Source organism: Ranitomeya imitator, chromosome 2 (assembly GCF_032444005.1).
Source record: "Ranitomeya imitator isolate aRanImi1 chromosome 2, aRanImi1.pri, whole genome shotgun sequence".
Lineage (NCBI taxonomy): Eukaryota > Metazoa > Chordata > Amphibia > Anura > Dendrobatidae > Ranitomeya > Ranitomeya imitator.
Window position 1 is genome coordinate 233,557,914 of NC_091283.1, and position 72,089 is coordinate 233,630,002.

The 72,089-nt window shown below is 47.6% G+C and overlaps 1 protein-coding gene across 1 annotated transcript; it reads right to left on the minus strand.

Annotated features, from left to right (window-relative positions):
- Positions 1 to 5,630: 5,630 nt before the first annotated feature.
- On the minus strand, positions 5,631 to 38,264 carry SUZ12 (SUZ12 polycomb repressive complex 2 subunit). The gene is made up of 16 exons (XM_069748757.1): positions 37,998 to 38,264; positions 19,500 to 19,546; positions 15,951 to 16,015; positions 15,674 to 15,742; positions 15,539 to 15,588; positions 15,383 to 15,468; positions 13,584 to 13,815; positions 12,013 to 12,112; positions 11,537 to 11,642; positions 11,238 to 11,415; positions 9,891 to 9,982; positions 8,358 to 8,501; positions 8,109 to 8,266; positions 7,816 to 8,014; positions 7,655 to 7,734; positions 5,631 to 7,370 (listed from the first exon to the last, which is right to left on the minus strand). The coding sequence occupies exons 1-16, from the start codon at positions 38,161 to 38,163 to the stop codon at positions 7,022 to 7,024; spliced, it is 2,121 nt and encodes a 706-aa protein (XP_069604858.1). The 5' UTR covers positions 38,164 to 38,264; the 3' UTR covers positions 5,631 to 7,021.
- Positions 38,265 to 72,089: the final 33,825 nt, after the last annotated feature.

Here is a 72,089-nt window from a genome sequence, read left to right on the forward strand (position 1 = left end):
TCCGAAAAATGCCGCTACCAGTAAGTAGCTTAATGCTTTATTCGGATTTCCATGACAGCACTACGAGAGAATTACAGAGATGTAAACTACCTTAGGGAGGGACTATAGCCTGTAGCACCCTTAACCCGAAGGTGAGATCAGAAGAGAACCCCAAGTCCAACCTATAGTGCTTGAAAAAGGTGGAAGGGGATGACCACGTAGCTGCCTTACATATCTGGTTGATCGAAACTCCAGATCTTTCAGCCCAGGATGTAGCCATGGCCCGGGTGGAATGTGCCCTCAGATTCTGCGGAGCTGGACCTCCACCTGCAGTATAAGCCAGAGAGATAGCCTCCCTAATCCACTTCGCTAGCGTGTACTTTGAAACTCTAAGACCTTTCCTGGGACCTTGGAAGGATAGAAACAACGCATACTCTCTCTTCCAAGCATCAGTGACTGATATATATTCTAATAGACATCTCCTAACATCTAATGTATGGAGTAACTCCTCTTTGGAATTAGAAGGATTAGGGAGAAATGACGGTAACACTATCTCCTGAGATCTGTGAAAATCTGAGGCCACTTTTGGTAAATAAGCTGGATCTGGTCTGAGGACTACTCTGTCCTGTAGAAATTCTGTATAAGGGGACAGCCTAGAAAGAGCCTGTATGTCTCCTACCCTACGAGCAGATGTAATTGCCACCAAAAACGCTGTTTTGAGGGATAGTAATTTAAGTGAGGCTGAATGTCAGGGCTCAAATGGTTCCTTAGTCAAGGCTGAAAGGACTAGATTGAGATCCCAAGGCATTGACCTATTCCTGTGTATAGGTCTGGATCTACTAGCTGCTTTGATAAACCTTGATACCCAGTAGTTACCCGCAATGTTACAAGAAAATAGAGCCCCCAGGGCTGAGACTTGTACTTTTAGAGTACTTGTGGATAGATTTAGCTCTAGCCCCCTCTGCAGGAATTCTAGAATCTGGTTGATTGATATACCCTCTTCAATATTAAAATTTGAAGAGGCCAGAAACTTCCTCCAAGTTCTAGAGTAGATCTTAGTTGTTATGTTTTTCCTACTCTTCATAAGGGTATCAATTAGATTTGGAGAAAAACCTCCGTTTTTCAACAACGACCTCTCAAAAACCATGCCGTCAAATGGAGACCCTTCACTTGTGGATGGTTGATCGGACCTTGATGAAGTAAGTCCGGAATGTCCGGCAGTACCCAGGGGTCTTCCACGGACATGGTCCTGAGCCAGGAAAACCAAGCTCTTCTGGGCCAAAACGGAGCGATCAGTATGACTCTCGCTTGATCCTCCCTTATCTTCCTGACCAATAGATTGAGCGGGGGGGAACGCATATGCCAATCGGAAATCCCATCTGATCAGGAAGGCATCCACTGCCAGTGGATATTCCCTGGGATTTAAGGAACAGAAATTTATCGTCTTTCTGTTGTGCTTGGTGGCAAATAAGTCCACTTCTGGATGACCCCACATGCGGACAATCCGGTTGAAGATTTTTGAGTTCAGAGACCATTTTCCTTGTTTTAAGGTGCTTTGAAGAAAAGTCTGCTCTTATATTGTCTCTCCCTCTTATGTGAACTGCGGATAAAGATAGAAAATGGTTTTCTGCTGTCTAGAGCAGGCGATCCGCTACTTCCATCAGGGACTTGGAGCGTGTTCCACCCTGGTGCTTCACATATGCCACCTGGTTGTCGGAGAGGATTTTGACATGGTGACCCTGTAGATATACGAGGAGTTCTTTAATTGAGAATTCAATTGCCATTAACTCCCTCTGATTGGAAGAGGCTGATGTTTGGGGATCCCATAAACCCTGGACTACTACGTCACCCATGTGTGCCCCCCACCCCGTGGGGCTGGCGTCCGTCGTAATTACCCGAGTCACTTGAGTCACCCAGGGAACTCCTGCTGACAGATTGTCTTCCTTCAGCCACCATCTAAGAGATGTCAGAACCTCTGGACTCAATGTCAACTGACCCTGCAAGGAACCTTGTAAGACTATCATAATTCAGTACGTCAAACTGTAAAGGTCTGGAGTGGAACTGTGCCCAACGGACGGCCGGAATACAGGAAGTTAGGGAACCTAACAAAGACATAGCCTGTCTAAGAGTCATGGTTGGTTTATTAATTGCTTTTAATACCGGTTGTTGGATATGGAGCAGTTTATCAGGTGGAAGACAGCATTGTTGGGACTCGGAATCTAACAGCAGCCCTAGAAATCTCTGGGTTTTTAGGGGTTGTAATCGGGATTTTTCATAGTTTATAATCCAGCCCAGATGCTCTAGTTTAGACATAGCTGTTTTTACCTGAGCAAGGCAATGGTCTGCTGAGTTTCCAACTATCAGGAAATCATCCAGATAAGGGATTATGAGGATATCAAATTCACGTAAGTGCGCCATGACCTCCGCAACAACTTTAGTGAATACTCGGGGAGACGTTGAGAGGCCGAAGGGAAGGGCTCTAAATTGAAAATGTCGAACAATACTCCCCATAGACACTGCCACACGTAGAAACCTCTGAAAGTTCTCATGGATAGGACATGATAATACGCATCTTTTAAGTCCACAACTACCATGAAGCAGTGTTTGAACAACATTTTTATTGCAGAGCTGATTGACTCCATTTTAAATGTGGCCTTAACCAGGTATTCATTAAGGGATTTAAGGTTAATAATAGTCCTAAATGACCTGTCCGGGTTTTGAATCAGAAATAGGAGAGTAGAATCCACTCCCTCTTTCTGACTCTGGGACCTCAATCAGCACGTTTTTAAGGCATAAACTCACAACTTCTGCCTCTAAAGCCGTCTGTTCAATAATGGAGGAACGTAAGGGGGTTAGCATAAACTTATCCCGAGGCCAGTGAATAAATTCCAATTTCAGGCCTTCTGAAATAATACCTCGGACCCAGTCACTATTTGAGATGTTAGTCCATGCGGAAAAGAAGGCTGACAATCTCCCTCCCACAGGGATTGCTAGTCATTGGTCCGATTTCTTACGTTCTTTTGAGGAACGGCGGAACATGTAACCCATACCTCTCCTGCGTCTATCCTCCCATCTAAAATTCTCTCTAGAGGGCGAGGATGCGCGCTTCCTTCCGCGACCAATCTCCTCCTGTTGAATGGACGCCGATAAGAGGCTGATGACAAACTAGGGAGTTTTTTCTTGTCATCTCCAGCCTTTTCAAGCAGCTCATCCAAGGTTGGCCCAAAGAGATATTCCCCTTTGCATGGAATAGCGCATAATTTGGACCTTGATTGAATGTCACCCGACCAACACTTCAACCACAGGGCTCTACGAGCTGCGTTGGAGAGTCCTGCTGCTCTGGCCGCCATTCTGACCGAATCGACCGACGCGTCCGACAGGAAAGCCGCAGCATCTTGAATCACCGGAAGCGCACTTAGAATAGAACTTCTGGAAGCGCCTTCTTTAAGCTGGGATTCCAACTGTTCCAGCCAGACCATTAGGGATCTGGCTGTACAAGTCGCAGCCACTGCCGGTCTCAAGGATCCGGCTGCCATCTTCAAAGTACCTTTTAAGGAAGGTATCCGCCTTCCTGTCAAGAGGGTCTTTAAGGGATCCCATGTCCTCGAAAGGTAATGCGGCTCTTTTTGATGTCTTTGCCACCGCGGCATCTAATTTAGGGGCCTTGTCCCAGGTATCCACAGTCGTATCCTCAAAGGGATACCTGCGTTTTAAAGCTGGTGGTAATGAGCCTTTCTTCTCCGGTTTCTTCCATTCTCGGAGAATCAGGTCTTGAATTTTATCATTCACCGGGAAGGATCTACGCTTGTGTTCCAAGCCACTGAACCTTAGCTGCTGACGGGAAAGCTGAGTCTTAGGTTCTTCTAGGCCCATCGTACCTCTGACCGACTTAACTAATTTATCCACCCGGTCCAGAGGCAGACAGAATCGGCCAGATATCCTCTTCTGATGACGAGGAAGAGAGATTTGAGCCATAAGAACCTTCCTCTGACGAATCAGAGATCACCGAGGCTCTCTGTTTTGAACTTCCCGCCTGGGACATAGACCGCAGGGATTCCCTTACTTCTGTACGGATCATCTCACGTAGATTAGCCGTAGAAGCAGATTCTTCCGCTACCTAGGGGAGGACAATAAGGGTGATACCATCTATCTAGCCTGATGTCGCTCAACCCCTCCACTCCTGTAGACCTCACCGTCTGTTGTATACAGGAGGCGCATAATTTTTTAGTATAAGAATCTGGTAACGGGACTTCACACAGGGCACACTCCTTATGTTTCGACTTTGCACTTTTCTTCCCCTAGAATGACAAAGTATAAGGGGCCCGCGTCACTGAGTGAGCATTCACGTAGATCACTTACCAGTGTACGCCAAAAAAGGTACCGGAACACGAGGGGGTTCTTTGCCAGTCGATGCTCTAGATCCCTGCTTGGACGAGCTTTTACGGCTGGACTGGTCACTCCTGGCATGCTCCTTCTCCGTGGGCTTTTGTCACACCTCCTCCGACAGCTGAAGCTGCCGCTCACCATCACTCTCCATGATGTGGATGTGACCAAAGGCAGAGCTCTAAATCCAGCTCCTGCTTAAATCCCCCTCAGATCCGGTCAGCAGGCTGCCTGGCGCCACTCTCATTGGTTCCTGCTGATGAGGCTACAGCTGGGGGGTCAGCGCAGTGTGTGAGGAGTCCGGCGTTCAGGATCGATGGGCGCCGCCATCTTGGATGAACTGCGCATGCGCAGTTTCCCAGTGACCCGGAAGCGCCTGCTGACTCCGCCCCCTCGACGTCACGGCACCCGGAAACGCTCCAGCTAACGCTGAGAGCGATGCAGGACGCCGAAGAGCACTCAGCAGCGCTCCGGATAGCGTTCCCCTCCTGGCACCGCTACCTCACCACCGCGCTGCACCACCACATGGACCAAAGGAGCGCTATACTTACCGGCGCTGAAGGAGATCAGGAATCCTCCGGACTCTGCTCCCTGCTGTCTACGTCACTGACGTGCAGTCCAGCCAGGACCACCGTGACGTCTTCCAGGGGCTTCCGCACCGGCCGAGGTATGAGACCCCCCCGCTACCTGAATCGACCGGCCGGCCTGGGATCCTTTCCTACGAGATTCATCTGTAGGATCCTGTCCCTTCAGGAACAGGAAACCAACTGATGCATGGGGAGAGGTGCCGCCCTTTTGTATCTGTAGGTTTCCTGTTCCTGAAGGGCGGATCCCCTCTCTCGTAGTGCTGTCATTGGAATCCGAATAAATTCCCAATAAATACCTGAATAGTTAAAATCTCCCATGATCATTATGTTGTACTGTTTTGAGAGCAGAACCATCTGATGTAAAAAAAAAAAAAAGTTCGTCCATATCTTGAGTCTGTCCAGGTGGCCTATAGTAAACACCTACAGTAATGTCCTTGTTTTCTTAACCAGTTTATACAGAGCTACCAGTCTCTAAAGCTTGGATCTCTGCAAATATACAATTTCCCCCAACATACAATGCAACACCTCCTCCCAATAAATAAGTTGTAGCCTTCAAGGTTTGTATTCCAAACAAGTATCATCCTACCAAGTTTCAGTGTTGACTGCGGAGGACGAGCCCCACTAATCGGCATGGTATGATGTCATAGACGAGGCAGTGGCAGGGGTACAGATGACGCAGGATTTGGGGCGCAGTTCATAGTTTATTAGAAATGGACACAAGTTACCAGGACACGGGGTGAGGAAGGCGCAGGGACCCATCACCACATCGTGTGCAAACATCGCCAGTCTAGCTACGTGGAGCCTATGCGCTTTTACATATGTGCAAAGAAAGGGTTAAAGCAGAAAATCACTGGTCCAGTCACAACCAGCTCCAAAGCACAGAACCTTCCTATTTTTACAGATGCGGTCAGCAGAACCGGTGCCGCCCCTCCCCCACACCTCATTAAATAGCATCAATAACGAACACACATTCGCACAACAGCCCACCTTATGTACAAGAGGAGAATGAGGCCAAGAAATTGAGGGCACAGCCATGGAGGAGACCAAGGAGCAAGCTGCGCTTCCATCCATATAAATATTCAGATCATCACTATGAGAAAGGATGACGCGTCCAGGCTACTGCCAGAGAGCTGGAGATTGAGGAGCAAAACAGGCCCAGGAATGGATGCACGTGACATCCACTAATGAGTGAGGCCTGCTCCAGGGCCGGGTGAGAGCGTAGAGGCTACTTAGGCTACGTTCACATTTGCGTTGTGCGGTGCTGTGTCAGCGACGCAACGCACAACGCAAACCAAAACGCATTGTTTTGTGACGCATGCGTCCTTTTTTGGCATGATTTTGGACGCAAAAAAAATGCAACTTGCCAAAAAGACGCATGCGTCTCAAAACGCAATGCAACGCATGTCCATGCACCCCCATGTTAAATATATGGGCGCATGACGCATGCATCGCCGCGGCTGCACCCGACGCAGCCCGGCAGAACGCAAATGTGAACGTAGCCTTAGGGCCCTCTCTCGGGATGCAGAGGGTTGCGGGGACTAGACCTCAACCCTAAGCAGATGACACTATGCAGGGCCCTCAGGCCATTGCCAGGGGTAAGCAATAGTGCAGGGGCCAGACCCAGCACTGGGGTAAACAAGAAAGCATTTACTCCAGAGTAAAAGGCAAGACCCCTTCCATCGAGGGCAGACCCCAGGCATAGGCTTCTTCAGAAGAGGTATCAGTGCATCTTCACACCTTCTCCGGGGGTGGGCAGTACTGCAGCAGATGGCACAAGGCCAGCTCTGGTGACCATAGTCCACAGACATCGGACATGCTACATGATAAGGGCCAGCACAGACAGATTTCATGTTTATCCTCCTCCGTAAAATTAAACCGGTGGAGCTGAAATATAAACTTCATTTGTCATTATGAAAAGACTAAACATAAGAGTCCGTCCTGGAAGCCACGAGGAGTAGAAAGAAAAATGTGTATAAAAAAATAAAAAATACATGTAAGTATTGCCCCCTGGGGTGGGGGGGCAGCAGAGGGGGCTATTGCTGTGCAGGGCGCCCTGGAAGCGCAGCTCGTCCTCACAGACGCTGCTTTTTGCTCTGTTTCAGGGCCCCTGACATGTAATCGTTCTCTAGCCCAGGCTCGCTGCCGTTGCTCTCGCTGAAGCCATTGCTCTGCTGCATACAGATGTCCTCCACCGGCTCCTCGCTCATCATGCTGGGGGACTCTGTGCTCTCCAGCTTGTCCTGCAGCTCCCGCAGCTTGGACACGGCCCGGTCAATGGTGGAGATGCTGATCAGGTTGAAGTCATGCATGCTCACCAGGTGCAGCATGAAGTTTCGGCACAGGCTTTTCTTGATTACTTTGGGTCCATAGTTCTCCACAAATAACATACAAGCGTGATTCATCTGATTGTCGGCAATGAACCTGCGGGGAAACAGCAACCATTAGTGTCCTGGACTACAACGCCTACCCTCTGCGAGGCAGGCACCACTGATCGGCTGCACCACTGCTCCCGGTCCAGGGACTGGGATTAGCTGCAGCGAGAATGGCATTATATGTGCCATATCCTGCCAGGATGACAGCGTACTGCCCAACGCTCATGGTAGGTACGTGCAGATACAATATCTTCAGTGTCACACATTGTCCGTACCTCCCACCAGATGGGTGAAGTTCTATGCCCTCAGCAGCCCCCCATGACCATAACTCACCCGTGCTTCATCACATGCAGATTCCACATCTTCATCACTTCTTTCTCCCCTTCGTTAACATCTGAGAATTCTTCGATTTGCTGCATGAGAAGACACAAAGGCATGAGAAGACAAGGGGAAGCGACCACTTGAGGCGCACCACCATTCCCCCAGGCACTCACCGTGATGGTCTTCTCTCTCAGCCACTCAGGGTCCTTCTCGTCCTCACTGTCCACCTCCATCTCCTGGGGTCTTAGGGGCAGACAGGTGTCACTGTGGAAGTACAGGCGGTTGTGGCCGCTGCTGTAGGTCCGCTGCTGCTCCACCTCTCCGTCCTCAGACTCGTAGAACTCGGACATGCCACCTTTTGTGCGTTTTGGCCTTGTCAAAGTTAAAAATGTAGACTTAAAACCTGATTGACCAGGACACGGACCTCTGTTGTAGGGCACCCACCCAGAGGAAACACATTTATCACCTGCACACGAGGATGTGCGTTATTGGCGTCCTTTTCACGGGTCCGTTTCGACTGAATGCAAATCCTGGCTGACGGTGAATGTCCTGTGGGTTCCCGGCGTAGGAGCCGTCATAGCACTCATTGATTGACACATCGATTCGAGCCCCTTTTGGATGATACTAGGAGGAGCACAGGAGATGCTGAACGTCCACGAGAGCCCATCCCCACCCTCTTCACACACTGCCCCCAGGATATTGGATGTCTCCTTACCACGTAGTTGAAGATGAAGCGGCTGTGGCAGAGCTTCAGGTGCTTCAGGAGACTGTAGAGCTTGCGGCAGTTCAGCGTGCACCACGGGCAGTGCAGGTCATCCCGCGCCTCCGTCTGTTGCCGTGTGTTATTATTGTACAGGAACTGTGGAGAGAGCGGTGACTAAGGGGGACATACCAGCCTCCCCCACCAGAGATGGGGACATACCAGCCTGCCCCCACCAGAGACGGGGACTATGGGGACATATCGGCCTGCCTCCCAGAGACGGGGACGTACCGGCCTGCCCTCCAGAGACGGGGACTAAGGGGGACGTTCCGGCCTGCCCTCCAGAGACTGGGACTAAGGGGGACGTACCGGCCTGCCCTCGAGAGACGGGGACTAAGGGGGACGTACCGGCCTGCCCTCCAGAGACGGGGACTAAGGGGGACGTACCGGCCTGCCCTCCAGAGACGGGGACTAAGGGGGACGTACCGGCCTGCCCTCCAGAGACGGGGACTAAGGGGGACGTACCGGCCTGCGCCCTAGACACTGGGACGTACCAGCCTGCCCCCTAGAGATGGTGACGTACCAGCCTGCCGCCCAGAGACTGGGAACAAGGGGACGAACGGGTCTTCCCCAGAGACGGGAACTAAGGGGGATGTACCAGCCTGCCCCCCAGAGACGGGAACTAAGGGGGGGGGGGGGGGGGGGGGGGGGGAGTAGAATGTACCAGGCTGCCCCCAGAGACGGGACTAAGGGGGACGTACCAGCCTGCCTCCAGAAGAAGGGAACTAAGGGGGGGGGGGGGGGCCCGGGGTGGATGTACCAGCCTGCCCCCCAGAGACGGGACTAAGGGGGATGTACCAGCCACCCCCCCCAGAGAAGGGAACTAAGGGGGGGGGGGGGGGATGTACCAGCCTGCCCCCCCAGAGACGGGACTGAGGGGGATGTACCAGCTTCCCCCCCAGAGAAGGGAACTAAGGGGGATGTAGCAGCTTGCCCCCCAGAGACGGGACTAAGGGGGACGTACCGGCCTCCCCCACCAGACACGGGGACGTATCAGCTTGTCCCCCAGAAACGGGGACTAAGGGGGACGTACCAGCCTGCCCCCCAGAGACGGGGACTAAGGAGCACGTAAAGTCTCCCCCCTAGAGACGGTGACGTACCAGCTTGCCACCCAGAGACGGGACTAAGGGGGGCATACCGGCTTGCCCCCCAGAGATGGGGACGTACCGGCCTGCCCCCCAGAGATGGGGACGTACCGGCCTGTCTCATAGAGACAGGGACTATGGGGACTTATCGGCCTGCCTCATAGAGACTGGGACTATGGGGACGTACCTGCCTGCCCCCCAGAGACAGAGACGAACGGGCCTCCCCCAGCGACAGGGACTAAGGAGATGTACAGAACCTCTGTAACCAGACACATGAACTAAGAAACTGTGCAATGGCGCTCCCGCTCCCCCCCCCCCCCCCCCCCCCTTTGAGACTAGGACTGACTGAAGAGCTTGTACGGACCCCCCAGGTTGCAGCCTGCGGTACCAAGTGCCTGTGTACCTGATAGAAGATGCGCAGCTTCTGCTTTGCATCGGCCGGAGGCTCCTTCTCCCGCTTTGCCTGCACGTCTGGGGGCAGCGTCTCCTTCACAGCTATAACACAAGGAAGGATCAGGGGCACCTGAGATACTGCATATTGTGAGACCCCCTGCTCCCAGGACAATAAGTCTTACTAGAAATAGTCCCATTAAAAATGGTGAAATAAAGCTAAACATAGCACAGGCCATTGTCCGAGCCCTCGGAAGGAGGGGGAACAGCCATCCCGGCCTTTAATACCTCACTCATTAACCCTAAATCACAACCAGAGGAACACAATACAAGACCCCAGGATCGACATCTGAAGGGCCTACCAACACTACATACTGAATCAAGACAGGATTGTCCCAGTATCCCACCGAGGGTCCCAGTATCCACTCAGAGGAGAATCAGGGCCCCTACCGAGAGTGGGAGACTGCGGTAACACAGACGAAGAACACTGCCATGCCCACCCCTAACCAAGGGAGACCACAGCCACACACAAACACACATGGACGAAGACCGCGGCCATGCCCCCCAAACTGAAGACGACCGGGGCAACACACAAACATGAAGACCACGGCCATGCCAGACCCAAACCGAGGTAGACTGCATGCCACACACAGACAGATGGACGAACACCGCGGCCATGCCCCCCAAACTGAAGACCGGGACAACACACAAACATGAAAACCACAGCCATGCCCACCCCTAACCAAGGGAGACCGCGGCCACACACAAACACACATGGACGAAGACCGCGGCCATGCCCCCAAACTGAAGACCGGGGCAACACACAAACATAATGACCACGGCCATGCCAGACCCAAACCAAGGGAGACTGCAGGCCACACACATGGACAAACACCACGGCCATGGCCCCCAAATTGAGGAAGACCGTGGCAACACACAGAAGCGAGACCACAGCCATACCCCACCAAACCAAGGGAGACAGCAGCAACTCACAAACACACATGGGCAAAGACCGCAGCCATGCCCTTCTAATCTGAAGAAGACCGCAGCAACATACACACAAACGAAAACTGCAGCTATGCCCCCCAAACAGAGGAAGACCGTGGCAACACATGGACGAAGACCACAGACATGCGACCCCACCACCTCGAAACCGAGAGAGACCCACGGCAACGCAGAAACACACACATGGTCGAATACAAAGACCATACCCCTATACACAGAGAGACATTTGCAGGCCCGGGAGTCAAGGGAGGTTCCCAAGCGATTCACTCCCACCACAGCCTCTCAATGATGCAACGACCGACGCTCCCCCCAATCATGCAGGGATTGTAGCACTCGGCCCCATCCCTCCACTCACCTACAGTCTGCGAGAGCTTCACAGACACAGATTTGGGCTCCTGGAGGGTGCTGTCAGAGTTACGGGTGGCCAGCGGCTTAGCGATGGGTGCTGTGGATTTATCTGTGGAGTCACTCGACCATCGGAGGGTGAACTGTAGGGTGGGACCCTGGGAGAAGGTCTCGAAAGGAGGCAGCCTCTAAAGAGACGAGCAGTCAAGACCGCAGCAGCTTATCGCCCTACTATTACTACCACACCGTCAATGCAGAGCCCCAGCACCTGCCTACTCCCACAATCAGTACAGCACCATCCGTGCCTACCTTCCCATCTAGAATAGTTTCCCACGTGGCCCTCTTCTTGCTGACAGGGCAATCCTCCATCTCCTGCATGGCCACCTCGTACTCCCCATCCAACAACTGAAGACGCCTGCAAAGAGGAGAGTCAGACACCGAGCAGGCAGCAGCTGACAACGGGACGAAGAGCTGGGACACCTAGCAGGCGGCGGCCGGCAACGGGGCAAAGAGCTGAGGCACCGAGCAGGCGGCGGCCAGCAACAGGGCAAAGAGCTCTGACACCGAGCAGGCGGCGGCCGACAACGGGACAAGACTGGGACACCAAGCAGGCGGCGGCCGGCAATGGGGCAAAGAGCAGGGACACCGAGCAGGCGGCCAGCAACAGGGCAAAGAGCTCTGACACCGAGCAGGCGGCGGCAGACAATGGTTGCGAAGGGCGAGGACACCAAGCTCACCCCACACAGACCAACAATGGGGAGGACCCAGGACACCCCAGACATCACCTGTTCTTATCAAATACTGTCATCTGTGCCACAAATGTCTTCTCCTCATCTCTAGTGGACGAGTTTCTTTTACGTCTGGTCAGGAGATCATCTGTGACCTCTGCCGGGAGAAGTAGCATTATATCAGTCCAGTACAGAGAACAGCAGTACAGAAGTGAAGCTCAGAGTAGAATACAGGATGTAACTCAGGATCAGTAATGTAATGTATGTACACTGACTGCACCAGCAGAATAGTGAGTGCAGCTCTGGAGTATAATACAGGATGTAACTCAGGATCAGTAATGTATGTACACAGTGTACCAGCAGAATAGTGAGTGCAGCTCTGGAGTATAATACAGGATATAACTCAGGATCAGTAATGTATGTACACAGTGACTGCACCAGCAGAATAGTGAGTGCAGCTCTGGGGTATAATACAGGATATAACTCAGGATCAGTAATGTATGTACACAGTGACTGCACCAGCAGAAGAGTGCGTGCAGCTCTGGAGTATAATACAGGATATAACTCAGGATCAGTAATGTATGTAAACAGTGACTGCACCAGCAGAATAGTGAGTGCAGCTCTGGGGTATAATACACGATGTAAGTAAGGATCAGTAATGTAAGTAAGGATCAGTAATGTAATGTATGTACACAGTGACTGCACCAGCAGAATAGTGAGTGCAGCTCTGGGGTATAATACAGGATATAACTCAGGAACAGTAATGTATGTACACAGTGACTGCACCAGCAGAATAGGGAGTGCAGTTCTGGGGTATAATACAGGATGTAACTCAGGATCAGTAATGTAATGTATGTACACAGTGACTGCACCAGCAGAATAGTGAGTGCAGCTCTGGGGTATAATTCAGGAGGTAAGTCAGGATCAGTAATGTATGTACACAGTGACTACACCAGCAGAATAGTGAGTGCAGCTCTGGAGTATAATACAGGATGTAACTCAGGATCAGTAATGTAATGTATGTACACAGTGACTGCACCAGCAGAATAGCGAGTGCAGCTCTGGAGTATAATACAGGATGTAACTCAGGATCAGTAATGTAATGTATGTACACAGTGACTGCACCAGCAGAATAGTGAGTGCAGCTCTGGGGTATAATACAGGAGGTAACTCAGGATCAGTAATGTAATGTATGTACACAGTGACTGCACCAGCAGAATAGTGAGCGCAGCTCTGGGGTATAATACAGGAGGTAACTTAGGATCAGTAATGTAATGTATGTACACAGTGACTGCACCAGCAGAATAGTGAGTGCAGCTCTGGGGTATAATACAGGATGTAACTCAGGATCAGTAATGTATGTACACAGTGACTGCACCAGCAGAATAGTGAGTGCAGCTCTGGGGTATAATACAGGAGGTAACTCAGGATCAGTAATGTAATGTATGTAGACAGTGACTGCACCAGCAGAATAGTGAGTGCAGCTCTGGGGTATAATACAGGAGGTAACTCAGGATCAGTAATAAGCAGAATAGTGAGCACAGCTGTGAAGCACAATGCTGAATTCTCTATACAGATGTGCCTTGTTGGTAGTAATGAGGGTGCGTTTCTACAGATATTGAACACACCAATGTTTTCATTGGTCTCCCCATTGGTCAAGCCATTGAAGTCGCGGTGTCCAGGTCGGGTGACGCGGAAGAGCAGGGAGTAAGACTTGACCATGTGGCTATTGCTTGGCTCAAACTCGTTGCTGGACACGGCCAGGGATGGGAAGCTGCAGATTTTGGAGTGGCTGAGGTCAGGGTTCAGAGGCACCTGCTTCTTGCCGGTGGGGACCTGCCTTATGGGACAGCTGACATCCTGAAGTAGACAAGAAAACACAAAGTTCCTCACATGTCAGCAGCAGAGCATCGCTCCTACACTGCAGAAAGGCAGCAAAGAGTAAATGCTACGAAGAACCTCATCCTAACAAGTGTGTGAGGGGGAAGAACACCATTTGTGGCCATGAAGCATTCTGCGTCCTCACCAGATTTCCACAAGCCTCGCTTTCTATGCAACTTGCACTCCACTGCTAGTGCGAGAAATCTGTGTAGCCTGTCTCTTCTGCCAGCAGACCGCTCAGAACAGAGGAGTGACTGCTCATCATCTACTAGGAGCTGCAGCATGGAGGGCACTAGACGGCAGAGCTGAAAGCAGTGCGCTCTGTAAGGCCATGTTCACATGTTGCGTCGGGTCCCTGCGGGTTTTCCCGCAGCGGATTTGATAAATCTGCAGGGCAAACCCACTGCGGTTATCCCTGCAGATTTATCACGTTTTGTCCTGTGGGTTCCGCTGTGGGATTTTACTCCTACTATTGATGCTGAATATGCAGCATCAATAGTAATGTTAATAAAATAATGTTATACTCACCCTCTGACGTCCCGATCTCCTCGACGCTGCACCCGGCGGTCCTGTTCCAAAGATGCCGTGCGAGAAGGACCTTCGTGACGTCACTGTCATGTGACCACGACGTCACCGCAGGTCCTGGTCGCATAGCAAACCTGAGACCGGACGGCCGTGTGCAGCGCTGAGAGGTGAGTATAGCATTATTTTTTATTTTAATTCTTTTTTTTTTACACAAATATGGTTCCCGGGGCCTGGAGGAGAGTCTCCTCTCCTCCACCCCGGGTACCACCCGCACATTATCCGCTTACTTCCCGCATGGTGGGCACAGCCCCATGCGGGAATTAAGCGGATCAATGCATTTCTATGGGTGCAGAATCGCTGCGATTCTGCACAAAGAAGTGACATGCTGCGGGTTATAAACCGCTGCGTTTCTGCGCGGTTTTTCCCGCAGCATGTGCACAGCGGTTTGCGGTTTCCATAGGGTATACAGGTTACTGTAAACGCAATGGAAACTGCTGCGGACCCGCAGCATCAAAATCGCCGCGGTTCCGCGGTAAAAACCGCAACGTGTGCACATATCCTTACACAGCTCCGCAGGACGGTTTAGTCTTCATCGTCCCTGCTGCTCCCTCCACCACACCTCTCTGGAGGATGATTAGGACATCTGCAGTCAGTCCGATCCAAGCAAGAACGGAAGCGACGGGAGCCTCGGCGACCACCAGCGGCTGGGGAGCCTCGGCGACCACCAGCGGCGGGGGAGCCTCGGCGACCACCAGCGGCGGGGGAGCCTCGGCGACCACCAGCGGCGGGGGAGCCTCGGCGACCACCAGCGGCGGGGGAGCCTCGGCAACCACCAGCGGCGGGGGAGCCTCGGCAACCACCAGCGGCGGGGGAGCCTCGGCGACCACCAGCGGCGGGGGAGCCTCGGCGACCACCAACGGCGGGGACAGGAGGAGGGTCGGCAATCGGCCCGGTGGGCAGGGGACCAAGATTACCTGCGGTGACAGGCCGGGCGGGAGGGGACCAATGAAGGATCGCTTACCTTACGCTTCTTGTGGCACACCTTCACAAGCAGGACCTCCAGGGTTACAGAGTTTTGATCATTCTCAGAGTTTAGAGATGGCTTATCTGAGGGAGATACAGTAGCAGTCAGCTGCAGGCTATGGGGTGCCACAAGTCCCACCAACCCCACACTTACCAATTTTATGGAAGAAGCCGGTGAACGTGAGCTGCAGGTGAGCAGAGAGACTGGAGGGGAAAGAACAAGGTATCAGGACAGGACCATAGCACAAGCCAGAAAGCCCAGCGATTGTATCATCAGTCGGCAGCTCACCTGTCCGTCTCGTGCTCGCCCCGCATTTTCTCCACCTTTGACAGCAGATCATTTACTTTAAAGGTTTTCCTGAAAGAGAAAAAAGACAAATGATCAGACGGGTGACATTCAGAGGGCGAGCACAGGATCTACCCCGGTGGTTAGGGAGTGAAGGAGCGTAATGTGTATGACAGGGGAGCAGACGGGTCTGGAGCTCGGGGGGATTATGTGACATAGGAGAAATGCACCCGGGCCGCACTCATGTAACCGGAGAGCGACAACAAGCCGCGTGCCTTACCTTCTGGCGTTTGATCGGGAGTTACGGTGAGACATATAGGTGAGCGTCCGATGCAGAAAGATAGGCTGCGGGAAAAGGACAAGAAGAAGCATAAAATTACTGCGGGACAGAAGTCAAAATGCTGCCGCCAATAGAGGAGACTCAGCCATTGCTACATATATACGGCGCCCCCTATAGAGACACCGCCATCGCTACATATACGGCGCCCCCTATTGAGATACCGTCATTGCTACATATACGGCGTCCCCTATAGAGACCACCGTAATATGTACATAGAACCCCCATAGAGGAGCCACCGCCATCACTACATATACGGTGCCCCCTATAGAGGAGACACCGCCATCGCTACATATTCAGCACCCCTATAGAGGAGACACCGTTACATATTCAGCGCCCCCCTATAGAGGAGACACCGCCATCACTACATATACAGCGCCCCTATAGAGGAGAAACTGCCATCACTACATATACGGTGCCCCCTATAGAGGAGACACCGCCATCGCTACATATATGGTGCCCCCTATAGAGGAGACACCGCTACATATTCAGCGCCCCCCTATAGAGACACCGCCATCACTACATATTCAGCGCCCCCTATAGAGACACCGCCATCACTACATATACGGTGCCCCCTATAGAGACACCGCCATCGCTACATATTCAGCGCCCCTATAGACACCGCTACATATTCAGCGCCCCCCCCCCCTATAGAGGAGAAACCGCCATCACTACATATACGGTGCCCCCTATAGAGGAGACACCGCCATCGCTACATATACGGTGCCCCCTATAGAGGAGACACCGCCGTCGCTACATATATGGTGCCCCCTATAGAGACACCGCTACATATTCAGCGCCCCCTATAGAGGAGACACTGCCATCACTACATATTCAGCGCCCCCTATAGAGGAGACACCGCCATCACTACATATTCAGCGCCCCCTATAGAGGAGACACCGCCATCACTACATATTCAGCGCCCCCTATAGAGGAGACATAGTCATCACTACATATTCAGCGCCCCCTATAGAGGAGACACCGCCATCACTACATATTCAGCGCCCCTATAGAGGAGACACCGCCATCACTACATATTCAGCGCCCCCTATAGAGGAGACACCGCCATCACTACATATTCAGCGCCCCTATAGAGGAGACACCGCCATCACTACATATTCAGCGCCCCTATAGAGGAGACACCGCCATCACTACATATTCAGCGCCCCTATAGAGGAGACACCGCCATAACTACATATTCAGCGCCCCCTATAGAGGAGACACCGCCATCACTACATATACGGTGCCGCCTATAGAGACACCGCCATCGCTACATATTCAGCGCCCCTATAGAGGAGACACCGCTACATATTCAGCGCCCCCCTATAGAGGAGACACTGCCATCACTACATATACAGCTCCCCTATAGAAGAGACACCGCCATCACTACATATACAGCGCCCCTATAGAGGAGAAACCGCCATCACTACATATACGGTGCCCCCTATAGAGGAGACACCGCCATCGCTACATATATGGTGCCCCCTATAGAGGAGACACCGCCATCACTACATATTCAGCGCCCCTATAGAGGAGACACCGCCATAACTACATATTTAGCGCCCCCTATGGAGGAGACACCGCCATCACTACATATACGGTGCCCCTATAGAGGAGACACCGCCATCGCTACATATTCAGCGCCCCTATAGAGGAGACACCGCTACATATTCAGCGCCCCCCTATAGAGGAGACACCGCCATCACTACATATACAGCGCCCCTATAGAGGAGAAACCGCCATCACTACATATACGGTGCCCCCTATAGAGGAGACACCGCCATCGCTACATATATGGTGCCCCCTATAGAGGAGACACCGCTACATATTCAGCGCCCCCCTATAGAGGAGACACCGCCATCGCTACATATACGGCACCCTCTATAGAGACACCGTCCTCGCTACATATACGGCGCCCCCTATAGAGGAGACACCGCCATCGCTACATATACGGCGCCCCCTATAGAGGAGACACCGCCATCGCTACATATACGGCGCCCCCTATAGAGACACCGTCCTCGCTACATATACGGCGCCCCCTATAAAGGAGACACCGCCATCGCTAAATATGCGGCGCCCCCTATAGAGACACCGTCCTCGCTACATATACGGCGCCCCCTATAGAGGAGACACCGCCATCTCTACATATACGGCGCCCCCTATAGAGGAGACACAGTCATCGCTACATATACGGCGCCCCCTATAAAGGAGACACCGCCATCGCTACATATACGGCGCCCCCTATAGAGGAGACACAGTCATCGCTACATATACGGCGCCCCCTATAAAGGAGACACCGCCATCGCTACATATACGGCACCCCCTATAGAGGAGACACCACCATCACTACATATACGGCGTCCCCTATAGAGGAGACACCTCCATCACTACATATACGGCGTCCCCTATAGAGACATTGCCATGGGTACATATAATATGCCCCTATAGAGGAGACGCCACCATCACTACATATACGGCGCTCCCTATAGAGGAGACACCGCCATTGCTACATATACGGCGCCCCTATAGAGGAGAAACCGCCATCACTACATATACGGCGCCCCTATAGAGGAGACACCGCCCCCTATAGAGGAGATACCACCATCACTACATATACGGCGCTCCTATAGAGCCACCGTCATCGCTACATATATGGCACCCCCTATAGAGACACCGCTACATATACGGCACCCCCTATAGAGGAGATACCACCATCACTACATATACGGCGCCCCTATAGAGCCACCGTCATCGCTACATATACAGCACCCCCTATAGAGGAGACACCGCTACATATACAGCACCCCCAATAGAGAAAACGGTCGTCGCTACATATACGGTGCCCCCTATAGAGGAGCCACCGTCATTGCTACATATACGACGCTCCCTATAGAGACACCATCATCGCTACATATACGGTGCTATATAGAGGAAACACCGTAATCGCTACATATGCGGCACCCCCTATCGAGGAGACACCATGATCGCTACATATACAGCACCCTCTATAGAGACACAATCATCGCTATATATACGGCGCCCCCTATAGAGACACAGTCATTGCTACATATACTGCGTCCCCTATAGAGACCACCGTAATATGTACATAGAACCCCCATAGAGGAGCCACCGTCATCACTACATATACGGCGCCCCCTATAGAGACACCGTCATTGCTACATATACGGCGTCCCTATTGAGGAGCCACAGTCATCACTACATATACAGCGCCTCAGAGACAGTAATCTGTACATAGCACCCCCTATAGAGGAGCCATCGTCATCACTACATATACAGAGCTCCCAATAGAGGAGACAGTAATCTGTACATAGCGCCCCCTATAGAGGAGACAGTAGTCACAACATATGATACACAGCGCTCACAATGTAGAGGAATGGTGTCCCTATGGATTGACAATACAACAGTAGTCTATAGAACATCTACAAGTCCCCACCGTACAGACAACTGTCAGGGACAAGGACCAATACTCACTGCAATCAGGTTTCTGGTCCGCAAAAAACGATAGATCTGGGTGGGTTCTGGAATAAGAATAGAACAAGATGTATACAGTCAATATGTATATATACCTGTCCCGTGACCCCACAAACACATACACTACTCACAAAAAGTTAGGGATATTTGGCTTTCGGGATAAATTTAAGAAAAATGTAAAATGTTCACGCAATAGTGATATGTTATCGTGACAGTTGGGCATTTCTGTAAACGCGTGTAAACAATTTATTGAAACAAAAGCCCAAAACAGTGGTGGTAGAGCCCCAACAATAAAAGTCGGTGTCTCAATAACTTGTCCTGTGGCCTTCAGCATCAAATACAGCCGACAACGAAGCCTACTGCTGGTCTCAAGTGAAGGTCTTGTCTGCTGAGACATATCGTCCCACTGTTGAAGGACGGCTCTCAGGTCACTGAGGTTCTGGAGACAGAGTTTTGAGCTTCTTCACAGCGACTCTGCTGATCCCAGAGGTTCTCTATGAGATTCAGGTCTGGAGAAAGTGCAGGCCGCTCCATCTGAGGTCCCCCAGTCTCCAGCAGTTGTTCCCTACCGATGCTACCTCTGAGCTGGAGCATGGTTGTCCATGAAAATGAGATTCGGCTGCCATTGGTGGAGAGGCACAATGACTGGATTAATGAAGTTATTCTAGTAGTAGGGGCTTGTCACAAAGTGTAGGCCAGTTCTGTGTTACTTGACCCTTTCTCTCAGACTAACTATTGCCCCATATAACAACTTCTCACGATGCCTCAGAACTACTGGAACACCACATCCATTTTGAACTGCACTACAACCTCTCCTCCTGCCCCTATAATCCCCAGTCGCACAAGCTCGCTGCCTCTGGGTAATCCTAGACTCTAATCTCTCCTTCAAACCACACATCCAAGCCCTTTCCACTTCCTGCCAACCCCAAAATATCCAGTGGCCGCGACCAATCAGTGACGGGCACAGTCCGGCCACGAAATGGCCGCTCCCTACTCCCCTGCCGTCAGTGCCCGCAGCCCACATAGCGCTATAGCAGTCCGTTAAACCAACTGCATTACACCGCGGCATAACGTGGTGTAACGCAGTCCGTTAACGCTTCTATTAACCCTGTGTGCCTATGCAGCATCAATACTAAAAAGATATGTTAAAAATAATAAAAAAACAAAACAAAACATATTTATATGTTTTTTTTGCACGTATGTTTTTTGCAGGGTGCAGCTGGGCCCAAATTGTTCTGTACACTGTGGCCTCTGTTCGCACGGGATGCATTTTAGCACTGGGCAGCCCGCCATATGGCGTCATTAATAGGCTGTAGCCAGACGCTTTGTATTCCTTGTGTGAACACGCCACATACAGAGTATTTTATCTTAGTGCATTGGTGTACCACACGGCCAAACCCTTATTGAAGGCTGGCTGTTTATTAGGTATTGCACCTGTGCACTTGCTATTTTGTTTGGGTCCGCTGCACCCTGCTTGTGCATTTGTATTGAGGCCTATTTAGACAGGTAAGCATCTTTGCCTGTTTTTTGGTGTTTTTTCTTGAATGTGTCCTTTTTTGGTGTTTAAAAAAAAAAAAAAAAAAGTTATATTCTCCCCTTCAGGGGCCTTTCCCGCTCCTCGCGACGCTCCGGGCCATGCATTGCGGTCTCGCGAGATGACGACGTAGCAGTCTTGCGAGACCGCAATGCATTCTTGGGGCCGGAACGTCGCGAGGAGCATCACTAAACGCGTCGCCTGGATCCGGGGGCCGGAGGGTGAGTATATAACTATTTTTAATTTTAATTTTTTTTTTTAAACGGGGATATGGTGCCCACATTGCTATATACACTACGCAAGCTGTGTTATATACTACGTGGCCAGTGTTATATACTACGTGGGCTGTGCCATATACTACGTGGCTCCTATATACTACATGGCTGTGTTATATACTACGTAGCTGCTATAGATTATGTGCGCTGTTATATACTACGTGGCTGTGCTATATACTATGTGGCTGCTATATACATGCATATTCTAGAATACCTGATGCATTAGAATCGGGCCATCGTGTGTGTGTGTACCATATAATTGTCTAAGGGTCATTTCCGTCTTTCTGTCCTTCTGTCTGATTATATATATATATATATATATATATATATATATATATATATATATATATATATATATATATATATATATATATATATATATATTACATACACACACATACACACACCCCCACCCCTTTCCATTTTTCACTGTTTCATTGCAGCCATTTGGTAAATTCCAAAAAGTTAAATTTTTTTTCTCATTCATGTATACTCTGCACCCCTTGACTGAAAAAGATCAAAAAGGTAGACATTTTTGCAAATGTATAAAAAAAGAAAACCTGAAATCTCCCATGGTCATAAGTCTTCAGCCCCTTTGCGCAGTATTGAGTAGAAGCACCTTTTGAGCTAGAACAGCCATGAGTCTTCTTGGGAATGATACAACAGGTCTTTCACCCCTGGATTTGGGGATCCTCGGCCATTCTTCCATGCAGATCCTCTCCAGTTCTTCAGGTTGGATGGTGAACGTTGGTGGACGCCATTTTCAGGTCTCCAGAGATGCTCAATTGGGTTTAGGTCAGGCTCTGGCTGGGCCGGTAAAGAATGGTCACAGTTGTTCTGAAGCCACTTCTTTGTTATTTTAGCTGTGTGCTTAGGGTCACTGTCTTGTTGGAAGGTGAACCTTCGCCAAGTCTGAGGTCCAGAGCACTCTGGATGGACATGTTCCCACGGTCAGTAAACTCTGCAGATTGGATGTTGCATACAGCAGCAGCGGCCAGATGTTACAGCTTAGTGGATGGGATTTGCAGAAATCCCATCTCCACTATGCGTTCAGAGACGCCCACGGCTTACCAGCGTAAAACGGACATGCGGCGCGTCTTTCCAGACAGCAGCGTGTCTATTTACGTCTCCGCAGCGTAACTTACCCATTCACTATCATTAGATGCGGTAAAACCGCATTATCTTCTTAGTCACATGAATAATAACTGCGGGAACGCAGCTCACTACGCATGTGTACTAATTTACATAATGGCATACCTTGTTTCAGCCGGAAGTTCACGTACACTGCAGTTCTCGCAATCGATCAGCTGACTGCGAGAACTGCTGTGCACGTGACCGCCAAGGACCTCCGGTCATCAGCTTCTAGCTCTGCTGTGTCTGGATGTCAGGCTGCATGGTGAGGCATCCAGATGTAGCAGAGCTGGACTCATCCTGGGACAGTATGCATATCTTCTCCGTGGACAGGTAAGGACATCGTTGATTTTTTATTTCATTTCTCTTATAGGAAATCGAGGGCTTCGGTGGAATAGGTGAGAGCAAGTATGGTTTAATTCAGATTATTAAAGGAGTCTGTGTCATACATTATTTCAATTAAAGGACTTTATTCCGGCTGTGTCTTTATTCACCATGTAACTATGGGATTAGTAATGGAGAGGTGCTCTGCATTACTAAGCCGTGGGTTTGATGTCACCTGACAATAGAAAGGTGACATCAATCCCACAAATATGAACCCCACTTGCCACTGCCTCAGGGCAAGTGAGAAGAGCCGGGTAAAGTGCCACAATTGCCGCATCTTTGGTTGTGCCAATTGTGGGGCGGCTGCGGTCTGCTTTTTTTTAGGCTGGTGAGAGCCAAAATCCATGGGCCTCGTCAGCCTGGGAAAACCAGGCCGCAGCGGTCTGCTTCTTCCTAGGCTGGTAAACAAAAATAGGAGGACCCCACCCTATATTGTTTTAAATGATTTACTTCAAACGAGGGGACCGCTCTCTGGGCTTTCCTCCACTTCATGTGTCATGTACTTTCGGCTGGGTTACAAGGTTTACCATTATTTAAATTAGTACCCGTGTAGTAAGCTGCGTTCCCGCACTTAATACGCATGTGATTAGGAAGATAATGCGGTTTTACTGCATCTAACTAAAGTCTATGGGTAATTTATGCAGCGGAGATCAGTCTCTGCTACATAAATTGACATGATGCGGTCTGGAAAGACGCGCCATATGTCAGTCTCTGCAGGTGATCCGCAGGCATTGGTGCACACAACAGCTGGACGCTGCAGATGTACAAAGCGCCCAATTCGCAGCATTAACCGACAGTGGGAACAAACCCCAATATATATCTGCAAACAGTAAATAACTTTTTTTTTCCTTCCCAGAAGGCAATTTTCAGTTAGCTTTATTTCAAGTGAGAAAAAAAAAAACTATGAAAAAAAACGCATCAAAAACGCAGATGACCTCAGATGCAGATAAGATTTGGAGCAGATTTGACCTGCATCAAATCCTGAGCCATTCCTGATCGTGTGCACATACCCGAAGAGGCTTTCATCCAGGATATCTGTGTACTTGGCCACATTCATTTTCCTTCAATGACAACCAGTCGTCCTGTCCCTGCAGCTGAAAAACACCCCCATAGTATGATGCTGCCACCACCATGCTTCACTGTGGGGATTGTATTGGGCAGGTGATCAGCAGTGCCTGGTTTTCTACACCCATACCGCTTAGATTTATCACCAAAAATGTCTATCTTCGTCTCATCAGACCAGGGAATCTTATTTCTCAGTCTGAGAGTCCATGTGTTTTTTTTTTAGCAATGTGGGCTTTCATATGTCTTGTACTGAGGAGAGCTTTCTTTCGGGCAACTCTGCCATAAAGGCCGGACTGGTGGAGGCTGCAGTGATAGGTGACTTTGTGGAACTTTCTCCCATCTCCCTACTGCATCTCTGGAGCTCAGCCACAGTGATCTTGGGGTTCTTCTTTACCTCTCACCAAGGCTCTTCTCCCACGATTGCTCAGTTTGGCTGGACAGCCAGGTCTACGAAGACTTCTGGTGCTCCCAAACTTCTTCCATTTAATGATTATGGAGGCCACTGTGCTCTTAGGAACCTTGAGTACTGCAGGAATTCTGTTGTAACCTTGGCCAGATCTGTTCCTTGCCACAATTCTGTCTCTGAGCTCCTTGGCCAGTTCCGTTAACCTCATGATTCTCCTTTGGTCTGACATGCACTGTGAGGTCTTATATAGACAGGTGTGCAAATCACGTCCCATCAGTGTAATTACACACAGCTGGCCTCCAATGAAGGAGCAGACCCATCTCAAGGAGAATCACAAGGAAATGGACAGCATGTAACTTACATATGAGAGTCTGAGCAAAGGGGCTGAAGACTTATGACCATGGGATATTTCAGGTTTTCTTAAATTTGCAAAAATTTCTACATTTCTGCTTTAATTTTCAGTCAAGAGATGTGGTGCAGAGTGCACATTAATGAGAAAAATGAACTTTATAGAATTTACCAAATGGCTGCAATCAAACAAAAGTGAAAAATGTAAAGGGGTCTGAATACTTTCTACACCCACTGTATACACACACACTATGTACACACTGTACACACATTACCTCACATACACCTCACCTGCACACACACTATATACACATTACCTCACATACACCTCACCTGCACACACACACACACTATATACACACTGTACACACATTACCTCACATACACCTCACCTGTACACACACACACACACTATATACACATTACCTCACATACACCTCACCTGCACACACACTATATACACATTACCTCACATACACCTCACCTGCACACACACACTATATACACACACCTCACATACACCTCACCTGCACACACACACTATATACACACTGTACACACATTACCTCACATACACCTCACCTGCACACACACACTATGTACACACATTACCTCACCTGCACACACACTATATACACACACCTCACCTGCACACACACACACACACACAATGTACACACATTACCTCACCTGCACACACACTATATACACACACACACATTACCTCACATACACACTATATACGCACACATTACCTCACATACACCTCACCTGCACACACACACACTATGTACACACATTACCTCACCTGCACACACACTATATACACACACATTACCTCACATACACCTCACCTGCACACACACACACTATATACACACACATTACCTCACCTGCACGCACACACACACACATTACCTCACATACACCTCACCTGCACACACACACACTATATACACACATTACCTCACATACACACACTATACACACACACACTATATACACACACCTCACCTGCACACACACACACACTATATACACACACATTACCTCACATACACACTATATACACACTGTACACACATTACCTCACATACACACTATATACACACACTATATACACACACTGTACACACATTACTTCACCTGCACACACACACTATATACACACTGAACACACATTACCTCACATACACCTCACCTGCACACACACACACACACACACTATATACACACACATTACCTCACCTGCACACACACACACACACACACACACTATATACACACATTACCTCACATACACACACACACACACACTATATACACCTCACCTGCACACACACACTATATACACACTGTACACACATTACCTCACATACACCTCACCTGCACACACACACACACACACACTATATACACACTGTACACACATTACCTCACATACACCTCACTTGCACACACACACACTATATACACATTACCTCACATACACCTCACCTGCACACACACACTATATACACACACATTACCTCACATACACCTCACCTGCACACACACACACATTACCTCACATACACACACACACTATATACACCTCACCTGCACACACACACTGTACACACTACCTCACATACACCTCACCTGCACACACACACTGTACACACATTACCTCACATACACCTCACCTGCACACACACACATTACCTCACATATACACACTATACACACATTACTTCACCTGCACACACACACATTACCTCACACACCTCACCTGCACACACTATACACACACATTACCTCACATACACCTCACTTGCACACACACACACACTATATACACACTGTACACACATTACCTCACATACACATATCTTACTATATAACATTATGATATAGATATATAGATTATATATAGATATATACACACACACCCCTCACCTGTACACACATTATATATTACCTCACATATATATACACCTCACCTGTACACACATTTTATTTATATATATATATATATATATATATATATATATATATATATACATATATACACACACACACCTCACCTGTACACACACACATATTATATATATATATATATATACGGTATATATAATATGTGTGTACAGGTGAGGTATGTGTAATAATATATATATCAATGAGCAGTAATATAAGGGGTAATATCAAGTAATGAGGTAACATGAACGCTAATATGAGGTAATGAGGTAAAATTAGCGGTAACATGAGGCAATGAGCGGTAATATGAGGTAATGAGGTAACATGAGCGGTAATATGAGGCAATAAGTAGTAATATAAGGTAACTAGCTGAAGAGCCCGGCGTTGCCTGGGCATAGTAAATATCTGTGGTTAGTTATAGCACCTCACTTCTCTTATTTTCCCATCACGCCTCTCATTTTCCCAATCACACCTCTCATTTTCTCCCTCACACCTCTCATTCCCCTCTAACACTTGTCATTTCGACCTCACATCTGTCATTTTCCGATCACTGCACTATTTTCCCTCACACCTTTTCATTTTCACCTCAGTATACACATGTTTGTCATCTCCCTTATATATACACCTGTATGTCATCTCCTGTATATAGTATATACCTGTATGTCATCTCACCTGTATATAGTATATACCTGTATGTCATCTTCTATATATAGTATATACCTGTATGTCATCTCCTCCTGTATATAGTATATACCTGTGTGTCATCTCTCCTGTATATAGTATTAATCTGTCTCATCTCCCCTGTATATAGTATACACCTGTGGGTCATCTCCTCCTGTATTAGACCTCGTTCACACGTTATTTGCGCAGTATTTTTACCTCAGTGTTTGTAAGCTAAATTGGCAGCCTGATAAATCCCCAGCCAACAGGAAGCCCTCCCCCTGGCAGTATATATTAGCTCACGCATACACATAATAGACAGGTCATGTGACTGACAGCTGCCGTATTTCCTATATGGTACATTTGTTGCTCTTGTAGTTTGTCTGCTTATTAATCAGATTTTTATTTTTGAAGGATAATACCAGACTTGTGTGTGTTTTAGGGCGAGTTTCGTTTGTCAAGTTGTGTGTGTTGAGTTGCGTGTGGCGACATGCATGTAGCGACTTTTGTGAGAGGAGTTGTGTGGGGACACGCGTGTAGCAACTTTTTGTGTGTCGAGTTGCATGTGACAGGTTAGTGTACCAAGTTGTGTGCAGCAAGTTTTGCGCATGCCAAGTTTTGCATGTGGTGAGTTTTATGTGTGGTGCCTTTTGAGTATGTGCAAGTTTTGTGTGAGGCAACTTTTGCATGTGTTGCAACTTTTCTGCGTGTGCAAGTTTTGCGTGTGGCGAGTTTTCAATGAGGTGAGTTTTGCACTTGTGGCGAGTTTTGCATGAGCCTAGTTTTTGCATGTGGCGAGTTTTGCGCGTGGCGAGTTTTGAGCGGCGACTTTTGTGTAGCGAGGTTGGTGTATGTGTGGTGAAAGGTGTGCTGAGGGTAATATGTGTTCAAGCACGTGGTAGTGTGTGGCGCATTTTATGTGTGTGTTCATATCCCCGTGTGTGGCGAGTATCCCATGTCGGGGCCCCACCTTAGCAACTGTACAGTATATACTCTTTGGCGCCATCGCTCTCATTCTTTAAGTCCCCCTTGTTCACATCTGGCAGCTGTCAATTTGCCTCCAACACTTTTCCTTTCACTTTTCCCCATTATGTAGATAGGGGCAAAATTGTTTGGTGAATTGGAATGCGCAGGGTTAAAATTTCGCCTCACAGCATAGCCTATGACGCTCTCGGGGTCCAGACGTGTGACTGTGCAAAATTTTGTGCCTGTAGCTGCGACGGTGCAGATGCCAATCCCGGACATACATACACACACATATACACACACACACACACACACACACACATTCAGCTTTATATATTAGATATGAGGTAAAATTATAGGTAATATGAGTTAACATTAGCGGTAATGTGAGGTAATGTGAGGTAATGAGCGGTAATGTGAGGTAATGAGCGGTAATGTGAGGTAATGTGAGGTAATGTGAGGTAATGAGCGGTAATGTCAGGTAATGAGCGGTAATGTGAGGTAATGAGCGGTAATGTCAGGTAATGTGAGGTAATGAGCGGTAATGTGAGGTAATGAGCGGTAATGTGAGGTAATGAGCGGTAATGTGAGGTAATGAGCGGTGACATGAGCGGTAATATGAGGTACTGAGGTAATGTGAGGTAATATGAGGTAACATGAGCGGTAATACGATACACTTTATTGATCCCGTGGGAAATTATGGTATCACAGCAGCACAAATTACATCATAAAAATCATAAAGGAATTACATAGTTGACATGACAGTTTGTTGACAGAAGAACATTATACAATAGAATAGGACATACACAACAAGTGAACTGAAATGTAGAGAAATAAGTAGACATTCACCTTGGTGGTTTAAACCTAATGTTATTGTTGTACATTCCCATGGCAGTTGGCACAACGAGGCTGAAGTTGGTTTCTTATTCGTCAGTTTCTTTTTTTTTTTAACCAATAGATGTTTATTGAAAATTTTACATGTTAAACAACACATCAGAAAACTTCGGGGCGGGGAGAGGGAGGAAGGATGAAGGGGGGAGTCGGGGGGGGAGGAAGGGAGATAAGGGGAAAAGTCCAATGGAAAACATTTTAAAGACCACAATATAATCAGTACAAACAGTACAAAATACACAAGTACAGTGTCAGATGAAACAAAAATGGAATTAGAGAAGTATACGATTTAAATTAGGGAAAGAGCAGACAGATATATATGCCGAGGACAACCAGGGATCCCACCACGAGAGGACCCTAGTTCTCCTCGATAGACCCTGAGCCATAATAGCCTCATAGCAGAAGTGTAAGTCGATCCTGGAGATCAGCTCTGCTCTGGAAGGGACATCCGAGGATTTCCAATGCTTCGCGATACATTGTCTGGCGGCAACTAGGATATTAGAAACTATGGGCCGAAGGGGGGAAGGGAGATCGATGAGGGAGATGCCTAGAACAGCGAGCTGACCACTCAGCACAAGGGGGAGACGGGTCAAATCAACAATCAAAGCCTCCACTTCGCGCCAGAAAACCTGAATCTGCGGGCACGACCATCAGACATGAGAGGAGGACCCCAAGGCGCCACATCTCTTCCAACAGAGAGGGGAGGAAGATGGGAAAACCTTCACCAGGTGGACAGGGGTAAGGTACCAGTGCAGCTGAATTTTTTTCCCCTGTTCCAGGTGGCCAAGACAAGACGAGAACCTGGAAGGGTGCACCATAGCGAATTGCCAATCCTCCAGGGAGGCCTCAAAACCCAGCGAGGACTCCCAGGAAGACATGAAAGGAAGCTTGTCAGTAGAACCATAGGAAATGAGGGCTTTATAGATTATGGAGATGCCATGTGGCAACATGGTGGCCGGTCTGAAGAATCTATGGGCCGGGTCCTCTGTCAAAGGCGGGGGCGCCCCGAACGACAGACATGACCTGAGAAAGCTGCGGATCTGCAGGTATTGAAAGAAGTCAGACTTAGTAAGGGAGAATCTCCCTGAGAGGTCCTCAAACAACAAAAAGCCATCCGAGCCGAAAAGGTCCGCCACCCGGAGCACCCCGCGCCTCTTCCAGGAGGAAAGAGAAATGTGGCCGATGGCATACTCCAAAGAAGCATAGTCAAACATAAACACTAGATGGGAAGTACTAAGCAGCGCCCACAGTTTAGAAGCATTCCTAATAGAACGGAGACAAGGGCCCACAAGAGGAACTTGAAGCAGCTGAAGCTCCAAGAGCAATCTAAGCGAGTTTTTGGGGGCAAAATGAGATTCAATCAGAAACCAGGGTAGACATGAGTTCCCCTCCCACCATATCTTAAGGGGCTCAAGGATCGCCGCCCTATAATAAGACTGCACCGCAGGAGCTCCCAACCCCCCACGGAATACGGTAGGGACATAATCCGGCGCTTGACCCTATGGGGCTTCTTATTCCAAATAAACCGATCTATAAGGGATTGAAAAGCTGAAATAAACTTCGAGGGGATAAAAAGGGGGAGGCACCGAAAAAGGTACATTATTTTGGGTAGGAATAGCATTTTCGCCGTTTGTATGCGGGCCATCCATGAGAGCGACGCGCTTGATAAGTGATCCATGCCCTTCCTGACTTCCGCAAGAGTTTCTTCACAATTTGCACGAACTATGTTATCTAGCCTAGTTATCCTGATGCCTAGGTACGTAAAGCCCAAGGGAGCCCAAATAAACGCATATTGAGATTGAATTTGAAGGGGGGCCGGGAGAAAAAGGGGGAATATTGTGGATTTGGTCAGATTAAGCTTATAATATGAAACCGCCGAAAACTCAGTTAAGATGGAGGTGATCGCATTCAGTGAAGTTAAAGGTGAGGAGCAGGTCAGGACCACGTCGTCGGCATAGAGACCAATTTTGTGTTCATATCCCCCCACCCCAATTCCCTTTATGTCCGCACTCTGCCTGACAATGGCAGCCAAAGGCTCCATGACCAGAGCAAAGATGATAGGGGAGAGGGGGCAGCCCTGACGAGCACCATTCCGAATAGGAAATGTCGGAGACCTGAATCCCGACGATTGAACCGACGCGCAGGGATTGGAATATAACGCCATAACCGCTTTGCCAATCTGCCCGGTGAGCCCAAATTTCTCCAGTGTGAGCTCAATATAACCCCAGTGCACCCTGTCGAACGCCTTTTCGGCATCAAGCGACAGAAATACACTGGGGAGGCCCCCCCTCTCCACCACATCCAAAAGATCTATCAGGCGCCTGGTGCCATCCCTGGTCTGTCTGCCAGGAACAAACCCAACCTGGTCGGGGTGGATGAGACTAGGAAGAACCGAGAACAATCTGTTGGCCCAGACTTTTGCATAAATCTTAACGTCGCAGTTTAAAAGTGCTATCGGGCGGAAGTTCCCCGGAGATGTTGGGGGTTTCCCTTGTTTGGGGAGGGTCGCTATGGAAGCCTCCAACCCCTCAACCTTAATACTGCCCACCGACAACCAATTATTAAAAAGGCGCAAAAGATAGGGGGAGAGGACAGAGAAGAACTGAGCATAGTAAAGGAAAGAAAAGCCATCAGGCCCCGGGGAGGAACCCTTATTAGCCTCTCTGACAATCTGCGAGAGTTCAGACTCGACAATGGGAGCATTTAGGAAAGAAATCTGCTCCGGGGTGACTGAGGGGAGATTAGCCCTCTCCAAGAACGCCAAAATTGGCTCCCGCGAAGGCTGGGGAATCCCTAGGTCGGACCCGAGGTCATAGAGCGAGGAATAATAAGAAGCAAACACCTCAGCAATCTGAATCGGGTTGCGAACCTGGGAGCCGTCAGGCCTGAGCAAGAATGGGATCTTGGATTGAGCTTCTCTCTTCCTAACATGTCTGGCCAGAACAGCGCCCGCTCGATCCCCCATTGTGTAAAATTTGGCTCTAGTTTTCCTCAGGGCCTTCTCAGCTTTATGGAGGAGTAGATTGCGAACATGCATGCAAGCTTTAGAAAGGTCAGAGAGAAGCGCTGGGGAAGGAGATAGTTTGTGAGCAGACTCCAGACGAGATAAATCCTCTAGGGCTGAATGGAGGGCCGCATTGTACTTCCTCTTGGCCTTTGCCGCCAGCTTAATGAAGTGACCCCTAATTACCGCCTTGTGGGCAAACCAGAGGGTGTCGTCACCCATGTCAGGAGTATCATTGGAGGCAAAAAATTCCCCCAAGGCCTCCTCTATATATTGGGAGTTAGATTGGTCAGCAAGGAGATGGGCGTTGAGACGCCAGTGCGCAGGGGGTCTGATGGCCAAGGGGTCTTTCAGGGTAAGGGACACCGGGGCATGGTCCGACCAGGTGATACTGCCTATATCTGCTGAGATGCAGTAAGGAAGAGCCACGTGATTCACCAGCACAAAATCAATCCTGCTATAGGAACCGTGTCTGGGAGACAAAAATGTGTAATCTCTCTCACCACAATGCAGATATCTCCAGACATCATGCAAGTTGAAAGAGTTAGAGGCCCGACCTCGCATCTAGTCAGGGAAGAGGCAGAGCAGTCAAGAACTCTAGACATTGGGGCATTGAAATCACCAGCAATCAGTTTGTGACCGTGTTGGATATCGTGTAGAGTTCCGAAAACCCCCTCCAGAAACTTAAGCTGCCCCACGTTAGGGGCGTAGATCGAGGCAATGGTATAGGGGGCATTATTAATAAGGCATAGAACCACAATGAACCTACCCAACGGATCCGCTATAGAGCGAACCAGCTGGAAGGAGTTGGATTTGCTGAAAAAAATGGCTACTCCCGCCTTTTTTGACGGGCCATTGGCGAAAAACTGATGCGGGTATAAACCTGATTGCATTCTGGGGTTATCACATTCCAGCAAGTGCGTTTCCTGAAGACACAAAATATCATGGCGGGATTTGCCCAACTGAAGCCAAACCACAGACCTCTTGCCCGGCGAGTTGAGGCCATTAACGTTAATTGAATACAGCGAGATACTCATTGAAAAGGCATAAAAACAGTTTTACAATCCACTAGACACCGATAACCTGTGCAAAGGAGTAGAAAACATGTGGCCAATAAGCTAGAGCATAAGTAAGGGAGGACCGGGAACAGGGAAGAGAGAAAAAGGGAAACAAACAAGACATACGACAAATAAACCAGTGGACCGAGGTCCATTCAGGGATACCCTGAGTCCAGAATCCAGAAGGTGAGAATCAGAAAAACAGTTCACCTATGGGGCAAGTAAATGCTACGGGTACTCTCAAGAGAGGAACCAACGCAGCTTAAAAAAAGGAAAAGAAAAACCAAGAGAATCCGTGCGGGAAAATAGCCAGGAACCATAGATGCAGTGGGCTCAGGCCACCTCCCAGTCCGGTGTAATGCGGGCCCTGAGACCTCCGCCAGCTCCAGGCTTAGGAAGGGTCCCGGAGATCGAAGAGTCTGGAGTTGAGAGTCCCCATTTAGAGAGAGCAGTAGCTGCGTGGGACGGAGTCAGGCAGGTGGTGATTGATCCGTCTTTGCGGATGAGCAGCTTGGTAGGGAACCCCCAGCGGTACAGGATGCCCTTCTCTCTGAGGATGGTAGTATAGGGGGCAAACGCCCTCCGCAGGGCCAAAGTACCCGGGGAGAGATCCGGAAAGACAGAGATGCTTGCAAATCTTTCAGGAAGAGCTGGGTTTTTCCTTAGGGCCTGGAGAAAATCCTCCTTCATTTCGAAAAAGTGTATGCGTGCCAGCACATCTCTCGGGATGGAGGGCCCCAGGCCGGACGGTTTAGGGATCCTGTGCACACGGTCAATTATGATGTCCTTTGGCGCGAACTGCGGTAGAGCTGCAGCCATAAAGTCCTGCAGAAATAGCTTCAAATCCCCTGCCAGGACAGATTCCTCAATGCCTCCAAGTTTGACGTTATTTCTCCTGGACCTATCTTCCAGGTCCAGGGCTTTAGAGTGAGTTTTAGTGGCCAGGGTTTGCAGGGTCTCATGAGCGTCCCAGAGCTCGTTGTGAGAAGAGACCAGCTCCGCCATCTTGCGTTCCAAGCGGTCCGTGCGATTACCCAGCTCCGCCACCTCCCCTCTTAGTTCAGCCAGCATAGTGCGCATATCCTCTTGGATGGAGGTTCTGAGGTCTCCAAGTAGACCCTTGAGGAGAGAAGCGGTCACCGGACCGTCGGCCGAATCAGACGCCGTACCGCTTGAATTCAACGCTGTTCTGCCTGAACGCGACGCTGCTCCGCCTGGATGCGACGCCGCAGCGCCCGACTGCGACGCCTGAGCGTTACGTTGTGAAGAGCGGGAAGGTCTGGGGGAGGGCGGCGCCATCTTGGATTCCGGCGGTGGCTGTGGGGTGGCCGCAAAGAAGTCAGGAATTCTCCTGGGGGGGTCACGGGCGCCAGCTCTGGATTTCCCCATACACTCACCGCCGTACCGGGGGTCAGTACCGATGTCGTGGAGGCAAGCGAGGACGCCGGAGAGGTAGATATGAGCCGCTTTAGGGTTCCTGGCTGAGGAGCTCCCGCTCTGTGCGACCTACTCCATCGGCAGACAGGCCACGCCCATTCGTCAGTTTCTTATTCGGCAATTTTTTCTTTTCTGTTTTTTGCATGTTTAACAACTAAAAATAAGCATCACAATAATAACATACAATGCAGTGAGGAGCCCTGATGTGAATACGCTTAAAAACAGCTACAAAAATAATAAAACTGGCACAAAAATGGGCATCAAAGTGGGCACCAAAGAGCGCTGAAGAAAGGGTTAAATGCCTTTGGGCCACTGATCTGACACGTAAAATACACAGACAGCGATGCCCTGCAAGCAACCCAGGTCTCTTCAGCCTGGCCCAAATGGGTTCTGGGCACCAGAACTGGCATCAAAGTGGGCAAACAGCCCATTTTCTCAGATTTGAATAAGGAACTGATGTTTTTAAGGGGTTAAATGCCTTTGGGCCACTGATACAACACTTGAAATAAACAGAAAGTGATGCCCTGCATCAAACCCAGGTCCCGTCAGCCTGGCCCAAATGGGTTCCGGGCACCAGACCTGGCATCAAAGTGGGCACACAGCGCATTTTCACAGATTTGAATAAGTTACTGGTGTTTTTAAGGGGTTAAATGCCTTTGGACCACTAATATTACACTTAAAATACACAGATATTTATGCCCTGCATCAAATCCAGGTCCCTTCAGCCTGGCCCAAATGGGTTCTGGGCACCAAAACTGGCAAAGTGGGCAAACAGCCCATTTTTACAGATTTGAATAAGTAACTGATGTTTTTAAGGGGTTAAATGATTTTGGGCCACTGATCTGACACTTAAAATACACAGACAGTGATGCCATGCATCAAACCCAGGTCCCTCCAGCCTGGCCCAAATGGGTTCTGGGCATCAGAACTGGCATCAAAGTGGGCAAACAGCCCATTTTCACAGATTTGAATAAGTAACTGAATGCCTTTGGGCCACTGATACGACACTTAAAATACACAGAAAGTGATGCCGTGCTGGAGGGACCAGGGTTTGATGCAGGGCATCACTTTCTGTGTATTTTAAGTGTTGTATCAGTGGCCCAAAGGCATTCAGTTACTTATTCAAATCTGTGAAAATGGGCTGTTTGCCCACTTTGATGCCAAGTCTGGTGCCCAGAAACCATTTGGGCCAGGCTGGAGGGACCTGGGTTTGATGCAGGGCATCACTGTCTGTGAATTTTAAGTGTCGTATCAATGGCCCAAAAGCATTTAACCCCTTAAAAACATCAGTTCCTTATTCAAATCTGAGAAAATGGGCTGTTTGCCCACTTTGATGCCAGTTCTGGTGCCCAGAACCCATTTGGGCCAGGCTGGAGGGACCTGGGTTTGATGCAGGGCATCACTGTCTGTGAATTTTACGTGTCGTATCAGTGGCCCAAAAGCATTTAACCCCTTAAAAACATCACTTATTCAAATCTGTGAAAATGGGCTGTGTGCCCAGAACCCATTTGGGCCAGGCTGGAGGGACCTGGGTTGCTTGCAGGGCATCGCTGTCTGTGTATTTTACGTGTCAGATCAGTGGCCCAAAGGCATTTAACCCCTTAAAAACATCAGTCACTTATTAAAATGGCAAGAATTGACTGTGTGCCCACTTTGATGCCAGTTCTGGTGCCCAGAACCCATTTGGGCCAGGCTGGAAATAACTGGTTTGGATGCGGGGCGCCCTGTTCTATATGTCTGCAGTGTTAGATCAGTGGCCCAAAGGCATTTAACCCTTAATTCAGCGCTTTTTGGTGCCCACTTTGATGCCCATTTTTGTGCCAGTTTTATTGTTTTTGTAGCCTTTTTTAAGCGTATTCACATCAGGGCTCCTCGCTGCATTGTGTTTTATTATTGTGATGATTATTTTTTGTTATTAAACCTATAAAAAACAGAAAAGAAAAAATTGCCGAATAAGAAACCAACTTCAGCCTCGTGTTGGCACAAGAGATTTTCTATATTTTTCCTTCTTACACCTCAGAAGTATTAGCCGGTTACTGAAGGTGCTCTTCTGTCTCATGAATAGCTCATATAGTGGATGTGCATTATTGTTCATAATCGCCATACACTTTTTCAGAGTTCTTTTCTCCACTACCTCCTCAGGAGGGTCCAGATTGCAGCCCACAGCAGAACTTGCCTTCTTAATAATCTTATTCAGCTTATTAGCATCAGAGGCCCGCACACTACTACCCCAGCACGTGATTGCAAAAAAGATGGCACTTGCCACCACAGTACTGGTAGAACATTTCTAACATTTTGCTACTAATGTGAGGTAATGAGGTAAGATGAGTGGTAATGTGAGGTAATGAGCGGTAATATGAGGCAATGAGAAGTGACATGAGCGGTAATATGAGGTATTGAGGTAATATGAGGTAATGAGCAGTGATATGAGCGGTAATATGAGGTATTGAGGTAATGTGAGGTAATGAGCGGTAATATGAGGTAATGTGAGGTAACATGAGCGGTAATATGAGGTAATGAGTGGTAATGTGAGGTAATGAGCGGTAATATGAGGCAATGAGAAGTGACATGAGCGGTAATATGAGGTAACATGAGCGGTAATATGAGGTAATGAGCAGTGATATGAGCGGTAATATGAGGTATTGAGGTAATGAGCGGTAATATGAGGCAATGAGCAGTGACATGAGCGGTAATGTGAGGTATTGAGGTAATGAGCAGTAATATGAGGCAATGAGCAGTGACATGAGCGGTAATGTGAGGTATTGAGCGGTAATATGAGGCAATGAGCGGTAATATGAGGTAATGAGCGGTAATGTGAGGTAATGAGCGGTAATGTGAGGCAATGAGCGGTAATGTGAGGCAATGAGCGGTAATGTGAGGCAATGAGCGGTAATGTGAGGCAATGAGCGGTAATGTGAGGCAACGAGTGGTAATATGAGGTAATGAGCGGTAATATGAGGTAATGAGCGGTAATATGAGGTATTGAGGTAATGTGAGGTAAGGAGCAGTAATATGAGGCAATGAGCAGTGACATGAGCGGTAATATGAGGTATTGAGGTAATATGAGGTAATGAGCGGTAATGTGAGGTAACGAGCGGTAATGTGAGGTAACATGAGCGGTAATGTGAGGTAATGAGCGGTAATATGAGGTATTGAGGTAATGTGAGGTAATGAGCGGTAATGTGAGGTAACGAGCGGTAATGTGAGGTAACATGAGCGGTAATGTGAGGTAATGAGCGGTAATATGAGGTATTGAGGTAATGTGAGGTAATGAGCGGTAATGTGAGGTAATGAGCGGTAATGTGAGGTAAGATGAGCGGTAATGTGAGGAAATGAGGCACTGGTCACACACGAGCCGCTCTCGCACACGCGGCCGCACTTACTCTCGAAGGCCTGCAGGAAGAGTTCGTGGTCGGCCTGAATCTGCTCCATCTTGGGTCTCTTTACCGGGGGCATGGCCGCCGCTCCTCCGCCAGCGGCAGCGCCGGAGGAGGAGGGGGCGCAGAGTCCGGCCGGCCCGGAGCTGGCGCCGTGCTTCTGGGGAGCCATGAGGCCTCAGCGCCGGGGAAGCGGCATCAGCGGAGTCCTGAGTCCCGGAGCCCGGTAATACCTCGCTCTACGATCACACACTGCAGCTCCGCCCACAGGTCCGCATTGGTGGCCCGTCTCCCGGCTCCCAGTTCTCATTGGTTCAGTGAAATGTCACTCATCCGTCCAGTGACGTCACCCCAGCGACCGAACTCCTCTTCGAATAGAAATCGCGGGAAGATACCGCGCTGCATTATGGGAAACGGGGGCGGGGCCTAGCACTGACATCACCGCTCACTGGACGTCAATCCTTCTCCAGCCCGCCCCCTTCTCATCATTACAGTCTGTAGGATCCCGGAGCTGCTGTGTGAGGAGAGGACGGACACTGCGCAGGCGCACAGTACACTGAGCGCGGCACACAGTGACTCCGTCCCTAGTAAATATGAGGTCACACTATGTGATCGCGTGTTTATGCTGATGTGATGCATCCGAGACTCCGCCCACCAATGACAAAAGCCCCACCCACTTGCTAGTAACCAATCAAATGGATGAGTGGGTGGGGTTTTGGTCGAGTGGGCGGGGTTATGCCTGCTGAACGTCGGGACATTTTTAGGCTCAGTGACTGGCAGTGAGTGTGTCCAGCGGCTCCTGTCACGGTTGTGGTAAATCCCACACAGAGCCAATCAAGGAACAAGGAGCGTAAATGTAAAATCATCCAATTTTATTTCAAAATATAAAACATGAAAAAAATATAAACATATAAATAAGTGTATATAGGATGCCTCAAGTCAAACTAGACAGACCAGCCTAGGATAGCACACTGAATACGTAGATCTGAGATATTTAGCAGTCTTCCTACAGAGCAGATATCACCAAACAGCCTAACTATATCATGGCTACAATCCTAAACGTAGTAGCTAGTTCAATGTCCCTCACTCCATACAAAATAGGAAGTGCACCCAGTTAGACTACATACATCAAATGCAACATACTCACTAATAGTGCCCAAAAGTGCCAACTTGCGTAAATACCTGGACAGTGTGTCAGCCTGGCTGCGTCCCACCCCGACGCCGCGTTTCGCCAATCCTTCTTCCGGGGGCGTGTTTTTACAAGGGAGGCTTGGATCATTATATATACCGATTACCCAATCAGAGACCCGATGCTAATAATATGCTAAATACTCCTCAGTGTCCGTCACCATATCACTTCCGCCCATATGCTGACGCTACTTCCGGTTTAACTGAATCCTAATTTTGGCGTGCAATTATAATAATTACTCACGCCCACTCTATTACTACCATCCATAGCGTCATAGCAATATCCTTAATTCAAAATAAATAAATAAATATTCAAGCATCAGACCGGCAGGTAAGTCCGGGATATAGCGGCGCTGAAAACACCAAGAAATGATCTTCTATACAAAGCACAGAAACCTGGGGACAAAAAACAGGAGGTACGGATGATTACAACATTCCATGATAAATGGCATCAATTTAGAGACATTTTTGTGAAACACTGGAAAATTTTGTATACAGATCCCATTTTGAGAAAAATATTACCGGAAAGACCACTGATAGTCCCAAAAAGATCAAGAAATTTACGTGACGTTTTGGTTCACAGTTTGTACAAACCAGATGGAGAGTTGGGTGCTGTGGAAACCACAAATTTGGGATTCTTTCCATGTGGATTGTGTAAGGCCTGCGGGAACCATACTAAAAGTAAGACTTTTTCAAACTTTGATAATTCTAGAACTTACACTATTCGGAAGCATCTGACATGTACCTCTCGCGGTGTGATCTACCATGCCACGTGTCCATGTAATAAAGTTTATATAGGGTTAACGACAAGAGAACTGAGGATCCGGACACGTGAGCATTGTAGGGACATTTTTAACGCAAAATCTGCTGAAGATGACACAATATTGAAAACTCTGCCCAAACACTTTAAAAAGTACCATCAATGTAACCCCCATAACTTGAAAATTAAAGCCATTGATTCAGTTTCATTGGGAATAAGGGGGGGTGATTTGGGTAAAGTGTTGGCGCAGGTGGAGAGCAGGTGGATATACCGGCTAGGTACATTGGCACCTCATGGTCTGAATGAGAACTTTGGGTTTGGGACATTCTTGTAGATATATCTCTCTAGTATTATCTGATGGAAGTTCTTTTAGGGGTTTTTGATGGGAGTATTGTTTGTTTTTAATTTTTTATTGTTTTTATAGTAATATACTAATAAGTGTTTCTCTGCCCTTTTAGAGTCTGATGCATTCATGTGATACTTTGTGCTAACCTATTGTGTCCCTATGACTGGATATGCCGTTTGGACAAAAGTCAACATAATAAGAACTGGTAAAAAGACCCTGTAAGAAAGAATTCAAAGATGCTATCAAGCAAGATGCGGCAGAAGTGAAGAGTCCTGTGATATGTCTAAGAATGATAATGTAGTGTTGTCTTTGAATCTTTATGTACTGTATGTGATATTGTTAAATTATTTAGGAGTATAGTCACACTAAATGTGGAATATGTATATTATATGTCAACTTTATAGGCTAGTAAATGGTTAGGGGTTGTTATATTGGCCGTAGTGATATTATAGTCATGGTTTATGTGATTGGGTAGTGCAATACTCACAATACAAACGTAAGGTGGGGCAATTTTTAGTATTAGTGCATTAATATGTTATTTTCTGTATTGCTGTTTTATTTATTGTTTATTTTTGTAGCCATGATAACATTTTTATTTATGGTCACGTGGCTTTGATTTCACTTATTATACAGATGATGCTTTGATGCACTGTTGTTGAAGAATATTCTAATTAAGTGTCACTAATGGGTTAACAAATGATTAGGTTAACCTTTGTATAGATAGCCAGTGGGTTTAATATAGGTTTACTATATAGTGGCGCTCTATATGTTATTAGCACTTTATCACTTGCACTGAATAGTGACACTATGCATAGTCGTTGTCTAGATGTATTTTATGATAGGGTATTGTTGTATGTATGTAAGTCTAACAAATTAGTTTAGTTTATCTTAAAAAGATTCTTGTCGGGCGTCTGTGTGTTAGTGTGTGTGGGGCTTCTTTTAGCATTTGGCGTTGTACCTCCGTACACATCAAGCGCCGGGATTGTGCGCATGCGCTGTTTTGCTGCTGCCTTGGGCATCCTCCCTCTGACGTAGCGGGGGGCATGGGACTTCCAATCAGCTGTTGCTGAGGGAACGCTTGTGTTCCGGCGGCCGGAGGGGGGATGTCGTTGTTAGTGGGCGGAGCCAATGGCGGATGCGCCGCTATATCCCGGACTTACCTGCCGGTCTGATGCTTGAATATTTATTTATTTATTTTGAATTAAGGATATTGCTATAACGCTATGGATGGTAGTAATAGAGTGGGCGTGAGTAATTATTATAATTGCACGCCAAAATTAGGATTCAGTTAAACCGGAAGTAGCGTCAGCATATGGGCGGAAGTGATATGGTGACGGACACTGAGGAGTATTTAGCATATTATTAGCATCGGGTCTCTGATTGGGTAATGGGTATATATAATGATCCAAGCCTCCCTTGTAAAAACACGCCCCCGGAAGAAGGATTGGCGAAACGCGGCGTCGGGGTGGGACGCAGCCAGGCTGACACACTGTCCAGGTATTTACGCAAGTTGGCACTTTTGGGCACTATTAGTGAGTATGTTGCATTTGATGTATGTAGTCTAACTGGGTGCACTTCCTATTTTGTATGGAGTGAGGGACATTGAACTAGCTACTACGTTTAGGATTGTATCCATGATATAGTTAGGCTGTTTGGTGATATCTGCTCTGTAGGAAGACTGCTAAATATCTCAGATATACGTATTCAGTGTGCTATCCTAGGCTGGTCTGTCTAGTTTGACTTGAGGCATCCTATATACACTTATTTATATGTTTATATTTTTTTCATGTTTTATATTTTGAAATAAAATTGGATGATTTTACATTTACGCTCCTTGTTCCTTGATTGGATCTGTGTGGTAAACGTTATGTACGGAGTGTGACCTTTTGAGATATAGGTCATTATTGGACTAATATGTATATGCATTTATGTTCTGTTTTCAAACAGAGAGTCCGTTGTTTTGTTATGGATTTGAAAGCCAGGGAATCCGCATGGCGACAAAAGGCTTCTGATATATTTAAAATGGGTGCGTCAACGTCAGCTAGTGATACTTCCTTAACAGAGAGGGAGATTTTTAAACAATACAAGAATGCTATTTCTAAGAAAACTAGGATCTGGTGGACCAAAACGTCACTTGAAAATTATGTGAGTCATGATATTGTACCAAGGGGTTTACGGGTGCAGTTGTATCCCACTTTTGAGCTCAAAGATGAAACTCTGGTGAAGAGATGGACTAATGCTGCGAATACATGCTCAATTGAGTTTTTGAAAATTATTATAGAGAGCAATACGCAGACTCTGATGGAGATTGAAAAAGAATTAGAGAAATTAGAACTTATAATGAAGAAAGATATTAAAAAAGAATCATTGGATGTATGGTCAAAGGATCTAGATATTGACATGGAAAAGTGGGAAAGAGAGATCTGGCAGCGAAAAAGTAAGAAATATCAACGTGATGTTACGGATTATGAAGAAAACAAAATTTTCCGATGGCAGCTCAAGAAAAATTATGGCAAACAAGGTAGACCTAGGGAATGGTCTTTTAGTTCAGCATCATCTGTTTCTGAAAATAATACATCCACAAATGAACAGGATTTGGGGTACTCTAATAAAAGTCGGACACGATTTGGAAATGAGAGGAGGCAAGCTGACATTTTTTCCAGAAATCCGAAGAAGAAAAGGAATGACCAGCAAAAGGTAATAAACCTGTCTAAATATGATCTATCGGATATACACATTTCCGTGTTGGAAAAGGGTTTAACTTTTTCTCCCTCTCATCACTTAGACTCCTTTGTAGCCATTAAGGACTTGCATTTGTTCGCAAGAAAAATCATACTACAAAAACTTCACTTTAAAATTGGGAAGGAGGATCAATCAACTACGGAAATTGAGAGGGAGGCTCTGGAAAATCTAGAGGCTTTAGCTGAGGAGAATAATCCTTCATCGGTGAGCCAGAATTTTCCTCTTTTTCTCATGAATAAATCTAAAAGGTTTCCTTCATTACATACATGCCCAGCGGTGGAAGTTTTTACTAAATTGGTAGCGGATGATATTGAATATTTGTCTCGGAATGGATTCGGTGTATCTAATTGTAATCGGGAGGAACGTGAGGCCATTGAAAGTCTGCAGAAATTAAAGGGGGTTGTTTTCAAAGGGGCAGACAAAGGGGGAAACCTCGTTGTCTGGCCTAATTAAATGTATGAGAAGCAAGCATTTAAATTATTAAATGATAAGAACTGTTATCAAAAACTGTCAGCCAACCCCATGCAAAAATTTCACGGTGAATTAATTAGGATTTTGGAAGTAGCATTTGACAATGGTGTGATACCGAAAAAAATGGTGGATACGATTAGGGAGTTGCATCCCCGCCTCCCGACCTTGTATCTTATCCCAAAGATTCACAAAAATGCGTTGGATCCCCCGGATAGACCCATAATATCGGGTAACGGAGGATTATGTAAAGTAATCACCGCAGTAATTGATTATTATTTAAAACCGTTAGTCAGTGACCTACCGTCATACATCAAGGATACGAATGCTGCCTTGCGGAGGTTGGATAATGTGTTTCTAAATGAGGGTGCCGTGATGGTAACCGCTGATGTTGAGGCGCTCTATACATCAATAAAACATAAAGATGGCCTCGCAGCGGTTGCCTGGTATTTAAGAGCAAGCAATATGGAGGGGGATTTGGTCTCACTACTACTACAACTGTTAGAATATGCTCTTACGCATAACATCTTCATCTTCAAAGGTACAGTATACCGTCAATGTCAGGGTACAGCGATGGGGGCATGTTGTGCCCCATCCTACGCCAATTTATTTTTAGGGGCGTGGGAACGCGATATTTTTGTCTGTGATCCTATACCTCTATCCAGCCTGGTTTCGGGCTGGATGAGGTATATTGATGACGTCTGGTTCATTTGGGAGGGATCTATGAGTGAGTTGGCCACATTTATGGAGGAACTTAATGATAACGAGCTGAACATCAGGTTAACCTATAAAAGTGGTAGAAGCATTGAGTTTTTAGATCTTCAAATCAATGTTGATGATAAAGGCCTCTTATTTACATATCTATATAGGAAACCGACTTCTACAAATAGTTTCCTTCATGCCAGGTCATCACACCCTCCAGCGACAATCAGAGGAATTCCAACTGGGCAGTTTCTGCGGGCCAAAAGGATCTGTACAAATTTGGATGATTTTCAGAAACAATCAGTGGATCTTACGAGCAGATTTTGTGAAAGAGGATATAGCAAGCGAAATATCAGAAGAGGGTATCAAAGGGCCCTGAAAACACCAAGAAATGATCTTCTATACAAAGCACAGAAACCTGGGGACAAAAAACAGGAGGTACGGATGATTACAACATTCCATGATAAATGGCATCAATTTAGAGACATTTTTGTGAAACACTGGAAAATTTTGTATACAGATCCCATTTTGAGAAAAATATTACCGGAAAGACCACTGATAGTCCCAAAAAGATCAAGAAATTTACGTGACGTTTTGGTTCACAGTTTGTACAAACCAGATGGAGAGTTGGGTGCTGTGGAAACCACAAATTTGGGATTCTTTCCATGTGGATTGTGTAAGGCCTGCGGGAACCATACTAAAAGTAAGACTTTTTCAAACTTTGATAATTCTAGAACTTACACTATTCGGAACCATCTGACATGTACCTCTCGCGGTGTGATCTACCATGCCACGTGTCCATGAAATAAAGTTTATATAGGGTTAACGACAAGAGAACTGAGGATCCGGACACGTGAGCATTGTAGGGACATTTTTAACGCAAAATCTGCTGAAGATGACACAATATTGAAAACTCTGCCCAAACACTTTAAAAAGTACCATCAATGTAACCCCCATAACTTGAAAATTAAAGCCATTGATTCAGTTTCATTGGGAATAAGGGGGGGTGATTTGGGTAAAGTGTTGGCGCAGGTGGAAAGCAGGTGGATATACCGGCTAGGTACATTGGCACCTCATGGTCTGAATGAGAACTTTGGGTTTGGGGCATTCTTGTAGATATATCTCTCTAGTATTATCTGATGGAAGTTCTTTTAGGGGTTTTTGAGGGGAGTATTGTTTGTTTTTAATTTTTTATTGTTTTTATAGTAATATACTAATAAGTGTTTCTCTGCCCTTTTAGAGTCTGATGCATTCATGTGATACTTTGTGCTAACCTATTGTATCCCTATGACTGGATATGCCGTTTGGACAAAAGTCAACATAATAAGAACTGGTAAAAAGACCCTGTAAGAAAGAATTCAAAGATGCTATCAAGCAAGATGCGGCAGAAGTGAAGAGTCCTGTGATATGTCTAAGAATGATAATGTAGTGTTGTCTTTGAATCTTTATGTACTGTATGTGATATTGTTAAATTATTTAGGAGTATAGTCACACTAAATGTGGAATATGTATATTATATGTCAACTTTATAGGCTAGTAAATGGTTAGGGGTTGTTATATTGGCCGTAGTGATATTATAGTCATGGTTTATGTGATTGGGTAGTGCAATACTCACAATACAAACGTAAGGTGGGGCAATTTTTAGTATTAGTGCATTATATGTTATTTTCTGTATTGCTGTTTTATTTATTGTTTATTTTTGTAGCCATGATAACATTTTTATTTATGGTCACGTGGCTTTGATTTCACTTATTATACAGATGATGCTTTGATGCACTGTTGTTGAAGAATATTCTAATTAAGTGTCACTAATGGGTTAACAAATGATTAGGTTAACCTTTGTATAGATAGCCAGTGGGTTTAATATAGGTTTACTATATAGTGGCGCTCTATATGTTATTAGCACTTTATCACTTGCACTGAATAGTGACACTATGCATAGTCGTTGTCTAGATGTATTTTATGATAGGGTATTGTTGTATGTATGTAAGTCTAACAAATTAGTTTAGTTTATCTTAAAAAGATTCTTGTCGGGCGTCTGTGTGTTAGTGTGTGTGGGGCTTCTTTTAGCATTTGGCGTTGTACCTCCGTACACATCAAGCGCCGGGATTGTGCGCATGCGCTGTTTTGCTGCTGCCTTGGGCATCCTCCCTCTGACGTAGCGGGGGCATGGGACTTCCAATCAGCTGTTGCTGAGGGGAACGCTTGTGCTCCGGCGGCCAGAGGGGGGATGTCTTTGTCAGTGGGCGGAGCCAAATGCGGATGCGCCGCTATATCCCGGACTTACCTGCCGGTCTGATGCTTGAATATTTATTTATTTATTTTGAATTAAGGATATTGCTATGACGCTATGGATGGTAGTAATAGAGTGGGCGTGAGTAATTATTATAATTGCACGCCAAAATTAGGATTCAGTTAAACCGGAAGTAGCGTCAGCATATGGGCGGAAGTGATATGGTGACGGACACTGAGGAGTATTTAGCATATTATTAGCATCGGGTCTCTGATTGGGAAATGGGTATATATAATGATCCAAGCCTCCCTTGTAAAAACACGCCCCCGGAAGAAGGATTGGCGAAACGCGGCGTCGGGGTGGGACGCAGCCAGGCTGACACACTGTCCAGGTATTTACGCAAATTGGCACTTTTGGGCACTATTAGTGAGTATGTTGCATTTGATGTATGTAGTCTAACTGGGTGCACTTCCTATTTTGTATGGAGTGAGGGACATTGAACTAGCTACTATGTTTAGGATTGTATCTATAACGGACACTACTAGAACTAAGAGTGGACCCTCTGGACCGTGGGCAGCCCTACCCCTGGGCGAGCAGACCTAGGGATGAACTGACCCCTATACAGGGACCGTAAGGGGCAGGCCCAGAGGTCACTTACCCACAGTGGAGGTACCGAGAGGGACGGCTCCAGGGAAGAGAACAAAAAGGCACAGAAGGAAACCCGGTAGGACTGTAAACCAGAAGGGGAACACGGACGCCAGCGAGAGACTGTGGAACAAACAAAAAGGAAGGTTAAGAATACTAAGCAAAACAGAAACGGGAACCACAAGAACAAAGGACGGAAACGGAAAGGAACAGAGCGGTGAGAGCACGCCGCAGGACGACCAGAGATTCCAGCAGGAGAGGACGAGCGGACGCGACCAGACCCGACACCGGGACCGCGGCGAGCTGCAGCAGCAACAGCGGTAACAGTACCCCCCTCCTTACAACCCCCCTTACGTAAACGGGCAAAAAATCTGTTAAGAATACGAGGAGCATTAATGTTTTCGGAGGGCTCCCAAGATCTCTCCTCAGGACCAAAACCTTTCCAATCAACCAAGAAAAAATCCTTTCCACGGATTTTCTTAACCGCTAAGATATCCTTCACAACGAAAATATTATCTGCACTGACAGGTTAAAGATAACTGGTTTGAGAAGAGAGACATGAAAAGTATTGGGAATACGGAGCGAGGCAGGTAACTTCAGCTTGTAGGCGACATCGTTAACTCGACGCAGAATCTCAAATGGACCTATGTAGCGTGGACCAAGCTTATAGGAGGGAATCTTGAGTCTGATGTATTTCGAAGAAAGCCAGACCTTGTCACCGGGCACAAAAGGAGGAGAATCCAAGCGCTTCTTGTCAACTTGCCTCTTCATCTTTAAGGATGCTCTATCGAGCGACTTTTTAACCTCACCCCAGATCGTAGAGAAATTGCGAGCAGACGAGTCTGCTGCTGGAACTCCGGAGACAGAAGAGACTGGTAGGGGCAAACCAGGATGTTGACCAAACACCACAAAGAAAGGAGTCTTCGTAGAAGCTTCACTGGAATGGTTATTGAAAGCAAACTCCGCCCAAGGAAGTAGATCGACCCAATCACTATGATGAACATTGGTGAAGTGTCGCAGATAGGCGGCTAAAGTCTGGTTAGTCCGCTCAGCTTGACCGTTTGTTTGAGGGTGGTAGGCGGAAGAGAAATCCAGAGAAACTTTAAGGAGCTTGCACAGAGCTCTCCAGAATCGAGAGGTGAATTGTGCTCCTCTGTCGGAGACGATATGAAGAGGAAAGCCATGGAGTCTGAAAATGTTCCGGATGAATATTTTAGCTAACTCAGGAGCAGATGGTAAACCGGGAAGAGGAATGAAGTGAGCCATCTTGGAGAACCGGTCTACTACGACAAGGATGATGGTGCAACCAGAAGAACGTGGTAGATCGGTAATGAAATCCATGGCTATATGCTGCCAAGGTACTGACGGAACCGGTAGAGGAAGGAGATTGCCAAAAGGTAACTGTCTGGGCACTTTGTTCCTAGCACAGGAAGGACAAGATGCGACGAATTCTTTGACATCTTGGCGTAGAGTAGGCCACCAATAATACCGCGAGATGAGAAGGAAAGTCTTCTTAGAACCCGCATGTCCAGCCAGTTTGAAGGAATGACCCCAAGACAACACTCTCACTTTGTTGCAGTCCGAGACGAGGGTTTTACCTGGAGGCGGGGAAAACATCTGTAGTGGTGCCACAGTCATGATTTTGGCGGGGTCGATAATGTACGCTGGCCGTTCTTCCGTGTCCGGCGGCTGAAAGGACCTGGACAGTGCATCTGCTTTAAGGTTCTTGTTGCCGGGCCGAAAGCGTAACTCAAATTCGAAACGAGCAAAAAATAGAGACCATCTGGCCTGTCGAGGGTTTAGTCTTTGCGCAGTTTGTAGATACACAAGGTTTTTATGATCGGAGTAGATTACGAATGGATGTACAGACCCCTCCAACAGATACCTCCACTCTTCCAAGGCCAATTTGATGGCTAATAACTCACGATCACCAATGGTATAGTTTCGTTCGGAGTTAGAAAAACTCTTAGAGTAAAAACCGCAAGGAACCACTCGCCCTTCAGAAGTCTTTTGCGAGAGCACAGCTCCAGCTCCCGTAGAGGACGCGTCTACCTCCAGAATGAAGGGTTTATTAACTTCCGGATGATGCAAGACAGGAGCGGAGGAAAAAGACTTCTTAAGAGATTCGAAGGAGACTTCTGTTTCCGGAGTCCATACCTTAGAGCTGGAATTTTTTCGGGTGAGAATGGTAAGAGGTTGGATTATAGAAGAGAAGTGCGGAATGAATTGTCTATAATAATTGGCAAACCCAATAAATCGTTGGATGGCCTTTACTCCACAGGGTTGTGGCCATTTGAGTATGGCGCTCACTTTCTCAGGATCCATCCTAAGACCCGAATCCGAGATGATGTATCCTAGAAACGGCAAGGAGGTTTGTTCAAACAGACATTTCTCGTATTTGGCAAACAGGTGGTTCTCTCTTAGACGCTACAGGACCTTGCGAACACATCTACGATGAGACGGAAGATCGGTGGAAAAAACAAGAATGTCATCCAGATACACCACAACACACGAGTAAAGAAGATCTCTGAATATATCGTTGACGAACTCTTGAAAAACTGCGGGGGCGTTGCAAAGCCGAATGGCATAACCAAATATTCGTAGTGACCGTCTCGAGTGTTAAAAGCGGTCTTCCATTCGTCACCGGCGCGTATACGCACAAGGTTGTAAGCGCCCCGAAGATCAAGCTTGGTGAAGATACGGGCACCACGGAGGCGGTCGAAGAGCTCGGGAATAAGAGGTAGAGGATACCTGTTCTTGACCGTAATATTGTTCAATCCACGATAGTCGATACAGGGACGTAAAGAACCGTCTTTCTTTTTCACGAAGAAAAAACCTGCTCCGGCAGGGGAAGAAGATTTTCAAATAAACCCTTTAGCCAGATTCTCCTTAATGTACTCCGACATAGACTGGGTCTCAGCTGCCGATAGAGGGTAGATTCTTCCTCTGGGTGGAGAACAACCGGGAAGGAGATCAATCGGGCAGTCATAAGGCCGGTGTGGAGGAAGACTCTCAGCCTCTCTCTTGTCGAAGACGTCCGCGTAGGACCAGTAAGGTGTTGGTAAACCTTCAGGAACACAAGCAGACAGAGACGGCAGAGCCGGGCGAACTGACTGTAGACAACGTGAATGACAAGTAGGCCCCCATCGTAGGACATCTCCGGTACGCCAATTAAGGGTAGGTTCATGTACTCGAAGCCACGGAAGACCAAACAATAACGCGTGAGAAAGATTCGGTAGAACGTAGAGGACAATTTTCTCGTGGTGAAGAGCCCCAATCTGTATCTCCACCTCCTCTGTAACCAACGAGATAGCTTCTTGTAAGGGTCTCCCATCCACAGAAGCAATTAAACGAGGAGAGTCCAAAGAGTAGACTGGGATGCGAAGCCTCCGAACCGCTTCAAGACTGATAAAATTACCTGCCGCGCCCGAATCCACATACGCAGTCTCAGAAAAGCGACCTAGATCGGAAATTAGTAAAACGGAAAGGGTTAAAGGCTGAGAGGAAGCTGGAACACCTAGGGAGGCCTCTCTTACCTGTCCTAGGCGGAGAAGTTTTCCGGTCTCTCCGGACAGCTACGTAGCAAGTGAGCGGCGCTACCACAATAAAAGCAGAGGCCTTGGGTACGCCTCTCCTTGCGACGTTGCTCCGCCAACCTTACTCGATCCACTTGCATGGGTTCGGGTGAAGAAGAGGAAGAAGAAGCTGCAGCGGGAACTCGAGGGCTACTGGACCGACGGGGAGGAGTAGAGACATTAGACCTTCTAGCACAAGCAGATTCACGAGAACGCTCTTGAAAGCGAAGATCTATACGTGTAGTGAGAGAGATAAGATCCTCCAGAGTGGTAGGAGTATCTCGTCCAGCGAGTTCGTCCTTAATACGGCTGGACAAGCCCCGCCAAAAAGCACCCACTAGAGCTTCATTATTCCATCCGAGCTCCGACGCCAGGGTACGGAAGCGGATGGCATACTGTCCCACTGATAGGGAACCCTGACGTAAATTAAACAGAGACTCAGTAGTTGAGGCCAGACGTCCGGGCTCGTCAAAAACCTTACGGAAGGTCTCAAGGAAATCTTCTAAGTGGGAGACTATGGGATCGTCTCGCTCCCACAAGGGATTTATCCAGGCTAAAGCCTCTCTGTTATGGCTGGCAATCAGGCAACACAGCGTGCAGTAATCAGCGCACATACAGAGATCTGGCAATAACCAAAAACAATAGGACGAGCTCTGAGACGTGGAATCTCTGTAGACTGCAGTACCTGATCTATCCTCACACAACTATAAGCAGCAGTGGATTGCGCCTAACAACTACCTATGCAACTCGGCACTGCCTGAGGAGCTGACTAGCCTGAAGATAGAAATACAAGCCTGACTTACCTCAGAGAAATACCCCAAAGGAATAGGCAGCCCCCCACATATAATGACTGTTAGCAAGATGAAAAGACAAACGTAGGAATGAAATAGATTCAGCAAAGTGAGGCCCGATATTCTAGACAGAGCGAGGATAGCAAAGAGAACTATGCAGTCTACAAAAAACCCTAAAACGAAAACCACGCAAAGGGGCAAAAAGACCCACCGTGCCGAACTAACAGCACGGCGGTGCACCCCTCTGCTTCTCAGAGCTTCCAGCAAAAGACAATAGCAAGCTGGACAGAAAAAAACAGAAAACAAACTAGAAGCACTTATCTAGCAGAGCAGCAGGCCCAAGGAAAGATGCAGTAGCTCAGATCCAACACTGGAACATTGACAAGGAGCAAGGAAGACAGACTCAGGTGGAGCTAAATAGCAAGGCAGCCAACGAGCTCACCAAAACACCTGAGGGAGGAAGCCCAGAGACTGCAATACCACTTGTGACCACAGAAGTGAACTCAGCCACAGAATTCACAACAGTACCCCCCCCTTGAGGAGGGGTCACCGAACCCTCACCAGAACCCCCAGGCCGACCAGGATGAGCCACATGAAAGGCACGAACAAGATCTGGGGCATGGACATCAGAGGCAAAAACCCAGGAATTATCTTCCTGAGCATAACCCTTCCATTTGACCAGATACTGGAGTTTCCGTCTAGAGACACGAGAATCCAAAATCTTCTCCACAATATACTCCAATTCCTCCTCCACCAAAACAGGGGCAGGAGGCTCCACAGATGGAACCATAGGTGCCACGTATCTCCTCAACAACGACCTATGGAATACATTATGTATGGAAAAGGAGTCTGGGAGGGTCAGACGAAAAGACACCGGATTGAGAATCTCAGAAATCCTATACGGACCAATAAAACGAGGTTTAAATTTAGGAGAGGAAACCTTCATAGGAATATGACGAGAAGATAACCAAACCAAATCCCCAACACGAAGTCGGGGTCCCACACGGCGTCTGCGATTAGCGAAAAGCTGAGCCTTCTCCTGGGACAAGGTCAAATTGTCCACTACCTGAGTCCAGATCTGCTGCAACCTGTCCACCACAGAATCCACACCAGGACAGTCCGAAGACTCAACCTGTCCTGAAGAGAAACGAGGATGGAACCCAGAATTGCAGAAAAATGGAGAGACCAAGGTAGCCGAGCTGGCCCGATTATTAAGGGCGAACTCAGCCAACGGCAAAAATGACACCCAATCATCCTGGTCAGCGGAAACAAAACATCTCAGATATGTTTCCAAGGTCTGATTGGTTCGTTCGGTCTGGCCATTAGTCTGAGGATGGAAGGCCGAGGAGAAAGATAGGTCAATGCCCATCCTACCACAAAAGGCTCGCCAGAACCTCGAGACAAACTGGGAACCTCTGTCAGAAACAATATTCTCAGGAATGCCATGTAAACGAACCACATGCTGGAAGAACAAAGGCACCAAATCAGAGGAGGAAGGCAATTTAACCAAGGGCACCAGATGGACCATTTTAGAAAAGCGATCACAGACCACCCAAATGACCGACATTTTTTGAGAAACGGGAAGGTCAGAAATGAAATCCATCGAAATATGTGTCCAAGGCCTCTTCGGGACCGGCAAGGGCAAAAGCAACCCACTGGCATGTGAACAGCAGGGCTTAGCCCTAGCACAAATTCCACAGGACTGCACAAAAGCACGCACATCCCGTGACAGAGATGGCCACCAGAAGGATCTAGCAACCAACTCCCTGGTACCAAAGATTCCTGGATGACCGGCCAGCACCGAACAATGAAGTTCAGAGATAACTTTACTAGTCCACCTATCAGGGACGAACAGTTTCTCGGCCGGACAACGATCAGGTTTATTAGCCTGAAATTTCTGCAACACTCTCCGCAAATCAGGGGAGATGGCAGACACAATGACTCCTTCCTTGAGGATACTCGCCGGCTCAGATAACCCCGGAGAGTCGGGCACAAAACTCCTAGACAGAGCATCCGCCTTCACATTTTTAGAGCCCGGAAGGTATGAAATCACAAAATCAAAACGAGCAAAAAATAACGACCAACGGGCCTGTCTAGGATTCAAGCGCTTGGCAGACTCGAGATAAGTCAAGTTCTTATGATCAGTCAATACCACCACGCGATGCTTAGCACCCTCAAGCCAATGACGCCACTCCTCGAATGCCCACTTCATGGCCAGCAACTCTCGGTTGCCCACATCATAATTACGCTCAGCAGCAGAAAATTTCCTGGAAAAGAAAGCACATGGTTTGAACACTGAGCAACCAGAACCTCTCTGTGACAAAACCGCCCCTGCACCAATCTCAGAAGCATCAACCTCGACCTGGAACGGAAGAGAAACATCAGGTTGACACAACACAGGGGCACAGCAAAAACGACGCTTCAACTCCTGAAAAGCTTCCACGGCAGCAGAAGACCAATTAACCAAATCAGCACCCTTCTTGGTCAAATCGGTCAATGGTCTGGCAATGCTAGAAAAATTACAGATGAAGCGACGATAAAAATTAGCAAAGCCCAGGAATTTCTGCAGACTTTTTAGAGATGTCGGCTGAGTCCAATCCTGGATGGCCTGAACCTTAACCGGATCCATCTCGATAGTAGAAGGGGAAAAGATGAACCCCAAAAATGAAACTTTCTGCACACCGAAGAGACACTTTGATCCCTTCACGAACAAGGAATTAGCACGCAGTACCTGGAAAACCATTCTGACTTGCTTCACATGAGACTCCCAATCATCTGAGAAGATCAAAATGTCATCCAAGTAAACAATCAAGAATTTATCCAGATACTCACGGAAAATGTCATGCATAAAAGACTGAAAAACAGATGGAGCATTGGCAAGTCCGAACGGCAACACCAGATACTCAAAATGACCCTCGGGCGTATTAAATGCCGTTTTCCATTCATCTCCCTGCCTGATTCTCACCAGATTATACGCACCACGAAGATCAATCTTAGTAAACCAACTAGCCCCCTTAATCCGAGCAAACAAGTCAGAAATCAATGGCAAGGGATACTGAAACTTAACAGTGATCTTATTAAGAAGGCGGTAATCAATACACGGTCTTAGCGAACCATCCTTCTTGGCTACAAAAAAGAACCCTGCTCCCAATGGTGACGACGATGGGCGAATATGTCCCTTCTCCAGGGACTCCTTCACATAACTGCGCATAGCGGTGTGTTCAGGTACGGACAAATTAAATAAACGACCCTTAGGGAATTTACTACCAGGAATCAAATCGATAGCACAATCACAATTCCTATGCGGAGGTAGGGCATCAGACTTGGACTCTTCAAATACATCCTGAAAGTCCGACAAGAACTCTGGGATGGCAGAAGGAATGGATGACGAAATAGACAAAAATGGAACATCACCATGTACTCCCTGACAACCCCAGCTGGTTACCGACATAGAGTTCCAATCCAATACTGGATTATGGGTTTGTAGCCATGGCAACCCCAACACGACCACATCATGCAAATTATGCAGTACCAGAAAGCGAATAACTTCCTGATGTGCAGGAGCCATGCACATGGTCAGCTGGGCCCAGTACTGAGGCTTATTCTTGGCCAAAGGTGTAGCATCAATTCCTCTCAACGGAATAGGACACCGCAAAGGCTCCAAGAAAAATCCACAACGTTTAGCATAATCCAAATCCATCAGATTCAGGGCAGCGCCTGAATCCACAAACGCCATGACAGAATACGATGACAAAGAGCACATTAAGGTAATGGACAAAAGGAATTTGGACTGTACAGTACCAATAACGGCAGAGCTATCGAACCGCCTAGTGCGTTTAGGACAATTAGAAATAGCATGAGTAGAATCACCACAATAGAAACACAGTCTGTTCAGACGTCTGTGTTCTTGCCGTTCTACTTTAGTCATAGTCCTGTCGCACTGCATAGGCTCAGGTTTACTCTCAGGCAGTACCGCCAGATGGTGCACAGATTTACGCTCGCGCAAGCGACGACCGATCTGAATGGCCAAGGACATAGACTCATTCAAACCAGCAGGCATAGGAAATCCCACCATTACATCCTTAAGAGCTTCAGAGAGACCCTTTCTGAACAAAGCCGCTAGTGCAGATTCATTCCACAGAGTGAGTACTGACCATTTCCTAAATTTCTGACAATATACTTCTACATCATCCTGACCCTGGCATAAAGCCAGCAGATTTTTCTCAGCCTGATCCACTGAATTAGGCTCATCGTAAAGCAATCCGAGCGCCAGGAAAAATGCATCAACATTACTCAATGCAGAATCTCCTGGTGCAAGAGAAAACGCCCAGTCCTGTGGGTCGCCGCGCAAAAAAGAAATAATAATCAAAACCTGTTGAATAGGATTACCAGAAGAATGAGGTTTCAAGGCCAAAAATAGCTTACAATTATTTCTGAAGCTCAGGAACTTAGTTCTGTCACCAAAAAACAAATCAGGACTCGGAATTCTTGGTTCTAGCATCGATTTCTGATCAATAGTATCTTGAATCTTTTGTACATTTACAACGAGATTATCCATTGAGGAGCACAGAGCCTGAATATCCATGTCCACAGCTGTGTCCTGAAGCACTCTAATGTCTAGGGGAAAAAAAAGACTGAAGACAGAGCTAAGAAAAAAAAATGATGTCAGGATTTCTTTTTTCCCTCTATTGGGAATCATTGGTGAGGCTCCTTGTACTGTTATGGCTGGCAATCAGGCAACACAGCGTGCAGTAATCAGCGCACATACAGAGATCTGGCAATAACCAAAAACAATAGGACGAGCTCTGAGACGTGGAATCTCTGTAGACTGCAGTACCTGATCTATCCTCACACAACTATAAGCAGCAGTGGATTGCGCCTAACAACTACCTATGCAACTCGGCACTGCCTGAGGAGCTGACTAGCCTGAAGATAGAAATACAAGCCTGACTTACCTCAGAGAAATACCCCAAAGGAATAGGCAGCCCCCCACATATAATGACTGTTAGCAAGATGAAAAGACAAACGTAGGAATGAAATAGATTCAGCAAAGTGAGGCCCGATATTCTAGACAGAGCGAGGATAGCAAAGAGAACTATGCAGTCTACAAAAAACCCTAAAACGAAAACCACGCAAAGGGGCAAAAAGACCCACCGTGCCGAACTAACAGCACGGCGGTGCACCCCTCTGCTTCTCAGAGCTTCCAGCAAAAGACAATAGCAAGCTGGACAGAAAAAAACAGAAAACAAACTAGAAGCACTTATCTAGCAGAGCAGCAGGCCCAAGGAAAGATGCAGTAGCTCAGATCCAACACTGGAACATTGACAAGGAGCAAGGAAGACAGACTCAGGTGGAGCTAAATAGCAAGGCAGCCAACGAGCTCACCAAAACACCTGAGGGAGGAAGCCCAGAGACTGCAATACCACTTGTGACCACAGAAGTGAACTCAGCCACAGAATTCACAACACCTCTCCCTCCAAATGAGACACTATAAACGCTACTCTGGCTCGTTCAGTAGGATACTGCAGAGGTAGAAACTCGAAATGGAGACGGCATTGATTCAAAAACCCTCTGCAGAGTTTGGGATCGCCAGAATACCCGGGAGGTTTACCCAGACGAGGAGGAGGATGAGAGGTTAGAACGGGAGCGGAATCCTGAGATGCCGCATGACCGGAGGCAACAGGAGCCGACTGCAAGCTGAATAAGCGATCATCAATAGATGCCATATAACTCAACATACGGGTTTGAGTATCCCGCTGTTGAGAAAGATCCTGCTGTAGGTTAGCTAGCTGAGCGGCGTTTACTGGATCAGCAGTTTGCAGGGAGGTTAAGCGTGACTCCATATTCTTCATAAAGGCCATAATGCGCTGCTGGTTATCGCGCAAAAGGGCCAACTCTTTCTGAGCCGAGAAGGGTGTACTAGTGGGGTCCATGGCCTGATTGTACTATAACGGACACTACTAGAACTAAGAGCGGACCCTCTGGACCGTGGGCAGCTCTACCCCTGGGCGAGCAGACCTAGGGATGAACCGACCCCTATACAGGGACCGTAAGGGGCAGGCCCAGAGGTCACTTACCCACAGTGGAAGTACCGAGAGGGACGGCTGCAGGGAAGAGAACAAAAAGGCACAGAAGGAAACCCGGTAGGACTGTAAACCAGAAGGGGAACACGGACGCCAGCGAGAGACTGTGGAACAAACAAAAAGGAAGGTTAAGAATACTAAGCAAAACAGAAACGGGAACCACAAGAACAAAGGACGGAAACGGAAAGGAACGCAGTCCGCCAAAGAGGCGGCGAACAGCGGGCAAAGAACGAGCACAAGAGAGAGAGGGCCAGAAGCACAGGAAATGCTAAGACAATCAGGCAAAGAGGCACAGAGGAGGACGCCTAATATAGCAAGGACAGGGGCAGGGATTGGTTGAGACTATACTGACCTATCCCTGGAATCGTATAGGGTGCGATGCACCTGCCCCTATTGTGGAAGCCAGAGCGCCTGCGCAGGGTCAGCAAGCCCTCAGTGACCGAAGACTCCGGAAGTGACGCGGAGCTGGCGGGACACCCGAAGCCGGAAGTGGAATGCCGGGAACGGGCCGCTGCAGGGGAAGGAACAGAGCGGCGAGAGCGCGCCGCAGGACGACCAGAGATTCCAGCAGGAGAGGACGAGCGGACGCGACCAGACCCGACACCGGGACCGCGGCGAGCTGCAGCAGCAACAGCGGTAACAGTACCCCCCTCCTTACAACCCCCCTTACGTAAACGGGCAAAAAATCTGTTAAGAATACGAGGAGCATTAATGTTTTCGGAGGGCTGCCAAGATCTCTCCTCAGGACCAAAACCTTTCCAATCAACCAAGAAAAAATCCTTTCCACGGATTTTCTTAACCGCTAAGATATCCTTCACAACGAAAATATTATCTGCACTGACAGGTTAAAGATAACTGGTTTGAGAAGAGAGACATGAAAAGTATTGGGAATACGGAGCGAGGCAGGTAACTTCAGCTTGTAGGCGACATCGTTAACTCGACGCAGAATCTCAAATGGACCTATGTAGCGTGGACCAAGCTTATAGGAGGGAATCTTGAGTCTGATGTATTTCGAAGAAAGCCAGACCTTGTCACCGGGCACAAAAGGAGGAGAATCCAAGCGCTTCTTGTCAACTTGCCTCTTCATCTTTAAGGATGCTCTATCGAGCGACTTTTTAACCTCACCCCAGATCGTAGAGAAATTGCGAGCAGACGAGTCTGCTGCTGGAACTCCGGAGACAGAAGAGACTGGTAGGGGCAAACCAGGATGTTGACCAAACACCACAAAGAAAGGAGTCTTCGTAGAAGCTTCACTGGAATGGTTATTGAAAGCAAACTCCGCCCAAGGAAGTAGATCGACCCAATCACTATGATGAACATTGGTGAAGTGTCGCAGATAGGCGGCTAAAGTCTGGTTAGTCCGCTCAGCTTGACCGTTTGTTTGAGGGTGGTAGGCGGAAGAGAAATCCAGAGAAACTTTAAGGAGCTTGCACAGAGCTCTCCAGAATCGAGAGGTGAATTGTGCTCCTCTGTCGGAGACGATATGAAGAGGAAAGCCATGGAGTCTGAAAATGTTCCGGATGAATATTTTAGCTAACTCAGGAGCAGATGGTAAACCGGGAAGAGGAATGAAGTGAGCCATCTTGGAGAACCGGTCTACTACGACAAGGATGATGGTGCAACCAGAAGAACGTGGTAGATCGGTAATGAAATCCATGGCTATATGCTGCCAAGGTACTGACGGAACCGGTAGAGGAAGGAGATTGCCAAAAGGTAACTGTCTGGGCACTTTGTTCCTAGCACAGGAAGGACAAGATGCGACGAATTCTTTGACATCTTGGCGTAGAGTAGGCCACCAATAATACCGCGAGATGAGAAGGAAAGTCTTCTTAGAACCCGCATGTCCAGCCAGTTTGAAGGAATGACCCCAAGACAACACTCTCACCTTGTTGCAGTCCGAGACGAGGGTTTTACCTGGAGGCGGGGAAAACATCTGTAGTGGTGCCACAGTCATGATTTTGGCGGGGTCGATAATGTACGCTGGCCGTTCTTCCGTGTCCGGCGGCTGAAAGGACCTGGACAGTGCATCTGCTTTAAGGTTCTTGTTGCCGGGCCGAAAGCGTAACTCAAATTCGAAACGAGCAAAAAATAGAGACCATCTGGCCTGTCGAGGGTTTAGTCTTTGCGCAGTTTGTAGATACGCAAGGTTTTTATGATCGGAGTAGATTACGAATGGATGTACAGACCCCTCCAACAGATACCTCCACTCTTCCAAGGCCAATTTGATGGCTAATAACTCACGATCACCAATGGTATAGTTTCGTTCGGAGTTAGAAAAACTCTTAGAGTAAAAACCGCAAGGAACCACTCGCCCTTCAGAAGTCTTTTGCGAGAGCACAGCTCCAGCTCCCGTAGAGGACGCGTCTACCTCCAGAATGAAGGGTTTATTAACTTCCGGATGATGCAAGACAGGAGCGGAGGAAAAAGACTTCTTAAGAGATTCGAAGGAGACTTCTGCTTCCGGAGTCCATACCTTAGAGCTGGAATTTTTTCGGGTGAGAATGGTAAGAGGTTGGATTATAGAAGAGAAGTGCGGAATGAATTGTCTATAATAATTGGCAAACCCAATAAATCGTTGGATGGCCTTTACTCCACAGGGTTGTGGCCATTTGAGTATGGCGCTCACTTTCTCAGGATCCATCCTAAGACCCGAATCCGAGATGATGTATCCTAGAAACGGCAAGGGGGTTTGTTCAAACAGACATTTCTCGTATTTGGCAAACAGGTGGTTCTCTCTTAGATGCTGCAGGACCTTGCGAACACATCTACGATGAGACGGAAGATCGGTGGAAAAAACAAGAATGTCATCCAGATACACCACAACACACGAGTAAAGAAGATCTCTGAATATATCGTTGACGAACTCTTGAAAAACTGCGGGGGCGTTGCAAAGCCCGAATGGCATAACCAAATATTCGTAGTGACCGTCTCGAGTGTTAAAAGCGGTCTTCCATTCGTCACCGGCGCGTATACGCACAAGGTTGTAAGCGCCCCAAAGATCAAGCTTGGTGAAGATACGGGCACCACGGAGGCGGTCGAAGAGCTCGGGAATAAGAGGTAGAGGATACCTGTTCTTGACCGTAATATTGTTCAATCCACGATAGTCGATACAGGGACGTAAAGAACCGTCTTTCTTTTTCACGAAGAAAAAACCTGCTCCGGCAGGGGAAGAAGATTTTCGAATAAACCCTTTAGCCAGATTCTCCTTAATGTACTCCGACATAGACTGGGTCTCAGCTGCCGATAGAGGGTAGATTCTTCCTCTGGGTGGAGAACAACCGGGAAGGAGATCAATCGGGCAGTCATAAGGCCGGTGTGGAGGAAGACTCTCAGCCTCTCTCTTGTCGAAGACGTCCGCGTAGGACCAGTAAGGTGTTGGTAAACCTTCAGGAACACAAGCAGACAGAGACGGCAGAGCCGGGCGAACTGACTGTAGACAACGTGAATGACAAGTAGGCCCCCATCGTAGGACATCTCCGGTACGCCAATTAAGGGTAGGTTCATGTACTCGAAGCCACGGAAGACCAAACAATAACGCGTGAGAAAGATTCGGTAGAACGTAGAGGGCAATTTTCTCGTGGTGAAGAGCCCCAATCTGTATCTCCACCTCCTCTGTAACCAACGAGATAGCTTCTTGTAAGGGTCTCCCATCCACAGAAGCAATTAAACGAGGAGAGTCCAAAGAGTAGACTGGGATGCGAAGCCTCCGAACCGCTTCAAGACTGATAAAATTACCTGCCGCGCCCGAATCCACATACGCAGTCTCAGAAAAGCGACCTAGATCGGAAATTAGTAAAACGGAAAGGGTTAAAGGCTGAGAGGAAGCTGGAACACCTAGGGAGGCCTCTCTTACCTGTCCTAGGCGGAGAAGTTTTCCGGTCTCTCCGGACAGCTACGTAGCAAGTGAGCGGCGCTACCACAATAAAAGCAGAGGCCTTGGGTACGCCTCTCCTTGCGACGTTGCTCCGCCAACCTTACTCGATCCACTTGCATGGGTTCGGGTGAAGAAGAGGAAGAAGAAGCTGCAGCGGGAACTCGAGGGCTACTGGACCGACGGGGAGGAGTAGAGACATTAGACCTTCTAGCACAAGCAGATTCACGAGAACGCTCTTGAAAGCGAAGATCTATACGTGTAGCGAGAGAGATAAGATCCTCCAGAGTGGTAGGAGTATCTCGTCCAGCGAGTTCGTCCTTAATACGGCTGGACAAGCCCCGCCAAAAAGCACCCACTAGAGCTTCATTATTCCATCCGAGCTCCGACGCCAGGGTACGGAAGCGGATGGCATACTGTCCCACTGATAGGGAACCCTGACGTAAATTAAACAGAGACTCAGTAGTTGAGGCCAGACGTCCGGGCTCGTCAAAAACCTTACGGAAGGTCTCAAGGAAATCTTCTAAGTGGGAGACTATGGGATCGTCTCGCTCCCACAAGGGATTTATCCAGGCTAAAGCCTCTCCCTCCAAATGAGACACTATAAACGCTACTCTGGCTCGTTCAGTAGGATACTGCAGAGGTAGAAGCTCGAAATGGAGACGGCATTGATTCAAAAACCCTCTGCAGAGTTTGGGATCGCCAGAATACCGGGGAGGTTTACCCAGACGAGGAGGAGGATGAGAGGTTAGAACGGGAGCGGAATCCTGAGATGCCGCATGAGCGGAGGCAACAGGAGCCGACTGCAAGCTGAATAAGCGATCATCAATAGATGCCATATAACTCAACATACGGGTTTGAGTATCCCGCTGTTGAGAAAGATCCTGCTGTAGGTTAGCTAGCTGAGCGGCGTTTACTGGATCAGCAGTTTGCAGGGAGGTTAAGCGTGACTCCATATTCTTCATAAAGGCCATAATGCGCTGCTGGTTATCGCGCAAAAGGGCCAACTCTTTCTGAGCCGAGAAGGGTGTACTAGTGGGGTCCATGGCCTGATTGTACTATAACGGACACTACTAGAACTAAGAGTGGACCCTCTGGACCGTGGGCAGCCCTACCCCTGGGCGAGCAGACCTAGGGATGAACCGACCCCTATACAGGGACCGTAAGGGGCAGGCCCAGAGGTCACTTACCCACAGTGGAAGTACCGAGAGAGACGGCTGCAGGGAAGAGAACAAAAAGGCACAGAAGGAAACCCGGTAAGACTGTAAACCAGAAGGGGAACACGGACGCCAGCGAGAGACTGTGGAACAAACAAAAAGGAAGGTTAAGAATACTAAGCAAAACAGAAACGGGAACCACAAGAACAAAGGACGGAAACGGAAAGGAACGCAGTCCGCCAAAGAGGCGGCGAACAGCGGGCAAAGAACGAGCACAAGAGAGAGAGAGGGCCAGAAGCACAGGAAATGCTAAGACAATCAGGCAAAGAGGCACAGAGGAGGACGCCTAATATAGCAAGGACAGGGGCAGGGATTGGTTGAGACTATACTGACCTATCCCTGGAATCGTATAGGGTGCGATGCGCCTGCCCCTATTGTGGAAGCCAGAGCGCCTGTGCAGGGTCAGCAAGCCCTCAGTGACCGAAGACTCCGGAAGTGACGCGGAGCCGGCGGGACACCCGAACCCGGAAGTGGAATGCCGGGAACGGGCCGCTGCAGGGGAAGGAACAGAGCGGCGAGAGCGCGCCGCAGGACGACCAGAGACCCCAGCAGGAGAGGACGAGCGGACGCGACCAGACCCGACACCGGGACCGCGGCGAGCTGCAGCAGCAACAGCGGTAACAGTATCCATGATATAGTTAGGCTGTTTGGTGATATCTGCTCTGTAGGAAGACTGCTAAATATCTCAGATATACGTATTCAGTGTGCTATCCTAGGCTGGTCTGTCTAGTTTGACTTGAGGCATCCTATATACACTTACTTATATGTTTATATTTTTTTCATGTTTTATATTTTGAAATAAAATTGGATGATTTTACATTTACGCTCCTTGTTCCTTGATTGGATCTGTGTGGTAAACGTTATGTACGGAGTGTGACCTTTTGAGATATAGGTCATTATTGGACTAAACGATTACCAATGTCCCATCATAATTGATGAATAACTTCCTACCAATGTCAACACACACAAGAGACAGTAAAATAACTGTCATTTCCCAAGAAGCAAAAAACCATCAAAATAACAATTCAAATTATTTTATTAAAGATATAACAGAAAATTTAAAACAGCCACATATTACATATCCCACCATATGACCCCAAGGAGGGTGAACCACACTCTCTATTTATATGGAGGAAAAAAGTAAATAACAAATAAATATTTTAATTATTCTCTTATATTATTTCCTACCCAACATAAAGAGCATTTCCCAGAGCAAATATCTCCTATATAGTATTAAACATATCTCAGGTGCTACATAGCCTCCCCACTAGTTAATAAACCTATATAGCTATATAGCTATCAAGAGAAAAAAAAAAAAAAAAAAGTGCCCTAAACATATGTGCTCAATTCCTAAATAAGGAGAAGGGTACGTGTCTCAGATCCAATGAGAGAAACAATGAGTTCAAAAACATATATCCACATACTTTACCTCCAAAAAGTACCGTAGTAGAGAGAGCGGTGCCGGTGTGTGACCCTCCGTGCCCCGACGCGCGTTTCGCCCACTAGCTTCTTCCGGGGACTAATATGTATATGTGGTAAATCCCAGTCTGCTGTAGGCCCAGGTCCTTCTGTAACTAGGAAATAGCCGGCTCAGTATAGAGAAAGCTAAATCCCAGTCGGCTAAAGGCCCAGGTCCTTCTGTAACTAGGAAATAGCCGTCTCAGTATAGAGAAAGCTAAATCCCGGTCGGCTGTAGGCCCTGGTCCTTCTGTAACTAGGAAATAGCTGGCTCAGTATAGAGAAAGCTAAATCCCAGTCGGCTAAAGGCCCTGGTCCCTCTGTAACTAGGAAATAGCCGGCTCAGTATAGAGAAAGCTAAATCCCAGTCGGCTAAAGGACCTGGTCCCTCTGTAACTAGGAAATAGCCGGCTCAGTATAGAGAAAGCTAAATCCCAGTCGGCTAAAGGACCTGGTCCCTCTGTAACTAGGAAATAGCCGGCTCAGTATAGAGAAAGCTAAATTCCAGTCGGCAGTAGGCCCTGGTCCCTCTAACTAGGAAATAGCCGGCTCAGTATAGAGAAAGCTAAATCCCAGTCGGCTGTAGGCCCTGGTCCCTCTGTAACTAGGAAATAGCCAGCTCAGTATAGAGAAAGCTAAATCCCAGTCTGCTGTAGGCCCAGGTCCTTCTGTAACTAGGAAATAGCCGGCTCAGTATAGAGAAAGCTAAATCCCAGTCAGCTGTAGGCCCTGGTCCCTCTGTAACTAGGAAATGGCCGGCTCAGTATAGAGAAAGCTAAATCCCAGTCGGCTGTAGGCCCTGGTCCCTCTGTAACTAGGAAATAGCCGGCTCAGTATAGAGAAAGCTAAATCCCAGTCTGCTGTAGGCCCAGGTCCTTCTGTAACTAGGAAATAGCCGGCTCAGTATAGAGTAAGCTAAATCCCAGTCGGCTGTAGGCCCTGGTCCCTCTGTAACTAGGAAATAGCCGGCTCAGTATAGAGAAAGCTAAATCCCAGTCGGCTGTAGGCCCTGGTCCTTCTGTAACTAGGAAATAGCCGGCTCAGTATAGAGAAACCTAAATCCCAGTCTGCTGTAGGCCCTGGTCCCTCTGTAACTAGGAAATAGCCGGCCCAGTATAGAGAAAGCTAAATCCCAGTCGGCTAAAGGCCCAGGTCCCTCTGTAACTAGGAAATAGCCGGCTCAGTATAGAGAAAGCTAAATCCCAGTCGGCTGTAGGCCCTGGTCCCTCTGTAACTAGGAAATAGCCGGCTCAGTATAGAGAAAGCTAAATCCCAGTCTGCTGTAGGCCCTGGTCCTTCTGTAACTAGGAAATAGCCGGCTCAGTATAGAGAAAGCTAAATCCCAGTCGGCTAAAGGACCTGGTCACTCTGCCAACTAGGAAATAGCCGACTCAGTATAGAGAAAGCTAAATCCCAGTCGGCTGTAGCCCTGGTCCCTCTGTAACTAGGAAATAACCGGCTCAGTATAGAGAAAGCTAAATCACATTCGGCTAAAGGACCTGGTCCCTCTGCCAACTAGGAAATAGCCGGCTCAGTATAGAGAAAGCTAAATCCCAATCGGCTAAAGGACCTGGTCCCTCTGCCAACTAGGAAATAGCCGGCTCAGTATAGAGAAAGCTAAATCCCAGTCGGCTGAAGGACCTGGTCCCTCTGTAACTAGGAAATAGCCGGCTCAGTATAGAGAAAGCTAAATCCCAGTCGGCTGTAGCCCTGGTCCCTCTGTAACTAGGAAATAGCCGGCTCAGTATAGAGAAAGCTAAATCCCAGTCGGCTAAAGGACCTGGTCCTTCTGTAACTAGGAAATAGCTGGCTCAGTATAGAGAAAGCTAAATCCCAGTCTGCTGTAGGCCCTAGTCCCTCTGTAACTAGGAAATAGCCGGCTCAGTATAGAGAAAGCTAAATCCCAGTCGGCTGTAGCCCTGGTCCCTCTGTAACTAGGAAATAGCCGGCTCAGTATAGAGAAAGCTAAATCCCAGTCTGCTGTAGGCCCTGGTCCTTCTGTGCACTGGGATTTCGCTATTTCCCGGTTGCAGACGGACCGGGGCCTTTAGTGACTTGGATTTCGCCTGCTCTATATAAGAATGCTGAATCCCAGTAGACAGAAGGCCCCTTATTGTATATAGATATATATGAATCCTGTCATGTCATTTGTTTGCAGTAATATTGAGCCGCAGACTAGATATGACATCTGATTACACATTTATTTATATGTGACATTTACACAAGAATTTTCCCCTTAATCCCAGTGTGTACAATATTCTGCGCCAATCTCATCTGCGTCCCGTTTTATTTACTGGTGATTATTTTTGTAGATCACACGACCACAGATTTTTTCCATGCATGCACCTACGAGTGATTTAACCCTCGGGCGATTTTCCTTTTTTTAAAAAATTTTTTTCCTTCCCATAACTTATTTATTTTTCCATCCACATCGCCTTTGGGATTTTTTTTTATTTTGGCGGGACGTTCTTATTGATGCCATTTTGGCGCGGATACCATGTTTTGATCACCTCTTATTTCATTTTATTGCAATGTTGCAGCGACCAAAAAAAAGTCATTATGGTGTTTCGAGTTTTTTTCTCATTATGCCCTTTACCGATCAGATTATTTTAGATTTTGATTGGTCAGACTTTTCTGAACACGTCAATTCCAATTTTGTGTATTTTTTTTAATTGAGCAAAAGCAATATTTTTTTTCCTTATATTTCTATGATATATGATGTAACTGCATCATGCGTTGTGACGGGGATAATACTATAATTATTGGCCAAATGGACCAGGTCCTTCTGCCAACTTGAATTTAGCCTGCTCTCTGTGAGAAAGCTAAATCCCAGTTGGCTAAAGGACCAGGTCCCTGTGTTTTAATACTAGATGTAGCAGACTAAAAGACCAGGTCCTTCTGCCAACTTAGATTTAACTTGCTGTATATAACAAATTCTAGTGGGCAACGCAGTCCAACAGTGATTCACCAATCTGATGCACTGTAATTAGTCCACGGTTTACTGTCGGACTTCCGTACTGTAGTGCCCCTGTGTCACGCAGGGGGCAGTCCGGCAATCCAACCTACTACAATGTTTCCGCCAGGTTATGCGTATTGCCGGTCACTGTGCTCCTTGAGTTCACCTCCAGTGACAGTTGACAGCTCAGAGGGTCTGTGATGACCACAAACTGTAATCTCCAGTGACCTCACAGGTGGCGGCTTCCATGCCACCCTTAGGCCGGCGTCACACTATGCGTAATACAATACGGTCCGTAATTTACGGCCGTAATACGCAGAAAAGTCCCCAAAATAGTGGTCCGTATCTCCTCCGTAGGCAGGGTGTGTCAGCGTATTTTGCGCATGGCATCCTCCGTATGTAATCCGTATGGCATCCGTACTGCAAGATTTTCTCGCAGGCTTGCAGAACCGACATACGGACATACAATGGATCCATGTGCTAAAAAAATCGTAACAACATATATACTGTCTATATATATATATATATATATATATATATATATATATATACAGTGCCTACAAGTAGTATTCAACTCTCTGCAGATTTAGCAGGTTTAATAAGATGCAAATAAGTTAGAGCCTTCAAACTTCAAACAAGAGCAGGATTTATTAACAGATGCATAAATCTTACAAACCAAAAAGTTTTGTTGCTCAGTTAAATTTTTATAAATTTTAAACATAAAAGTGTGGGTCAATTATTGTTCAACCCCTAGGTTTAATATTTTGTGGAATAACCTTTGTTTGCAATTACAGCTAATAATCGTCTTTTATAAGACCTGATCAGGCCGGCACAGGTCTCTGGAGTTATCTTGGCCCACTCCTCCATGCAGATCTTCTCCAAGTTATCTAGGTTCTTTGGGTGTCTCATGTGGACTTTAATCTTGAGCTCCTTCCACAAGTTTTCAATTGGGTTAAGGTCAGGAGACTGACTAGGCCACTGCAACACCTTGATTTTTTGCCTCTTGAACCAGGCCTTGGTTTTCTTGGCTGTGTGCTTTGGGTCGTTGTTGTCATGATCCAGTTCTGAGATTATGTTCAGCTCTTGTCTCTGGACTGGTCATGTGGGAGTTAATCCTCTCTGCCTCACCCTGGAGCTGGCTGAACTATTTAAGTCCTCTGTAGCCATTGGGCCAGTGTCAGCTATAGTTCATGCTGCAAGGTTTGAGCTCCTGACCTGATCCCTGTTAATGTGTTCCTGTTTGCCTCTGACTGCCTACACCCGTTTATGACTTGTTCTGACCTTTGGCCTGTACCCCGACTCCGTCTCTGTCTCACGTTTTGGTTACCACGTTCCCGGTAGGTTCTGACATCTTGCTTGTCCCCGACGATTCTCTGCTCGCCCCTTCTGTACCGCGCTGCTATCTCCGTGTATGACCTTGGCTAGTTTCATGTCCCTTTCATTACCTGTGACACCTGTGTTGTTGTTCAGTGTTGCTGTGCTGTGTGTGCAACCTCTTTTCCTTAGCCAGCACCCCCTGGTGGAGATTGCTCTATACTGCACTGCAGCAGCACATCACATTATAGCTGACCAGACATTTAAAGGGGATTTTGTCATTTTTTTTTTTTCTTTCTCTGGTCATGGATCCGCTTTGTAACCTGGTGGATCAAGTGTCCAGTTTGACACAGATGGTGCGGGATTTTTTGGTGGAACATCGGGCCCTTGTCACGTCTCATGCTTTCTTACAAAAAGAACTGACAGAGACTGTTCTGACCATGCAGGGAACCACCCCCCTTGCTGTTAGTCAACCTGGTGAGTCTGTAGAGGTTGCTTTGCATTCTGCCGAACCCTTGGTTCAGCTTCCTGACACTTTTTCTGGCGAAAAAGATAAATTTCACCTGTTCAGGGAAAGCTGTAAGTTATTGTTTTCCCTTAGACCTCTATCGTCTGGGAATGAGACTCAGCGGGTAGGGGTTATTATTTCCTTACTTAGACAGGGTCCTCAATCTTGGGCTTTCTCACTGCCCTTCACTGCTCCTGAACGCATGTCAGTAGATAGGTTCTTTGAGGCCCTAGGACTTATCTATGACGAACCGGACCGTGTCAGGTTGGCAGAGGACACTATTATGGATCTGGTTCAGGGGGAGCGCTCAGCCGAATGGTACAGCTCCGAGTTCCGCCGATGGTCCACTGAGGTGTCCTGGGATGACTCTGCGCTTAGTGGTCTGTTCAGGAGTGGACTGGCGGATTACCTGAAGGACGCTCTGGCCTTTCATCCACCTCCCAGCTCATTGGAGGAGACCATGACTCAGGCTATCCGCATGGATCGGAGGTTGAGGGAGAGAGGTATTGCACAGCGAAAGGGTCCGTTTTTTCCTGCTGGTCCTGTTTCATCCCCATCTGAACCTATGGAGGTGGGAGTCGCCAATCTCAAGGAGAAGGAGAGGAGACGACGGTTTGAAGCAAAGTTGTGTTTCTACTGTGGAGATCCTGGACATTGGAAAAAAGACTGCTCCTCCTGTCCACCAACCTACAAGCGGCTGAGTCTGGGTGATTGTCGTGGTAGTCACCCCGACTCTCAGGTACCTTTTTTGGCATTTTCAAAAATTTTGTTGGAAGTGGAACTTTGTTGTGGGAGTGGCTCCGTGTCCACTTCTGCCTTCGTGGATAGCGGGTCGTCCATGAACTTTATTAACTCTGACTTGGTATCCAGGTGTAAGTTAGGGACAGTTAGACTGGAGACTCCTATTCATGTTGTTGCCATTGACAAAACACCACTGGCTAAGAATGTCATCAAAATGATTTCTGAAGAGTTTCTCCTTAAAGTGAGTGCTTTACACCAAGAACGTATTTCATGTTTTGTTATGGACAATCTGCCTGCGGGACTGGTGTTGGGGCTTCCCTGGTTGCAATCACATAATCCTGTTATAAACTGGGAATCCCGGGACATTGTTAAATGGGGTCCCAATTGTTCTAAGAAATGTCTTGCTTCTGTATCTGTGTCATCCGTCAGTCTGGAGGGTATTCCGGAGTACCTGAAGGACTTTGAGGATGTGTTCTCCGAAAAGGAGGCTGAGGTTCTGCCACCACACCGCCCATTCGATTGTGCTGTTGATCTTGTTCCTGGTGCCAAATTGCCCAAAGCCCGTCTGTACAATCTCTCTGCCCCTGAGCGGGCTGCCATGAAGGAGTATATCTCCGATAGTCTCCGCAAAGGGCACATTCGGCCGTCTGTCTCTCCTGTGGCTGCAGGGTTCTTTTTCGTGAAGAAAAAGGATGGTGGTTTACGCCCATGCCTCGATTTTCGAGAACTTAATAAAATCACCATAAGAAATACTTATCCTCTCCCACTTATCCCCGATTTGTATAACCAATTGTCGGGGGCCAGGTGGTTCTCTAAGTTGGACCTCAGGGGGGCATACAATCTCATCCGTATGCGGGAGGGGGATGAATGGAAAACTGCTTTTCTCACCTCTGAAGGTTTGTTTGAGAATTTGGTTATGCCCTTTGGCCTAACGCACCAGCTGTGTTTCAGAATTTCATGAATCATGTTTTCTCAGATTTTATTGGGCGTTTTATGGTAATTTATTTGGATGACATCCTCATATATTCTTCCGACAAACAGAGTCACATGGACCACCTCCGTGCAGTTCTTCTGAGGCTTAGGGAGAACTCACTATTTGCTAAACCAGAGAAATGTACATTTTTTGCTCAGGAATTATCCTTTCTAGGGGTCATTTTGTCAGCTAAGGGGTTTCGTATGGACCCTAGGAAGGTACAGGCTATTGTGGATTGGTTGCAACCCAGAGATCTCAAGGGTCTTCAGCGTTTTCTGGGTTTCGCTAATTATTATAGAAAATTCATTAAGGGGTTTTCTCAGGTGGTCAAACCCCTCACAGATTTAACTCGTAAGGGGGCAGATCTCAAAAACTGGTCAACTGCAGCTTTGGGGGCATTTTCTTCTTTGAAGAATTGTTTCATGACTGCTCCTGTACTGGTTCAACCAGATTTGTCTAAACCATTTATCGTAGAGGTGGACACCTCGGAGGTGGGAGTAGGGGCTGTGTTATCCCAAGGGCCCACCACGTTGACTAACTTAAGACCTTGTGCCTTCTTTTCGAGAAAATTTTCCTCTGCTGAGAGGAATTATGATGTGGGTAATCGGGAGCTGTTGGCCATTAAATTAGCATTTGAAGAATGGAGGCATTTTTTGGAGGGAGCTGCCCATCATATTACTGTCATTACTGATCACAAGAATCTGTCTTACATCGAATCTGCCAAACGGTTGACCGCGAGACAAGCTAGGTGGTCACTTTTCTTTTCCCGATTTCAGTTTTCTATTACTTTCAGACCAGGGTCCAAGAATGTGAAGGCTGATGCCTTATCTCGTAGTTTGGACCCAGTTTCACCACCTGAACCTCCTTCCTCCATTCTCCAGCGTGGAGTGGTGGTGGCTGCGGTGTCATCAGTATTGGAGCGAGAGATTCGTGAAGCCCAATCTCTTGCTCCCTCGTCCGTACCTAATGATAAGCTCTTTGTACCTGTCCAGTATCGGTTAAGGGTGCTTCGGGAGTTCCATGACTCGGCTCTTAGTGGGCATCCTGGAATCTCGGCCACACATAAAGCCATCACTAGGCTGTTTTGGTGGCCTTCGTTGACTTCTGACGTCATTGGGTTTGTGTCTTCCTGTGAAACTTGTGCTCGCGCTAAAACCTCCCGTAACCGGCCGGCCGGGGAATTGGTACCACTGCCAATTCCAGATAGACCGTGGACTCACCTGTCCATGGATTTTATCACTGATCTTCCCAACTCTCATGGCAAAACCGTTATCTGGGTAGTTGTTGATAGGTTCAGTAAGCAGGCACATTTTGTACCTTTAGTGGGTCTCCCTAATGCTGAGACACTATCAAAACTATTCATGGAGCATGTGGTCCGATTGCATGGTGTGCCTGTCAGTGTGGTGTCTGATAGAGGAGTGCAATTTGTGGCAAAATTTTGGAGGGCTTTTTGTAAAAGGCTGGGTATCAGTCTGTCCTTTTCTTCGGCCTACCATCCCGAGACCAATGGTCAGACTGAGAGGACCA

What these genes read in the sequence shown, in the direction of transcription:
- SUZ12 (XM_069748757.1), bottom strand. Translation starts at nt 38,163, where the DNA reads ATGGCTCCCCAGAAGCACGGCGCCAGCTCCGGGCCGGCCGGACTCTGC. An exon ending in CTTCCTGCAGGCCTTCGAGA is followed by an intron (nt 19,547 to 37,997) that starts GTAAGTGCGGCC and finishes TTCTTATTCCAG; the next exon opens with AACCCACCCAGATCTATCGT. An exon ending in TCCCGATCAAACGCCAGAAG is followed by an intron (nt 15,743 to 15,950) that starts GTAAGGCACGCG and finishes TTTCTCTTTCAG; the next exon opens with GAAAACCTTTAAAGTAAATG.